Below are 72089 nucleotides of genomic sequence, written 5' to 3'. Positions count from 1 at the left end.
TGACTTGTACGGTCGCGAAAGGTACTAACAACCCTTTCCTGCTACAAGTGCAGCCGGATGGTGAAACGAGTGAAATTGTGTCGGAGAGACTAGCGCAATAGACGGGCACAACCGTCGCCGAGTTCGGAGGCACTGTTGTATCGTCTTTTATGAGAATCTTGCTCAGTGTCGAGGCACTGTCTTTCTGGCGTAAAATGCGAGAAGGGTGAAAGTTCAATTTTGGCGGAGGCACACTAGATGGTGGCGTTGTGGCAGGAGAGGAAGTACCATCCCAGGATGACGTCATAAGAGCACGCCGGAATGATGATGAACTGGGCGACATACAGAACGTCCTGAATGACAACGCGAGCTGTGCACCCTGCTGTAGGATGAATACGATGCAAACTAGCAGTATGGAGATTCAACCCAGAAAGAGGCGTCGTCACTTTTCGGAGTAAGCGGCAAAGTTTTTCGTCCACAACTGTTACGGCAGCGCCAGTGTCAACAAGAGCCGATGTATGAACACCATCCACAAGCACGTCAATGACATTCGAGGGGCTGCTCTGAGGGCTTTCACATTGTGATAGCGTCGCAGTCCTTGCCTCCGGGACTGCGACGGCTAGTTTTCCAGCTCATGAGCAGCCGAACTTTGCCGCATGGGGGTCAGGGAACGATTCCGTGGAGACGGCGACCTTAGAGGAGACAAACCTGGGCGAGACGAGGGTGGCATAGACGGCAGTTCGTCGTTATGCAGACGGCTAAGCTGGCCAGCAACAGGCGAAGAAATGGGAGCCGGCTGTACCCGAGAGCAATAACAGGCTACGTGACCGGCGTAACCGCAAGCAAAGCAGATGGGCCGGTTGTCGCGTGTGCGCCATCGGTTCGCCGGGGTGGGTCTCGCCCGGAATGGTGGCTGGAAAGGCTGCATGGTGGGCTGAAGATGAGGCTGAGGAGTTGCGTAAACATACGTAGTGGGCATACCCGCTGCAAAGGACAAAGGTCGAGAGGCAGCTTCGGCGTAAGTTAGAGGGGCCGGTGATGAAACGACTAGAGGCTGCCTGGCGACAACTTGGGCGTAGCTGTGGGGTGCAGGAGCCGGAGGATGTTGAGGGTGGTACGCAGGCGTGACCTCCGCTATTTCCTGTTCAATCGCCCGACGAATGAAAGGGAGAAGGGTAGTAGCCGATTGTTGAACAGGCGGTGGGTGGGCGAAGGGCAAGAGAGAGAACTGGCGCGCGATTTTCTCACGGATGAAGAACTTGAGGTCTGTCAACAACGCCACTCGGTCACAACTTACCTCCAAGACAGCTAGCGCTGCAGCTCGTGGTGGGGAGTGACGTGTCATCGAACACTGCTGGCGGGGCTCTTCGTAGCTCTGACACAATGTGATGACCTCAGTCGCAGTGCCGGGGTTTTTGGCAAGCAGCATCGTGAAGGCATCATCGTCAATGCCTTTCATGATCTTTTGGATCTTGTTAGACTCGGACATGGTTTGATTGGATTTGTTGCACAAGTCCAGTACATGTTCAAAATAGCTGGTGAATGACTCACCAGCCCGCTGAGCGCGTTCACGCAAGCGCTGTTCGGCTTGCAGCTTACTAACGGCAGGGCGGCCGAAAACGTTGAGTACAGCAGTCTTAAAATCTGACCAGGTTGCAAAACCAGACGCGTGGTTGTTGTACCAGACACTCGCTAGGCCCGCGAGGTATAGAACACCAAACTCGTCAATTTGCCGTCCTTGTCCCATTTGTTGGGGACGCTCACGCGCTTGTAAATGGTGAGCCAGTCCTCCACGTCAGTGCCATCGGCGCCAGTGAAGGTGGGTGGATCGCGGATCCTGGGAACACCGGAACTAGGAGGTGGCATCGGAGGAGTCGTTTGCTGAGAGGCGTCGTGGGGCATGGTAGATGCAGGGTACGTGATCGATGCTCCGTGGGCATCGAAAAAGAACGCAGCACTCTCCACCAACTTGTTAAGGCGTTTAATATCCGGCAACTAGCGATCATAAGCTATGGCGACAATGACGGTCAAGCACGGACTTCCAGTGCGAGCGGCGTCCTTGTTGGTTAGCCTCACTAGAAGGTACTCAAGAGTTTGACCCACAGAACACTTACCAGCTTGACCCATTTCAGTGTTCGCAGGCTTCTCTACATTATAGACGTCTTTAGAGTTGGAACCAGGGGCTCAGTAGTAGTGACGGACCAGATTTGCGATGCGCTAGAGTCTCTGTCATTCCTTTGGTCTGTATCTCCTGCAGTTAGAGCTAGCGTTTTTCCAGTGCCACCTGTCCTTGTACACATGCGAGCCAGGTGGCCTTGCCTACCACAACTGTAGCATCGACGGCTACTTCGAAAAGATGTAGCAGCTTTCTGACAGTACTTGCCATGGCGCATTTTTTTTCTTGCTCTTTCGTTATGGTATCAGACGCACGCCGTTGGCTAACGTTCAAAACCGTCAAATTGTCCGTGTGCTTATGTATCTGCTGCGAACCGTCTTCTGCGCTTTTCGCTAGCAACTTTTTTTGCAAACTTATCGAGCGAACACCACATATGATTCTGTCTCTCAGCATTCAGTCTATCATGAACGAAAAATTGCAGTTCTGGGCAATCTTTCAAATTTCAACAATGAACGCTTTCACGTACTCTCCTTCCTTTTGCTTCCGGTGAAAAAAGTTGAAGCTCTCCGAGATCTCATTAGGCGTTGGGGCATAAAATTTATTCAGCGTCGCTACCACTTCCCTGTAGCTGAGAGTGTTTAGCAGGCGCGGCGGCACTCTTCTGCGTAGGACTTCTATTGTCTTTGACCCCAACGCAGCAACCAGCAATGCCCTTTTCTTAGCTTCATCGGTGACTTCATTGGCTTCAAAATGCACTTCTACTTTTACAAAATAAGAATTCCCCTTCTCTGTTTCCTCGTTGAACTCCAAAAGCCTGTGTGCCATGGTCTTCCCTGAGTTCCGCGCTGAGTCAGCGTTGCAGAGCTCCTGTCGTATAGTCAGCGCTGAAGGGCCAGCGACGCCGGGCTAGCGGTGGCATAAGCGTTTTCGGTGGGTCGCATAAACTCGTTGCCACTGTTACGTTGGCAGCAGAGACGCCACTGGAGACAAGAACTAGTCGGCGTCACCAGGTAGAAGACAGCGTTTATTGACCGCTTAAAACCTTTATCATCAAAGGGGAAAGGGGTGGAGAGGGAACAAAGAGAGAGAGAGAGAGAAAAGAAACATGCACGTGCTGTTCTGCATCCACTTCGGCAACCGCTGAGGAGGCGCGGCTGGAGTGAGACGCTGTGCGGAAGTGCTTCGCATGAGCTCCGGCCTGGTGACCGACTATGGGCGGACGCACTTTGTATTGGACTTGCTGTGAGTGGGCTCGTCTGCAGAAGGTGGCGCTGTACCTACGGACACCACTCGTATAGGCAAGTTTGTCCCCGTTTTCGGAGTTTCCGAGATTTTCCTATTGACCCCGATGTGGCAAGGCTAGGCCTATCTCCTAGGCCAAGCCTGGTCCGCATTGCCGGGCGTCTGGCTTGCACATGGTGACCGTGGGCCTTGTTAGGCTGAAGATGGAATACTACGTCGAAGGGGAGACTATAACACCCGAAGATTTTTAAGCGCGAGAGTGGGCTCCAGTGCTGAAGGCACAGGACTGATTTAAGAAGACTCTGCATGGAGACAACGCCAAGAGTAAGCCTTGCGAGACTCAGGCCGGCACCGACGGGCGCAAGACGAATGGGGCGCAGCAAGTCAAGCGGAGGAAACTGCCGGTGTGGAAGAAACACGGACCGTTTCTCAAGTTGCCAGCCACGAATTTTAAGGTTGTGTACAGGCCCCAGAACGGGGACTTGAGTGTTGGGACAGCGAGAGAACTCATATGTGCACTGAGAACAGCACTGGGTCTAACGAGTGCGATTGCCGCGGAAAAAGACATTGTACGGGTAAATAGCACAAACAACACGTTGACGGTGAGCACACCGTGCAGAAATCGCAGTTGGGCCTATGCGACTGTGAAGGCGCTCAAGCTGGGTGATCGTGACCTGCCGGTTTCGGCGTTCGTGGCTGCTAGTGAAAAACATTTATTTACAGATGGTATTTACAGGGAGGGTGAGAACGGTGCTTAAGGGGCCACCCCATACAAACACTAGGTGGGCTCCCTCTAACGCGAGCCCATTGGGTTGACCGCGGCCCGGGCACGCTCGACCAAGGCATGGTGGGCCGTCAGGTCAGAGCAGCCGAGCAGGGCTGCCTCTCAGTCCCCCCGCGAAGGGTTGGGTAGTGAAATAAGGTTTGGGGTTTTTTGGCATGCCCACACCATGTGAAAAATGTCACAGGAGTTTTCCTCACAATTTGGGCGCTTCCCCGTGCAAGCGGGGTCAAAGTGTTTAATGATTGCCGGGCACAATAGAGTTTTGGTATCAAGGCGAAGGAGGATCCGCTCCTCCGCCTTCTTGAGGCCCTTACAGGGTTTCGGATAGACGTTATGGCCGGATTGATAAAATTGTGGGACCTCCCTAACAGTGTAGGCGGGATTGGGTTCGAGTTCCGGATCGGTAGGGGACGAGGATGGTGCCCGGAGAGTGAGCGCGCGGGCAGCGGCATCGGCCGTCTCATTACCATCGAGGCCCGTGTGAGCCGGAGCCCATATGATCGTTCGGTGCGCGGGGGCACTTAAGTAGCTGCTGTTCTACAAAAATTTATAAGCAAGGTACGGAATGTATACCTGTACAGTTTTGCGACAGGCACCCCTTGAGTCAGCGATGATGACCCTCGAGTCCTGATCTGCGGCGGCTAGGGCGAGGGCGATCTCCTCCGCGTGCGTAATGTTATATGTACGGAATGTGAGTCCGTTTACAACGGCGTTTTGGGGGACGACCGCAGCTGTGTACCAACCACTGTGGTGCGGGCCGGAGGCGTCCACGTAGAATACTCCGAATTTGTGGCCGTAGTGTCGAGCCAAGGCTGCCACCCGTGCGAGGCGTCGGCTACTGTAGTCGTCTCGGGTCATGATAGCCGGAAGAGGGCACACGTGCAAGACGTATCGCCAAACGTATGGAATCTGTACGCGCTCTTCCGTGTGTATTGAATGATTGATGTGTAGCCGGGCAAGGAGGCGGCGACCCAACGGTGTTTTAGAGAGTCTAGTATATTGGTTTGTCAAGTGTGCCTCTCTCAGCTCCTTGAAGGTGTTCACCATTCCCAAGCCCAAAAGGCGCTGGTTAGAGGTGCTGACAGGAAGGTCGAGGGCGCACTTGTAGATTTTGCGGAGAATGACTTCGAGTGCATTCTCTTCAGATTTGCGTAGGTGGAGGTACGGAGCCGAGTACAGGACTCGGCTGGTTACGAATGCATGCGCCAGCCGCAAGGCATCTTTGCATCGTAACCCCACGCGCTTGTTAGAAACCCGGCGGACCATCCGGCACAGTGGAAGAATTTCGGGCGGGATTCCTGAAGAAGAATGAAGGCATAGACATTCTCGACGCGAGACCTCTGGTAAAGTCAAAGGCGATTCAGATTACGTTTGGGGGAAAACGCATACCCGGCAGGTTACTTACTGGAACTGTCTGTACGCTGTGATCCTGTATAGAAATTCAGTCGAGACCTGCTACAACTGCAGACGAGTTGCACATCGATCGAACGTTTGCTATCGTCCAAAGAGTAACCTATGTCACTGTTGCGGGAAGGACCATCCCGTCCCGCCAGAAGGAGTGCCACCCACGTGCACGACGGACTGCATCGTGTGCCATGATGCGCATCACACAGGGAGCCGGAACTGCAAGTTTCGCCTGGCTCGCAAGCCACCGAGAGGCCGGCAGCAGAGCATCGAAAGAGTGAGAGAAGCTGGCAACAATGAGCGGTCCCCGAGGGCCATGGAGCGGTCATTGAGGGGTAAAAAAGGCACAAGCAAAAGCAGGGACCGGTCGAGTTTCTTCCCGCCATTGCCAGGGCGCGGAGGCGGCCAAGATGGATGACGAGTATCCAGTCCCAACAGCTACGCACGCGACATTAACAAAAAAGTAAGTTTGTCTGGCACGGCCTCCCAGAATCAAACCGCTCGAGAGAGTGCGTTAGCAGCGCTGTTTAAGTGACAGGGAGATTTGATTAAAAGAATGGAGAACAGAATTGCAGAGATGGAACGCGCACTTAGAAACGACCAACGGCAGGGGACACAGGCACCAGCAGTGCAAGGCCTACAGAAAGCGACGCAAGAGGCATCTGCTCGCGTACAGGAGAGTGCAGCTATGGAAGTGGAGAATCGGGGGACAGTGAAGAGACCACGGCCGGGGGATGAGGAAGCTAACGCAAAACGATTAGCCGAAACATCACCAGTAGACATGCCACAGCCTGTTTTCAAGGTCACTAGTCTTAAGTCGGATGTAACTACACTTGCGGATAAAGTAGGCAAACAAGGGAAAAGACAGGATAGGTTGGAGGCTCGAGCCGAAAAGATCGAAGCCAGATTAGACACAATAGAGGAGCGTCTCGACATGCTCTCAACTCAATTTAGGGATTCCCAAACTCAGGTCATGGGCATGTTTCAGCAGCTTCATACTCTATTGGAGGCAAGACGGCCTCTCATGAGTGGCCAAGTGCCATTAGTCAACCTGGTGCCTCATCATGGTGCCTCGCCAGCGAATTGAGGTTTGGCAGTGGAACTGCAGGGGCTTTCGTCAAAAGCGAGGTAACCTGCAGTTGCACGTACAAAATCTGGACAGTAAACCAGACATAGTAGTCTTACAAAAGGCTAGTGGTTCTGTAAAATTACCTGGATTTAAGGCATATACAGCGCCAAGAATTGACTCAAAGGGCGTATCAAGCGTCTTCACAGCCTTGCTAGTCCATCGCAACATCACTGCCATTCAGCATTCCGTAGATAGCAGCAGGGAAGACTATGTCCTGCTAGAGATTTTGCCTAAACAAAAGTATGAAAAGAGTCTGTTTTTACCTAATGTGTATAGTTTTGCAAACGATAAAGGATTGGGCTTGCCACAACTCCTGATTCAAACTAAACGGTCAGCAGCTCACGCTCTGCTTATAGTGGTAGAAGATTTCAATGCGCCTCACCCGGAGTGGGGTTATATTCGAGTCAGCCCAAAGGGCAATCGGCTTTGGCAAGTGGCCCGGAATCATCGATGGACGCTGTTAAAGAGTTCACAAGATCATACGAGGATAGGCCACAGCATAAGTATGGATACCTCTCCAAATATTACGTTTTTAGAGGCATCAGTAATGCAAAGTTGACTAACACGGGACAAGCCCTAGGAAGTGATCACTATATCATTTCCACGACGTTTAGCGCGTTGAAGCATGAAGAGAAAGTGAGGGGACATAGAAATACAGATTGGGACAGATTTAGGAAAAAACAGAGCAGACGCTGTGAAGAAGAAAATTAATGACCTGGACGGATGGGTAGAAGCGCTCAAGGAGGATGTAAATAATACCGCGGTAAAAGTGCCAGTCGAGCGAGAGAAGTTTACTGCTGACTCGAGACTATTACACATGTGGGAAGCACACGCAAGTCTCTTGAGAAGGTGGAAGAAGCAAAAACATAATGGTGGCCTTCGCAGAAGAACTGCCAAGATAGAACGTAAAATCGAGAATAATACAATTGAGTTGCAAGCCTAGCAGTGGGGCCAGATTTGTGATCGCATGAATGGACAGTTTGGATGCAAGAAGACATGGCAGCTGTTAAGCCATCTTTTGGATCCGGCACCAACAAAATCGGCGCAACGGGGACAAATGACTCGGTGAATGCATCAATATGAAGGCACAATTAGAGAGTTTATACAGGAACTCCGGAATCGGTACATAACTGATGGAGTAGACGGTTGCTTACCACAGTACTCGGGGGTGGAAAACTCAAAACTATATGAAGAGTTCAAAATTGCAAAGGTGTTGTTTGCCATGGGGCAGCTGCGTACCTACGTCTGCCGCAGGTCCGGATGGGGCTACTAATCAAATGCTGAGAAACCTAGATTTCCAATTGGTCGGGGCGATCACTGACTTGATAAATGAGTATCGCGTGGCCGGAGAGATCCCAGCACAATGGAAGCATGGTAGCATTATATTTATTCCTAAGCCAGGCAAGAAACTCTGCTTGGCAATCCTATGCCCCATATCGCTGACATCATGCGTGGACAAACTTATAGAGCACATGGTTCTCAACAAGCTTCAGAATTAGGCAGAGGACAAGGCCATCTTTCTCCCAACTATGATAGGTTTCAGGGCCAATTTGTCCAAACAGGATGCCATGATACAGTTGAAACGTGGTGAAGTCGATCGCGGGCAAGGCACGGGCACCAAAGCTGTGTTGGGGCTTGACCTGAATAAAGCTTTCGTCAATGTTTCGCATGAGGCAACATTGAATAACCTATCGGAAATTGGCCCAGGGGTCAGGACATTCCTCAAGATCAGATCATTCTTGGAGGGCCGAACCGCAGAAATTTCAGTAGGAGATATCAAATTGGACTCATTCGCGTTGAGAGGCAAAAGGACGCCTCAGGGTTCAGTTTTGTCGCCGTTCCTGTTTAACCTCACCCCCGAGGCTGGAAGAGATACCGGGACTTAAACGCACATTTTATGCAGATTATATTACTCTATGGGTAACCAGGGGTATTGACGGGCATCTAGAAGAAACACTACAACATGCAGTTAATATTGTCGAAGAGTTGGCACAGGAGGTGAGACTTTATGCTCTCAGCCCAAGTCCGAGCTCTTTGTGGTTCGGGACAAACATAGAGGGCTACATGCAAGACACTATATTCCACTACCGCCGTTAAAGGTAAAGGTAGGGGATAGGCCGGTAGCTGATGCTCAAACTATTAGAATTCTTGGCCTATATCTGCAAACTAACAGGAAGAATAGGGTGGCCCTTGAAAAACTTAAGACCACGGTCAATGCTACTGTCAGGCTAATCAGAAAAATCGCTAACCGTAAGAGCGGGGTTAAAGAAAAAGAACTGTGTAAGCTGGTACAGGCGTTTGTGCTCAGCAGGATTACTTACGCGACACCTTATATGAAGTTGGAGGCTGCAGAGAAAGGCAAGGTCGAGGCTGTAATCCGGCAAGCTTACAAGGCAGCGCTTGGGTTGCCTTACAACGCGCCTACAGAAAGGCTGTTAAAACTAGGGGTACACAACGCCCTGGATGAATTATGGCAGACGCATCTGCTGATGCACCACGCTAGTCTTTCGACAACCAAAGTGGGCAGGTTCATATTGGAAAGGATTGGCATTGGAGCAGAGGCTCCCACTGGGGACACTAAAATTCTGGTGCGGCAAGAGTTACATTGGGCCCTATACATAAAACCTTTGCCCAAAAATATGCATCCGATTCACCATACGCAGCGCAGGCAGGCAAAAGCCAGAGCTCAACACATTGAGTACGGCGAGTACAAAGCGGCAGTCTATACAGATGTTGCGGAATATAAGGACACAGACGCTTTTGTGATTATGGTGGTGGACAGGCGGGGACGCTTGGTCACCTCTGGATCGGTCAAAACCCGCTCCTCAGAAACTGCAGAAGAAGTGGCAAGAGCACTAGCTATAACTAATTCGCAGTCGGATTTGATTCTGAGTGATTCAAAGACAGCTATCCGAAATCCGGCAACGGGCATAATATCGGCGACCGCCGCACGATTTCTGCATGGGGCCATGGGACGAGACATTAGAGAAATTGAAATTGTCTGGGTACCAGCACACTTTGGGGATCCTAGGAACGAGGCAGCTCACATGAATGCCCGAGGTTTCGTCAGCCGGGTAGGTGAGCCGCCAGTTACGGGGAAGTCCGCGAAAGATGGGCTGGTGCCCTTTCATGACATAACGAATTATTATAAACTAGAGCGGAAGTTTTATCCACCCCCACACGAGCGGTTGACTAAGGCGCAGAAATGGGTCTGGAGAAAACTGCAGACGCGATCTTTTCCCAACCTTTACGTGTTGAAAAAAATGTACCCGGAAGAGATAAAGCCGCAATGCAAATGTTGTTAGGCTGTGGCAACATATAATAACATATTTTGGGAATGTAGCATAGTGCCGCCGCGGTGGATATTATGCGCGATCCCTCTCTTGAGCACTGGGAGAACGTGTTGACCAGCTCAGACCCAGTCGTCCAGTCAAGGGTCGTGGAGTGGGCCACACAGATCGCCGCCAAGTTTTGGTTGATGGCCATCTAACACGAAATCATCCACAGTTGCTTTCTGACGAAATAAAGCTTTACCATCCATCCATCGGCAACCGCTGGAGTTGCCGAAGTTCACAGAGACAGAAAAAGATGGTCTTCTCGAGTCGCCGACAAACACACCAGTGTGCTACGAAAACCTTCGTCGGGCTTGTCAATCCATGTCTGTCGAGCGACGAGAGCAAGCATAGGCACGTCTGTGGAGCGAAACACACCGTTCGAAAGGAGTGAAGTCAGAGCCCTTGGCAGACACAGTCAGCAGGCCTGAAGTTATCTAGGTGGCATTGGCCGAGTGCGGGCGGCTTTTTAGGGTCGAAGCTCCTTAAAGCGGCACTCATTCGTCCCTCGTCGTAGAATGTAATATGTCTTACGCTTTGACCTGCAAATGTGGTGCCGGTGGGAGACTTCTCCTGTGCGTTGTTGAACAATAAAAAATTCGCAGCGTGCGCGTTAACTAAAAGCTGAATTCTCCTGTCTTTCATTCCCCATTAGAAGCCATTGGCATGTATATTGAGCACTATCTGACAAGAAAGGTACTATGTTATACTCACTGGGAGTAACCTCCTTGGTTTCAAATTTAGCGAGCGTTGGGCCACAATGCCTTGATTACAGTGAGCAAGTATATACCGTGAGCTCGAGGTAGTTAAAGGTGAAAAGTAGACACGAAGCGCAAGCCGTAAGAAAGTGTGCGTGTGCCATTTCTCGTTTAGTCACTGGAATGTCAGCTGGATAGTGGTGCTTCTATATGCGGAATACATGATGAAAAAATGCGAGATGGTGGTACTTGGAGTGTTGACTAGACGGACGAACGGGCACTCAGACAGATGCATGGACGGACGCACGGATGGCTACACGGGTGGATGAATGGACGCGAGGATAAACGTGCGGACGCACGAACAGACGCACGCACCGACGGTCACACAGACAGATGCATGGACGGACGGAAGCAAAAACGAGTGGATGGCTAGATGCTTCACTCCACTCTCCATCATTCACTTCGGGGATATGCTGCCATTTTTTTCTTTGTTGGGTTGTCATGTATATACATATATATATATATATATAAGAGATCTAACAGGCAGTAATGCCAAAGAATGTACAGGGAAAGTTATTAGAACCAATGGAATGTAAATAAGAAGAAAGAAAAGTGGATGAAAAAATAACCAGCCGTGAGCAGGAATCCAACCTACGACCTCCGAATTACGCGTTCGATGCTCTAACCACTGAGCTATCACAGCGGCCCTCCCTCCATCCACTTTTTTGGGGTTATCTGTGAATTTAGAAGTAGGAGGACAGTCAGCGCCATCTATAAGCCAAAGAACGAGTGTGAAAACACTCTTATTCGCATGTTTGGCGTCACGTAGTACGTGAACTTATTATGAGCGGGCAGCTGATAAATTGTCCCTCTTATACAACCTAAACACACCAAGACTGCCAGTACGAGACCCTCGTTCAATGAAATAAGGGCAAGAAGTGTATACCTAAGGGCTCGTTTTTGCGTGTTTCAACACAATATTAATGAGATCTAACAGACAGTAATGCCAAGGAATGTACAGGGGAAGTTACTAGAACCAATGGAATGTAATTAAGAAGAAAGAAGAAAAAAAAGTGGAAGAAAAAATATCCAGCCGTGAGCAGGAATCGAACCTACGACCCTCGAATAACGCGTTCGATGCTCTAACCACTGAGCTATCACAGCGGCCTTCCCTCCATCATCATGCGGGCAGCTGACTTGGTGTGTTTAGGTTGTATAAGAGGAACAATTAATCAGCTGCCCGCTCATAACAAGTTCACGTGCTACGTGACGCCAAACATGTGCATAAGAGTGTTTTCACACTCGTCGTTTGGCTTATAGATGGCGCTGACTGTCACTCCTACTTCTAAATTCACATATAAACCCAAAAAAGTGGATGGAGGGAAGGCCGCTGTGATAGCTCAGTGATTAGGGCATCGAACGCGTTATTCGAAGATTGTAGGTTCGATTCCTGCTCACGGCTGGTTATTTTTTCATCCACTTTCCTTTCTTCTTTCTTCTTATTTACATTCCATTGGTTCTAATAACTTCCCCTGTACATTCCTTGGCATTACTGTCTGTTAGATCTCACTAATATTGTGTTAAAACACGGAAAAATGAGCCCTTAGGTATACACTTCTTTCCCATATATATATATATATATATATATATATATATATATATATATATATATATATATATATATATGCGGTGCAAGACGGCAGCTTTGGCAATAATAAAACCAGCCGAGACTGTCCATATAGTTTCTATGACAATAAAACGAGAATAGATGAATATGAGAATGCTGGGAAAACGCTTTTATGCAGGCACAACGTTTATAGAGTCAAAATTGGAGAGTGCATGTGTGTACTGACTGACAATTTTCGTGTAACTTAAGGCAAAATTTAGCACAAGAATAACTTCAGAGAAGACGGAAGTTTGAAGAGACGAGAATGCGTGAACGTTGAATGCCGCTGGAGACGATGTTTCGACATCTGGAGTTGCCTTCTACAAGCGCGCGATTGTTTTTTCCTTAACGTGCGTGTTACGTGCCATCCTCAATTAACTAAAACAAAAGAATAATATTCGATCGATACAACGTTCCGTAGAAGTATATTTTATGCATAGCATATTTGAAGAAGGTTGCTATGTGGCAGTATTTAAAACAAGCATAACGTTTTGATGCAGAACGTTATAGTGTTCAGTAAACGCTTGTACAACTTTTGTACGCAGTTTCGTATGTAGAAAACGCGCACATGAGACAAGTGGTGGTTGTCTATATTAGCGTAATGACGAAGCTATTAACTTACGCACCACTAGAACCAGCACTGGTATGCTGAAATGTTGTAGTATTACTCCTTTATGTTGACTCTGCAAAGCGAAATGCTGGAACCTATGCTGATTATTATGCAGGTGTTACAAAGTGGATCTGCGTTAACTGTTGTAGATGTGCGCACATCCTGGATACCAGTGACCGTCCACTACCATGGTCGCAACTGGTGACACACAAATTCCGTTTGCTTATTCTAAATCTGTGTGTCACCCAAAGAAAGGCACATGAATAACCTTCGAAAATTGCCTTAATATCAACCACATTTGTTTCGAGTGAGGAGCTCTAGTAGAATTCCAGTATGTTTCACAAAGTGGATAGTTTGAGCCCCCAAGAAGCAGACAGTAACAAAATAACGCAGCAATACTGTGCTCGAAAACAGGTGTCTTTATAGTGTTTTATTTGCGGGACTCAGTTATCACGTTTTCCTTTATATTAGCTTGGATAAATGCAGTTGCCGAAATATTTGACTTCAGTGCACATGGAAAGTTCGCTCACTGCTTCTCCACTCCTATGTTGCATTGCGCCATCAAATCCGTAAAAAAGGAGGCCTTGTTCGTGCGAGATGTCCGCGCTCTCTCATGAATACTTCGTTAAACGCCCCTCCCCCCTCACTGCACCTGGGCACGTGAGGCGCGCATTTGCTGTTTGTTTTTGCTGGGCAGCATGATGATTGGGACTTTCAGTGACTAGGCTACTGGCGTCACTCTATCAGGTCACGCACAAAGTCCAATAGTTGCTCTCGCGTCCTCTATGTGTGCATATATGCGTCCTCTAAAGGTGTGCATATATGAGAGAACTCTGACTGGACTATTTTCTTCTCATCCTTGTTTCTCCATTCTTACCAGATGATTGGGACGCCCTTCTTCGCAAGTACACGAATAACATCTACATGAAAGAAGATGTAATTCATTATGAACAAGATGTCGGTACAATCATCGTCAATCTTTTCGAGAGCAAGCATGCTGGTAAGGAAGGCCTGCGATTCCTCATTGCGTGGACATTCTACAGGCAGCTGTTCGCATTCACACACCAAACCTGGTTTCTGAGAGGCAGGAGTGCGAGTGACGCTTGCTACGAACAAACCAAGAAGGTGATGAAGGTGGCAATCGCCAACCACTACTTCCAGTCAGGTACGTTCAAATATGTACATCACTGGTCACAATTTGCAGATTTTTTGTTTGTGCCATTATAAGTCGGACACGTCCTAAACAGAGCTTTCCGCTCAAGGTGGAACGTAAGTGTTATTTCCGGAGTATTCTGGCTAACGCTCAGGAATGCACTTTTCTAAAACTTCAGCTTGTGAAGCCATATTGTTCTGTGTGAAGTGTTATATAGTTTCAAGCCTTAAATAGGCCAGATGTTTCTCAGGGGAAAGCTGCTTTCGACGTAGCCTTGTTTTTCGTTATTGTACAGTATGGAACCATTGGTAATCTCGAAACATACGTGGGACACAAAAAAGTTTTAAAACGGACTTTAACGTACGCACTCATCAGTTATACTCGCGGTTCCTGAAGAAAAATTTTATCGCGAAGAACGAAATCAACTTTTCTGAGCTTATCTGAACTAAATTATAGCCCAGATGTGGATCCTCCTCAAAAAAACCTGCAACACGAGAGCTCACGTCGAGCACTATATTTTTAAACAATTTTATTTTGATGCATATCCTCCACTTTTGCAATTTTCTAAATCCGCTTAGAATTAACTAAGACGACTGAAGGTCGAAATAAGTTTACCTCTCTATATACACTTTGTTTTCATGTTATTTACGGTATATGGGGCAATGCTCTGATAAAGTATGGTTAACTTCCGATACAATACCCGGAGCTTCGCCAACTTGTCATGAATGACTTCATGGAGGTGCTGTCCTTTTTCAGTAGGGCGATGAGCGGAAGTAGTTATTTTTTCTGCGTCACGCCGGTGCATAGTTCAAAGACCCTAAAGAACAAAAAACACAAATACAAATATTATAAGAAGAGGAGTGGCAGAAGTTCGCAATTTTGTCCGCCATAATGCGAACAGTGGTGAGACGAGGTACACAGTCAGAACAATGTTAAATATTTATTACTGCATATTTCAACTTATGCGTTACTTAAGCGCTTGTCAAACATAGCTGTATATTCATAGTGGTGAATACTATAATTGTGATGACTAAATTAAAATTATCATTTATTTGTAATGTTAATGTACTGAGTGCGATTTAAAGAAATAGTTTTTTTCGAATCTGGCCGAGTACGCGGTACTTCAGCCTACGTAATTCAAAATGTTTTGCAATAATTTCAGCATATGAAACTCATTGCCTAACGAACGGAGGAGTTGAAGGAGTCAAACACTTTCTTGGTTGATAAAATTCAATACAAAGATACGTTTTTTGCAAGGCAAATGTACAGAAAGGAAATGAAATTACCCTGGTCCTAACTAGAAGTACAATCGGCTCAAATCAATAAAAATACTGGAATAGGACAGATGCCAACAAGTAATTTCCGTCATAAAAAAAGAGGAAGGAAAGGGTACATAGCTTAAGAAAAGGAAGGGAAAAAGGTAAATAAAAACATAATTTGATATCACGGGATATCAACCGTTTGACCAATCATGAAATGGAAAAGCTCTGGAGGCACTACTATAAACCATGAATCCACCGGAAATCTTACGCAGTCGAACATCATGTAAGGATGGCGAGCACTCGCTGCAGCCGTTGTTAGAGCCATCTCTTCTGCTGCGTTGTCTTCCTCGCTTATACTTGAAGAGCAGAGGCTGCCGGCGAAATAGGAAGCGTGCCCAAAGCGAACGCATGTCAACGCAAGAGCGAACGCGGTCTCCTATCACACGAGAGCGCGCGTCTGAGTGGACTGAGTGCCACAGCACCATCTAGTGAGCAATTAAAATATTACTGGTGCAAGCACCACAGTGTCATCTCGTCAGTGCTCTAAGTACTAGTGGTGGCTACTACGCCGACGGGGGACGCGCCTACAACACAAAGGGCTTCGCCCCTAAAGAAGGAAAAAGATTTCTTCTAGAGTTACCGACTTCGGGTGTCTTGGTTTTTCAAAACTTTATTTTCTCGATTTCCTTTAGTTTTTCGGGGAAGTTGCAGAATCTGATCCTGGGCTGTTCTGGGCGATAACATCTCGGGATTGTCTGACGCTTTCTTCATTTTTTAGGGACAAAGCTCTTTATAGCGGCACCCATTCGTCCCTCGTAGCCGTTGTAGTATGTAACAAGTATAACATTTTGATCTCCCAGGTAGTGCAGATGAGAGATTTCTTCTGTGCGTTGTTGAACAATAAAAATAGTGCTCAATATACATGCCAATGGCTGCTGATGGGGAATGAGAGACAGGGGCATTCGGCTTTCAGTTAACGCGAACGCTGCAATTCCCAATAGCAGCCATTGGCATGTACATTGAGCACTATCTGGCAAGAAAGGGTTGCTACGTTATACTCGCTGGGCGTAACCCCCTTAGTTTTAGAAAGGTTTAGCGAGCGTTGAGCCGCAGTGCCATGAATACAATGAACTAATATATACCATGAATAACTCGAGGTGGTTAAATGTAGAAAGTAGAAGCGAAGCCCAAGCAGTAAGAAAGTAAAAGCCGAATTCTCCTGTCTCTCCTTTCCCATTAGCAGCCATTGGCATCGACATTGAGCACTATCTGACAGGAAAAGGCTGCTACGTTATACTCGCTTGGCGTAACGTCCTTGGTTTCAGAAAAAAGGTTTAGCAAGCGTTGGGCCGTAGTGCCGTGAATGCAGTGAACTAGTAGACACCATGAACTCGAGGTGGTTAAAGGTGGGAAGTAGGCCCGAAGCGCAAGTCGTAAGAAAGTGTGCGCGTGCCACCTCTCGTTTAGTCCTTGGAATGTCCGCTGGATGGTGGTGCTTCTATATGGGAAATATATGATGAAAAGAATCAAGAAGGTGGTACCTGGAGTGTTGAATAAATGTACGAATAGACACACAGAAAGATGCATGGATGATTGCATGAACAGACGCAGGGGCGGTTGCATGGACGAACGCAGGGACGGACGCACGAACAGACACACGCACGGACGGGCGGATGGACGCATGGACGGTCACACATATGGACGCATGGATGAACGGAAGCAAGAACAAATGGATGGACGAATGCTTCGCCCCACACACCATCATTCACTCGTTGGATATGCCGCCAAATTTTGTTCGTTGCGGATAGTTCCTGTGTTTTTTATTTTGTGTGTTTCTTATACTGATCATTACGCTCTGCAGAGTGCTGAAGGACGCCCGGAAGCATGTGGTTCACTATGAATACCAGCTTACTACTTTTTAAGAGTAAAGAAGAATGAAAGCAGTAAAAGCGGTGAACATAAATAAAGCGTTTAGGATTAGACGTAATGACAAGGTCAAAATACGTTCAGGGAATGACAGATTTATCTGTAAAAGAACCTGGTTGGGCGGAGAAGCACTTGATGATATATTCTGCATCGAGGTCAGTATAGACAAATTACTTGTAAGAGCACAGCCCTAATTGTAGATATGCAATGAAAAGTTATTCATGATCCGAAAGATTTGTTAATTTGGGATTCCTATGTCATGCCTTGGCCGTCAAACTGACACAACACTCGTTAGATGCAATAGGATGGACTTTTTTCATTTCTCTGTGACTGCACCAAAGTGCGGAGGACATATTTCCTAAAAACTTCATAGTCTGAGTTCCACTGAAGTTTTGATGAGAATGCCCTTGGCTGGTCAGCTTTTACAACCAAAGTATAGGCACTGGTGGGGTGTATGGTGTTTGTAGAATGCCGATTACTACGCGCTTCCTTTTTTCGACAGAGTTCGGAATAAATAATGGAGCGAATATAATATAAAAATATTTGAAATGTTGGTTTAAGGAGAAGTGAAAAATGAAGAGAAGGTTAAGGATACCTGTAGGTTAAGGATACATGTGTCTAGAAATTTAGTTGTGAAGAAAAATAGGATTTTGTTTCCAGTAGAGCCGCCTTAAGAAAAAGCATGGGGCACCCAGCAAGTTTTTCTCGTTTTTACCTTAAGTGCTACATTATAGTTGAATTGCTTTAGACGGCGTAGGAATAATTCACTAACAAATAATCGAATGAAATGAAAGAAAGAATTGCAAATTGCGCTTGCAGCACAGTCTGCAGACCTCCAGATTATTCTAAAAGGTCGCAATATCCACGTTGAACAACCGGAACATGATCGCCCATATTAGTCGTCTCGAATAATGCTTTCGGCAAATTGTGAAAGAATTTCAGGACAAACGGATATCGGATGAACTTCTTTAGAGTACTAACACAAAGTGAGGAGGCTGAATCATATTGTATTCCCAAAACTTGAAGCAGTTCTTTGAAGCAAAAAAGCGTTGGTATTAAGCGCTTCTCCCTGTCTTCTCTCCGTGTCTAAGTAGTGCACTCTCACTTCAAAACAATCAAGTAATTGAAATCTCGTGCAAATCCGCAATATTTTCAGTGTGAATGCATTTATTAGTCAGGCTATGTCAGGTATCTGGCGTTGTCAACGGCGTCTGCGGCGTCGCTCTCACTATCCGCTCTTACTCCCTGTTTTATAGCAACAGCTGGGAGCACACGCTTATCTTCGCCCCTATCAACCGGAGCATGTGATGAGAGCGAGTTTACGATAGCGTAAGGGCAGTGCTTCACCGCTCCTTCTCTCGCCGTTTACTCTCTGTTTTACCCGCGCCCCACTCTTTCGTCCGCTCGCACGTCACTGTCGACCGTTCGCTGGCTGAACATGGCTGAGCGCCTATTAAGACCATTCGGAAATTTGTGCTCGAGTCGCCGCTGTGAAACGCCAACACCTAACTGAGAACGTTGTTTGTTTAGTTCAATTCGTAGTGTTAAATACGAAAGTCTTCCTTTGGTACTTCACCGCAAAGAATTTAATTTGTCCGTCTTTCTGTCTGTCTGTACTTTCGTCTGTATGTCCACCGTAACGATACTTTAACCGGCACCAAGCGATACCCCCAAACGGTCTACCCCATCCCCAGCGCCCACTAATATTGCTCATGTTCCAGCGTTTATACCTGTGAGATTGTCAATTAAAAGGCAATGATCGCGCATATCTAAGGCACCATAACGACACGTGAGTATTTTGTATGCGTGGCTTTATACTAATGAAGACACACATAAGAAAGTTTAGGACCGTAGCATTTATCACGCGGCGCTGACAGTGCAACGCGGTGCGCAAGAAGGCATGTGTTTCCAGCGTTTTGCTAAGATAACAAGGTAGTGGCACCTGCCCGTCGCTTTGCTTTCTACACCTTATTGCCTCCAAGACAGGCGCGCATCTTTCTCCGTGGGCACGCACGCCTTTTTTTGTTTTCGAAGATAACTGCCAGATAGGGCTCGTGTCAACGTGCTTCGACGTGCTCTTTCACTTTCGCTGCACGAAACGAGACTCCAACGCAGCGCTTCCACATTGAAGGTCACCAAATTTCTCACATAGAAGATCAAATAAACGTTTTGTTCACTCTCTCTACACGCAATACTATCGTCTTTCGACGACATTTCCAGTGAAAAAACATGCAGAAACCGGGCCAATTTTTTTCAACCGTGCACCTAAGCTACAACAGCTGGAAACGCATGCAGCATTTCCTGCGACAAAAAAAAAAAACGTCACGTGCGGCAAACGGCGCTATGGGCTCCACATTGTTAAAAAAGAAAACATTATTCTTCTCACGCTAGCTTATAACGTGTTAAACGCCGTGATAGACGCTGCGCAGTGCATTCGCATTCCCTCGCGATTTTTGACCGAGAGGTGGAGTGTTTGTTTTAGCCTAATTCTGAATAAAATCAATAATAAATTCAGGTACATCAGCACTTTTGGAGGACTAAGAAGTGTTTAACGTAGAGATGTCATTAAAGAAGAATTGTTGCTGGAAGACTACGTGTTCGGCCCGTCAACTAGTTTTCAAGACCTTATTCCAGTGAGAGTGAGAATAGTTGAAATATAGAGGCACTTTTGTGGCTGTATTAGTATACAAATTGTACACCAACAATCAGTGACGTACAACGTCTGCATGTGTAGTGTTTGAAATCGTTCAGGAGGTATTACCACGTAGTTACAATGCACAAAAATCTATTTTTATCGTAAGTCCTAAAGAGCTGTCGTTTATTGTTCTTGACAACTCCAGCCACGTCTACAACTATTTTTTGATAATTGCAAAAAAGATATTTTCCACGATAATCAAAGCCTGTTGTGCACTAAAATAAACACAGTGATCTTACAGGTTCTGGATTAGCGTCGCACTGTTGCTTCCTCGTCATGCTTTATGACGAGTGGTATTTTGTGCTGAGAGAAGGAGGATGATTTAATCTCGAAATAATTTAGAGATATATTAATCGAAGCTTTTGTAACACAGTGCCCTGTGATTTCGTTTTACTGAACAGTGGTTCCACCTCGCATGGTTTACGAGACGAAGCGCATGGTGTCACGTATCCGCCATGCATTTGATGAGGCCTTGCAGTCTTCAAGTTGGCTGAGCCCAAGGCTTCGAGCACTCGCATCTTGAAAGTTGATCAACATAACGGTCTATGTGGGAAGCCCTGGACGGCGATTACAGCCAGAATACATCGAAGAACTTTATGGTCAGTATTCGTCAATATATGTGCGTTACAGCTGTGCTTTCTGGTCCTTGAAACAGGGTTCAGGATAATCTGCAACGAGCTCAATGTAGCATATGCTTCTGCACCGCAAGGGCACGACAACAAAATACAGCCTAGAATATTTCGCCGGTTAAGTTTGTTCTTTTGAAGTGAGAGATTGCTGTTGTGTTGGTCGAGTCGTCGACCTTCCATAATACGTGTACATTTTGTTACGTTTGGTGTAACATGTACAAAACTATTCCCATTAGAAAGCCCCGAAAAGCTGGCTGAGTGCCAAAAATGACCACACGTCCAGTGTGACTTTCCATACTGCGAACCACTTGAATCCATTAACTTGTATCTTGTTCTAAGCATAGGCCTTGAGCATTTCCTCTCTACTGAAATCGCAGCCGCCACTGCCGGTATTCTACCCCGGTACCTCCTGGTCAGCATTCTAGCACGTAAACATTGATTCAAAAATGAACATGTGCATAAATCGTAGTTTGCATATTTTTTAATATTAAAATAACATAATCGCAGACAACATTAGCATGGTAGTTATATGGGAGCTTATGGTTGTTGGTATGTGTGCGTAAACGGATTTCACTCGCGGCTGAGAGTGCAGAACTTCATTACAAATAAACGGCATGAATTGGTTGTTCTTGATTAGGTGAACGTGAAATCACAAGAAATTACAAAAATTACCACACGTGGCTCTTATATTTGAAGGTTACCGTCCCACTACAAAAGTTCTGTTACCTTGCGCAAAGCGCGCCCGAATGACTGTGAAATATATAGATAAAATCTTAAAATCTTCAGACGAGAATAACTAAACGACACGAACATTACAATCGCGGAACTTACGCAGCAGCTAGTGATAACGCTAGAATCTTTCAGGATACATATTCTGCAAACGACGAAGATAGTCGCTATCATCGTTAGGGGATTTACCAGCAGCGTACACAATAAAGAAGAGGTCGACGGGTGGGCTTCTCCATGGGCACGGTGGCTCGTCCTTTTCTCAACGTTTTGGTGCCATTAAACCCGGGAGGAAGAACCTTTGGAGGTGAGACAGAACGGACTTCACGAATTTTGACCGCAGTCGTACCCTCGAGAACTTCTGTGAATCCTCCGCGGCTAAAGCTGATGTGCGAGGCCTAAACAGCGATACCGGGGAACGCGACTCCGGTTGCAACTGCGACCACTAGGAGCACCAATGGACTGACGTAAGTACAGGTACCGTCTGGAGGTTCGCGAGACGAGAACCATCACGTATATTTCGGCTCCGTCCTGACTCGCTCTTCACGACGACGGCAGGATATTCACAAAGCAAGGCAGTCATAGGTCAACAAAGTACATCTTGGTAGAGCAGTCTCGTGAGTGCAGGCCCCGTCTGGAGGCTCGAGAGACGGGAGCCCTCACATCTTTACCGGCTCAGTACTGACTCGCCCTTCACGATGATGATCCGATATGCACAAGATCGCGAAGAATGAGAGCCCGACAAGTGACAGGTAATCGTTGTGCGAACCTTCTGCGATGGATTGCGTGACGACCCCGACTTCGCCTCGTGACACGGCCGGCGAGTGATTTCTCACGTGTCCGACACTGGACCGGATTATGGGGGCCCTCTACGAAAGGCGAAGTCAAACACGCAAGGCAGTCACGCAGGTCATCGCAGACGCCGAACGTCTTCGGCAATCGGATTGCCCACCAATCTCTGAGTTACGCCGTATTCACCGAGTTTTGATTGAGCAATGTGAGAAACTCAGAAGAATCGACCAGGAAATAGAGGATGCAGTTGACATCAATGATTTGGAAGCCGACATGGAGGAGGTGGAAGTTTATGAGCGTCAGGTGATTCTAGCGAAAGTCAGAACCGAATATAAAATCGCGACACATTGAAGGTACGGCAGTTTTGTTTGGAGACAAGACTACAGATTAAAATAAAAGCAGAAAGAAAGACACTCTGTGCGTCACCCCCATCCAGTCAAGGCCTATTAGACAGCAGTCTTGTAGCAAAAATGCCAGTCGAGTCTGCCTCAGGACATATTCTTGAGCGTGGTGGAAGTCAATCGATCAGGACCTTCACTGAAGTATTAACCATCGAAGGAGCCTGCTCAGAACAACCACTATTCACAAGGACCCGGCCCACGCCTGCAGAGCTGTCGACAGCGTGCCGTACCCATGAACCTGTTGTCAAGACATTTACAACAACTCCGGTGTTCGAGGTGGAAGGCATTCCCATGATTGAAAAGGGGGAGACTTTGTAGACCCAAAGGGCTACCCACTAGATGTTAAGAATACGACCAAGCCAAGGCTGGGAAACTTAGACTTTGTAAAGTCCTCATCGCTCTGCGTACAAGTGCCCGCTATAGGAAAATCAAGGTAAATTCTGAAAGCGACAAGAAACAGAAGAAAGAAACAAAAGGCCACGACGACACAAAAGCCAGCCTCTTGTGCTGCTGAAAGCTTGGGTCCTTCAAGAAACCTACAGAAGTTAATATTAAAGAAAGTGTGCAAGGCACATCTTATTTCCTCAAAGTTGATAAACGCAGACTCAGCGCAACAGCGCCGATTGAGAGAGACCAGCTGAAGGCGAGAGCAAAAGGGTTACAAGGTAAATGCAGCAACGTACAGAAATCAAAGGAAAAGGTTGCTCAATTATAGCTACACGAGATCTCTCTGGAAGAGTCTTATCTGTGAGTTTTCATGCCAAGGAAACTTGCTCAGTGAGAGTGTAGGTTCATCAACGTCACGCATTCAGAAGCATGAGTGTGGAACAAGTGCCGAAAGCACCACTGGAAAAGCAGACGCGGTTGGATATCACGGATTTTTCCACATGGACTGACCTGGAGTTATTAAAGTACTCTTGAACAGCGTGTGCTTCGAACTTGGTGCGTGTTAGTGTTGTTCATCAACAATTGTTAATTCGGGGGTGCGGAGGATGTTAAATATTGTGTAAAGACGAAGATAGTCGCTATCATCATTAGGGAATTTACAAGCAGTGTTCGCAATAAGGAAGAGGTCAACGGGTGGGTTTCACCACGGGCACGGTGGCTCGTCCTTTTCTCAACAGATACATATATAGCAACCGATGCACTTGGCTGATTCTCAGTTTATTTACGACTGATGGCTGTATGCGCCGATGTTTGTACACTGAGTGTACGGCGTGCATCGCTTGCCAAAATTTGAGCTACCAATTCACGGCCACAAGTGTGGCCAAATAGTTTCACTAAGAAGAAGCCAACTGCTAGCTTTGTCTATGCCATGACCCCGTGAGAATGTTTATTGGTTCTTCCCAGTTGCGTGTCATGTATCATAACCAAATAGTTTGTATGAACAATCACATGAAGGAACTAAATGTAGAACAGAAGCACCACAAAAAGTGTTTTCAAAAGGAAAACTTTCAAAAGGAAAAGAAATAAATTTGTGGTAACATTTTGTTTTTTTGGGGGAGGGGAGGCGAACAAGCTCATGCAGTGAATCGTGCGTCCTTGATGTATGTAGATATTGGTAACCACCTCTCGTTTAGTTGTTGGAATGTCCGACGAATGGTTGTACTAGGAATGTTCACTAGATTGATGGGCGGACGGACGGATGGGCATACATACATACATACATACATTTATACATACATACATACATACATACATACATACATACATACATACATACATACATACATACTTACGTACATACATACATACATACGGTCGGGCTGGTAGACCTGTGTGCTCCGATTTGGGTGCACGTTAAAGAACCTGAGGTGGTCGGAATTTCCGGAGCCCTCCCCTACGATGTCTCTCATATTCATATGGTGGTTTTGAGACGCTAAACCTCCCATATCAACCAATCAATCAATCAAAACAGTCGGGGCGATGGGCCCTTATTTGTAGCACGCACGGTGAAAGCAGGGCGAGGAAAACACAGGCGCATTGCACATGCGCGGGACGTGCGTCAGCATACAAAAGGCAGCAGGGGACAGAAAGGTGGCTTGAGATACGAAGGGGTGCGGGACAAGCCCAGCGGTTTTTTTTTCTCGGTTGCAGATGAGCGATGGGATGCGGCGCCGGTCGAGTTAAGTGCCAACCACTGGCCCGTGTATGCTCGCGTCTACGCGTCAAAAGCGTCAAATGCGCCTCTCGGCGTCAAAGTTGGAGGGACATGTGCGAGGAGGCGCGAAGGATAAAACCGGGATTGATATTTTCGCCACGCGTTCACTGCGTCACCACGCGAACAGCGGCGCCAACCAACCAGGGGCCGCGCTGCCTCCGAATGCTGTGCCTAATGGCCGCTGCTTGGAATGCAGAAGCAAGCACGGAAACTACTCTAAACGTTCCTGAGTGACCACTTTGTAATCTAGAACGACAGCGACACGACAAACGTCTGTTAGTGATACCAGAGTGATGCGGTTTCGTGCCGAGTTCGAGCGACGCCAACAAATCTAGCGAATGCCGGCCGGCTGTGCGTGCGCCGGTTCTGAGAGCGATCTTCGGCCGAGCGAAAACATCGCACAGACTACTGGAGCATGTTGGTGTTCTTGTTCTTTGATCTGTGATTTTCTGTGCCAAAAACGAGGGTAAACAGACTTCGGAGGTTCGAGGCTTTGAGCGTGAGCCCTCGCCTACCACGGAGGATATTCAGAGCGGTGTCATCAGTATCCAGCGTAGGCCCCTACCGTAGAGTTCGCATGAACCGGCTCATGCGAGGAACATCGGCTGAAAAAAATCGACGGTAGTTTCCGTTGCAACATAGACTCTATATACGACGCCCGAAACATCGCGTAGTGCATAAGGAGTTTTTATCTGCGCTGTGTTTGTTTTCAACATCGGTATTCGTCATCACTGAAAGCTAGCCTCGCACCAGCCAAAATATTTCGGTGATGTAAAAACGTACCTACTCAAGTGTATTCGCGGATTGTACGATGCTTAAACATTCGTTGGCTTCGGTGCAAATCGTTTTCGTGTGTTGCCAAGCTAATAACAAGCGTGCGCTGGTTGGTAGCAGTGTGATGTGACTTCGTGTCGGGTACCACCGACGCTCACACATTCAGCTGTCAGCGGTTTCATTTCTATTCATGTACAAGATAGAGATTCAAACGTGCATTGCTGTGGATATCTAAAAAGAAAGTTGCATGAGTAAGTTCTGCTGGTATCGCCTGCTATTTCACTTCTCACTTGTTCTGCTTGTCTGCCACGCTCAGTAGCACATACGTTGTTTGGAAGCATTCTAACACACACATTCTTAATTTATAGTTCATTCTGATACTCATAGCTATATGCATATAATGGCGCTTCTTCGTCATTTTATAGTTTACTATGATATAATAGCCATTTTGTTTACAGCTGGACAAATATTTGAAAACCTTGTGAAAATCACCTAATTTGAAATCAGCTCCACGATGACACGATAGTAGAAAGAAAAGGTCATCACATGTATGCACAGAATAATTGAAAGTGCACTAGTACTGTACTGCAATTTGTTTAGAAGAATTGGAAAAAGTGGCTCATGTGACGTATGAGACCGCTCAGAACTGTGCATGTATTTATCTGTTCCTCCAGACTGTAATGAGCTGAAGATGATATTAGTTTCAAACATTGAATCAGTGTATGTGTTTCCAAGGACTGCTTCATTTCTGTTCAGTTTTTAGTATACGCATTAACTTGGACTAAATACGCATGCACCTAAGCATATTCAAAACATCAAGATATTCACTTTAGCTACGTTAGAAAACTTGCCAAAACTTCTATATGGTGCTCTGGTACAATCCTATGACAGGTATCTCTCCCATCAAAAATTTTCGACATGTTTTATTGCAATATAGGGTATTTCGACTATTGATTACATATGAAAGCCTTCTACGCAATGCTTAACTGCAATTTCAAAACCAATATCTGTCTCATCAAGAAGTGTCAGATGAATTTTGTAGATGTTAAAGGATATTTAAACTACCAGCGAAGTGCATAAGCCTTCAACACTGCGCTGATCTGCAATCACAATACAGCTTAGAAGGCATTTGTATTGCTCTCTAACACGTTCAAATCAAGTCATCAAACACTGGAATGATCTACTTGGTTCGGTTCGTGATACAAGTGTGTGACTTTTTGTAGGCAATTGTTATATTTGTCTCATTTTTTACCGGACTTTACTTAAGAGGTAGTGATATTTCTTTACGTTGGAACATTTATTGTGATGCTATTGTTTCAGTGCTTTCATTTTGTATTTTGTACCTACCTCCTGCAGTAGTCGTGCTGCAAGAGGTATGTACATAAATACAACATATACAAATAAACATTGATTTATATTTATTTATTTTTAAACGTAATATTATATAAACAAGTTCACCATCAAAAAGGGTTCCACGCAGTGCTCAGTTCGAATTTTATGACTGGTATTTGTTGCATCAAGAAGTGTCGGGTGTGGTTTATTGCATTAGAGAAAATTTTGGCTGCAGACAACGTCCAAAGCCTTCCGCACAGGTTTTAGTTGCAATCTTATGACCTATATGTGTGACTTCGTGAAGTGTTGTGTGCGATTTGTGTTTCTAGAAAATATTTTCACTACAGACAGCGTCCACAAGTCTTCTATACAAGCTTCAGTTGCGGTCTTTTGAGCAATATCTCTCACATCATCAAGTGTCAGGGTTAGTTATTTGCATAAGCACATATTTCAACTATAGGCAATGCTCAAAAGCATTCTACACAGTACTTGGTTCCTATCTTACGTCAATATCTGTTGCATCATTGGGAGCCAAGTGTTCTTTCTTGCATTAGAAGATATTTCTAAAACACATCATCAAGATCTATCTATACAGGGTCCAGCTGATATCTTGTGATCAATATCTGTAACATCATGAAGTGTCGAGTGTGGTTTGTCACTTTAGAGAATATTTTGACTACTGACAATCAAAGCCTTCTATACAGGGTTTAGGTGCAATCTTATGATCGATATCTGTGACTTCATAAAGTGCTGGTCGTGATTTGTTTGTTTAGAAAATATTTTGACTACAAAGAACGTCCAGAAATCTTTCATACAGGATTCAGTTGCAGTCGTTTGAGCAATATCTGCCACATCACGAAGTATTGGGTGCGGTTTGTCGCTTTAGAAAATAATTTGATTACAGCGAACGTCCAGAAGTCTACCATACAGGATTCAGTTAGTACATTATTATAACCAATATCTCTCACAGCATGAAGTGTCAGGCGCAGTCAGTTGTGTCAATGCGTATTTCACCTACAAAATTATGCCCAGAAGCATTCTACGAAGTACCTGTCATAGACAACATCCGAAAGCCCTTTACATAGGGCTCTAATGTAGTCTTATGACCTAAATCTGACACATCATGATATTTTGGGAGTGATTATTAAGTTGATGAGAGGTGTAAGTTATAAAGTGTAAATGTACTGAACGTACCAAGATATTCAGAATATTAATTATTTTGGTAGTGAAGGTTTAGCAAACTGGTGACTAATACACCTTGTTTATTTATAAACCTGATATATAAACATTATTAGGGAGCGACCGCCCCTTAGTCACCGTAGAGAGGGGGGGGCGCAATGTAAGCTCCATAGATTATTATAATAGGGAGGTGGGCGCTAATGCAGCAGATAGCCCCTTTATTGACATAATAGGAAGGAGGGTACTGCAGCGAATATACCTTCCCCCCCCCCCCCCGCTCAAGGAGAACCCTGCACATGTCTATGATAGATACACATTATCCTAGACGTGAATTTTCATTCGCGGGAGTTGCGCACGCCCCGCTGTTGATTTCTGGTGCAAACCACAGTAGTTACTTTGCTCACTGCGATGTCAATTACTTCTAAAATTGTCAAAACTGTGGCGGGTGAAGCACTATCTTTATTTTATGATTTCTTTGCTATGATATCTTCGGCATCGTACGAACCCACTTCAGTTCAGAGCGCGCCATTCTGTGCTGAACCAGGACAGTTTGTAAGACAAACCAAAGGATCAAGCAACATTGTGCATCGGCCTTGATTGCATGGGCGTCAACGCGGTTGACGCCTGCCGGTGGTTGCGCGCCCTTTTCCTCCACAGGCGCGGCTAGACGCTTTTTGACGCGTAGGCGCGTGCGTACACGTGCCAGTGGTTGGCACTTTAGGCTCGAAGGGTGTTTCCGCCGCGCGTGCTGCAGAAAAGAGGTCTCACTAATTTTGGGGGCGTCGGCTATAAGGCCAGCCGATGGACCGTAGTCTACAGCGAGTTGCGTGTGAGTGTTATTTCTTGTTCATGCTAGCTTTCCTGCCATTGTTTTGCTGCGTATGTCCCAATGACCGCTAGACTGCGGGGACTGTTTATTCCGGGTTTTCTGTGTTCATTTGAGCATCAGTGTGGTGTTGAGTCGGATCGGAAGGCTGTTTCTAAATATTTTGAATCCCGCATTAAAGACGATTCTCGTTACCGCTGTTGCTGGCTCGGGCGCTGCGAATTTTGCCTACTGGCCTTTAATACATACATACATACATACATACATACATACATACATACATACATACATACATACATACATACATACATACATACATACATACATACATACATACATACATACATACATACATACATACATACATACATACATACATACATACATACGGACGGACGGACAGACGGATGGACGGATGGATGGGTGGACGGATGGACAGACAGACAGACAGACAGACAGACAGATGGATGGACGGACGCGGCTAATGAATTGACGATTCACAGTGTACTGATAGAAACTTACGAAGCTTCAGCCCACTCATCATCATCACTGTGTAGATATGTAGCTTTTCTGCAGCAGCATCAACAGCCCAATGTGAAAAAATCGCCTTTTTTGATCAATGCAGAAATTTAGTTATGTCTTAATCAGCTTCATAAATCAACAAACTAAGTTTTGTATACACGTTACTAGGCAGAAATCAATTCAAAGCAGACAGCATAAGTATCCTGACAACGTTCTGCCTTTAGGAAATATTCTTTTGAATGCTCACAGATTAAGCTGTAGCTGGACTGGCGTATCACTTAGCACTGAAAACGTAGTTTCCATTTTCTTTAGTGAGCTCACCGGTGGAAAAAAATTTACTTCGCGTAACCAGCATACGCGTTACCCTAATTATTCGGCGCTTTGTGTTTCGGCAAGAAGGTTTACTAAACCATTGAAATGGGCTACTCAGTCACTAGCTTTAAGAAACATCAATTTATTGGTATGTGTTCGGGCACAGGTTTCTATTTATTGCGGCGCCCTGTAGTCCAGCGTGCTAATAAAACCATGTTTCACGGAGCCATCTTCTGGCAGGCTTGCCTCAAACACCGAATGGAGGTCAGTGTTCACTATTATCACTCAATGCTTATTATGGTAGTTCTGTTTATCTTCTCTTCATTCTGATCACAACTATATCGTTTGCTTTGCTGAAGAAGTGTCCCGCAAGCAAGTAAAACATTATAGCTTAAAAAACTGTTGTTGATCATGTGTCGCAGAGCCTTATCTGGACGTACCTCTAGACTCACTATTCCCCACGTGGATGAAGTACCTTTCTCTCAACACGCACCTTCCTTGGCTTGACCAAAAGACTGTCCTTTACGAGGAAACCGATGTCAACACCTATTTTTGGCCACACGAAGAAGGTATTGCTGTACCGACCGGCATAATGCATCGTCCGTTCTTGTATCTGTACGGCCCAATCGCACTGAACTATGGCGGGTTTGGAGTGGTAAGCACTCGCTTCGTTTTTTTTTAACACTACAGTGTTTTAAGCCGGGGTCTATCACAACTTCGCTGACTAATTTCCGTCACGGACCTGATGTTAAAAAATCAAATTCCTCAGGTAACAAAGAAAAAAAAACAAAAATAATAGGATGAGATGCGAGGCGTCGATCCGGCGATTACTTCAACCACAGAACGCGGCGCTAACTAGTACGCCGCGAAGCGATCTTTCTTGTCTCATTACTTTCTTTTCACGTACGTTGTCAAGGATGGTAACGGCAAGCCATTTGTATGCACTAGATAGTGTTTGGTGCTCCTCACAGCTTCATACCTTCAGCCCGTTTTTGTCATGAATGGCCAGATGGCGCGAAAGTCTGGCGTTGGACGGGCTCCCAAGGTTGTCCCCTCTACCGTTTCGATCAGTGTCGCCTACACAGAAAGTATCTTTCTTGCGCGCGCCCTTATCAGACTCTTAAATCTAGAGAGCACGAAGGTCACTTCGCTCGTTGCCGCAGCCGCGCCTACGAAAGAAGCACGTTGCTCACACACGTAGAAGTAAGTATTGTGACATTGTCTCGCGCTTGTCATGTGTATACATGCACTAGAGTCTTCCTTCCTATCTCATTGAATGCGCGCTTCAAGTGCCGAGAATTGACAGTTGCTTGTCCGCACACGTCCTGTGTATGCTCATTCTGAACATGCTTCTGGCTTGAGTCGAGTGATTGAAGTTTCGAGCTCGTTGTTTGTTCTTCTAGTAAATTTGAAGTTTTTAGCTTTGGCATTTATTACTTCGCCCTTTTTTGGTGAAACAATGCAAAAAAAATGCTCAACTACCCCTGTGAAGACATGTTTCAGTTTTGTGTTACACCAATTCCTAATAGTGAGATCAAAACAATGCAAAAAAATGCTCAACTACCCCTGTGAAGGCATGTTTCAGTTTTGTGTTACACCAATTTCTAATAGTGAGCTCAAACACATTTTTTGTCATTGCGCATCAGGCATCTTTTTTTAATATCGTGATATTCCCAGTACTCTGAAGAAGCATTGCAGAACTGGACAAAACCTAAATAAGCAGATGTGGAAACCCCGGCACTCAAGAAGAAATTGACATGGACATTTTTTGAATTAAACACACACACACACATATATATATATATATATAAATATATATATAATATATATATATATATATATATATATATATATATATATATATATATATATATATATATATATATATATATATATATATCGGCTCCGTAAGAAATGCTAATTCGGCGGACCATCGACGCCTACAGGACTAATTTTGGTACGTGAGTGATCAACTCGGTGAGTGGACCTCGTCACTACCAAATTTGGGCCATTTCACCCAATTATGGGAGTTTAAGAGCTATTTCATGCGCGAAGCGGGCGAGGCCCCGCTATGCCTAACGACGGCTACCTTCGCTCCGACCATGTGCTCGGTCGGCGCGGCACTCGGGGTGGCCTTGGAGGCCTCCCCAGAGGTCGCCAGGCTTTGGAACGACGAAAACGACCAAAACTACGAAGAATACCAAGCCATGGACACCTCGGTCGCGGATATAAGTGCGGATTCTGCTCCAAAGGTTTGAAAATTCTAGGATCAACAGAAGTCGAATTATAGGGGTTGTGGTCACCCCATGTATTCCCTCGATAGGAAGCACAGAGCACGGTAGCTAATCGAATCTAACATAATCAAAGAAATCTATGTGCTACCGACGAAAGTCGAGTTTATTGCTGGATTATACATCCTTGAGTTTACAGAATACTAGGAACTCAGTGTGTATTTTGCCGTAGTAACGCGGGATCAAGCGTTTGAAATGTGTGCATACACAGCGTCAAGGGGGCAGCCATTTTGAATGGGAACGACATCACAATTAAATCCACATTCATCGAGCTTGAAATCAGGTAGTGAACAAAATTTTTCTGGTAGCTTGGAAGAACATAAAGGGCTTAACAACTACCCAGTAGTATTTTCCGAATTACGTTGTTAATTGAAGAGAAACCGGACCCTATTTCCCCCACTTAAACACATACTGCACGGAACTAAGTAGTCGAGTATTCATATTGCACGCAACAGGGCAGAATCTGATAAAAAAAAGCACTTCTCGGTTAATACAACAAGGTCGGACACGTTAGATAGTCACGGGCCAGGGTTCAGGGAGCCCCAAACAATGACTGGAGAGACAAAAACAAAAAAAAGTGTCACAAAGGAACGGAGTAAGGAAAAAAAAAAGAAAGAACCTACTTGCAGCACCCCAATGCAGAGCGCACTAGATAGTGAGAAAACAAAACATGGTGAGGACAATTGTAAGGAAGTCTAGAAGGGATTGATTTGAGAGAAAAGAGGCCAGCTAGCCCGACTATTGGAACGTCAGTACAGATCTGAGACAACCATTCTCGGAGATTCGGCCATATATGGCCAATAAGTCGAAGCAGCAATTCCGCACAGAAACAGAGAAAGATGATATCAGTAGAGATTTAAGGGGAGGTAAGATGGAGTCACCCAAAGAGGAGAGTGAGGGCCAAGACCTACGAGACCCGAGAACGAGAACGAGTACAATCCCCCACTGCGATAAGGAGTTCCTTGATCTTCATTGAACGCCGCGTCCAATGGCGGCCGCGTCAGCAGCACGGGTAAGTGAGCTCTACACATATCTACGTATAACTTTAGCAATATTGGTTTTAGGAGGGTCAAAGTGGTGTCTATTTGTTCGTGAAGATACAAGGAGTTCAACCGGTACAAATATTCCTATTACGAACGAAAATTTCAAATTTTAGGAGCGCAAAACAGTGAGAATCTGTGAAAGAAACAACCTTCGGATATATATATATATATATATATATATATATATATATATATATATATATATATATATATATATATATATGTATATATATATATATATATATATATATATATATATATATATATATATATATATATATATACGTACATGGTAAGCCTATATCACTGTCATGAGTGGAATGCGCGTTCAAACTGCGCGCCTTTGGAAAGTGCGTGTCACAAAAACAGAGAAGAGAGTGCACGCGCGGTGCTGCCTAGACAACGACGATGATGACGGCAGTGAAGACGTCGCGTGGATGAGGGCGCGTGGCACCCCGTGAACAAAATAAAAGATAAGGTAACTAATGATCATAGACCGCGGAGATTTCGAGGCCCAATGGCTGGGTACCTCGAAAGTACAGAATCTCTGATCGGGACGAGATAAGTGGGCCAGAGCGGAAGCAGAAGCCTGAGCAGAGCAGACAAAGGAGAGTTTGAAGAAGACGGGGCAAGCGGAAGGTCGTCACCGGACAGGGAGCTGAAGATAGGCCGTCGGGAGTCATGTCCGAGCCATCAGGTTTTCAGGTTTGTTTTCCGTCTAAAGCCAGCTTTTAGCCAGATACTCATTCGTGTAGTTTGTGTTGAGTTTTTGCTTTAGTTCTGCCGTAAATATTTAGGTGTTGTTTGTGGAACGAACGGCTTTGCCCTTATTAGTAGAAATCTCCGAGGCTAAGCACAAGAGAAACAAATCAGCGACAAGAACCTGCGTCACAATCTGGCCGGTTCTTGTTGACGGAAGTTCTGTTGACGCAGGTTCATATTAGTGGTACCCAGCCATTGCACCATAAAATCTCCATGGTCTATGATCATTGATTACCTTATCTTTTATTTTGTTCACGGGGTGCCACGCGTCCTCATGCACGCGACGTGTTCACTGCCGTCGTCATCGTCGTTGTTTAGGCTGCACCGCGCGTGCACTCTGTTCTCTTCTGTTTTTGTGACGCGCACTTTCCAAAGGCGCGCACATTGAACGCGTACTCCACTCATCACAATCACACACTTCATCCCCATTTGATGAGCAGTCAATCATCATCGTCTGTTTGGGCTCATATTTATCATCATTTTTCGTATGTGTGCTTCTTCAAATCAGTGGCGCTAGTTTGCTCCTGAGAATAAATAAACCCGGTTGTCATACGTGCTAGAGGTAGATTTACGATTCCCGGTTCTCTCCTTGTCTCGTCTACTCACTTAAGCTCTGTTCGAGCTGCCGTTAGGACCCTGAGTCTGCAAACATGTCTCGGAACGAGTGGGTGGACGTCCTTGCACTCCCACCCCAGCACCGCATGCTACCCCTCTTTACATCGTCAACCACCAGTATGACCCCTGGATCTTCGCCGGTCTCTGCAGAGAAGATATTGAGGACTGTCTCCATAACTACAAGCAAATAAACGCAAATAATCAGCGGAACGATTTTAACAAGGTCCATAGCGTCTCCTTTTATCTCACGTGTATTGCGAGGAGATGGTTCTTCAACTCATTCGCTTAACCGACTGGCCTGGCTTCAAGCAGCACCTTTGCCAAGCCTTCGGCACACCATCTGTTGGCTCTGCCCTTGCGAAAAGAACCCCTGATGCTCGCATAGAACAGAATCAGTCTACTGTCGTTGACGTCATCACCAAGTGCCAGTGCCTCTGAGAACAGTATTTTGTCCGCCTGCAATCGGCACAAGGAAACACCGACTAGGTGGACCGAGACCTGCAGCCCTTCATCAGGGAGAGTATACAAGAAGAATTCAAGTCATTGAGGGTCTTGCCACCACGCATTTCTGTCCCGCAGCATTCAGGTGTAGCCTTACATGACGTCTTTAGAGAAAAAACTGGATCCGTATCTCCATGTTAACCTGCAAATGTCTTTGAAAGACAACAATCTCGCGTGTGGAGAGAACGAACAAAATATTTATTTGAGGTTCTGCGCAAGAAAATTGGTTAATGGTATTGTGGAGGCTCTGCGTTAAAGTGCCTCGAGCCTGCAGCAGAGGCGAACGAGTGTATCAAGTCACGTCATTTGTGAGACGTGAGCGCCATCTGGCAGTTTTCTTGGAAAACGAAGTGCGTGGTTCATAGATGGTTGTGCGCGCCTCTCTCAGAGGTGATAAGGTGTAGAACGCAAGGCGAAGGGTAGGTTCCACTACCATCTTGTCTTAGCACAGCGTTGGAAACACTCACATTTTCATGCAAGCGGTGCACGGTCAGCGCGGCGTGATAAGTGCTACGGTTCTCAAAATTACTTATGTATGCCTTTTCTAGTAAAAGACGCACATCCAGGACATATACGCGTTGTTGTGGTGCCCAAGACATGCGCGATAATTACTTTTTAATTGACAATCGCACAAGTATGAACGCTAAACCTTCAGCAACATTGGTGGACACTGCAGATGGGGTCGGCCGTTTCAAGTACCTGGTGCCGTTAAGAGTGGACTAACGGAAAAATTTACAAACGGGCAGACAGACAGACCAAAGTTTTCGCGTCGAAGGTCCCCAAGAAGGACAATCGTCTTTAAAACTAACTGCTTCAGGGGCTCAGCGCACGTACCACCTCATGCGTCCAGCCCGCCGACGCACCCGCAAGTTGCGGCTGTGCCTCCTTGTAACGTAAACTCTACGTTGCCGCTGCCTTCGTTTGCGCTGGTTCCTGCTGCACCACCAGTTGCCTTCCAGTCGACGTCACCACGACCCTTCATCGGCCCACCTGAGTGCGCTAACTCCCGGTGTGCCTAACGCACCCTACTACGCGTCTTGGCAGGCGCCTACTCCAACATGATTTCATTGAGGATACCGTGGCAATATATCGAGCTATTGCCGCACGCGCCAGCAGGACGAGCTTCGGGGTTACGACATACTCGAATAGGATTTTTAAGTAGCCATTCTTATGCCCGGCGCTATTCATCTCCCCAGCAGCAGTCTCTATCTCTATCCGCATCAACTATAGGCACAGGAAACTAACCATTCAGCCCGATGCCACTCACCTTGGCCCTATTATTGCTTACCTCTCCACTTCGCCCTCCTTCGTTTATCACTAACAACCAATCGGAAAACTAAGTGGTGCAGTTTTGGAAGGAGAACATGCATGTAAGAGTAGGACTGATATGCATCCACCACGCCCGCCCAATATTTTTCTGTCGTAGTGGAAGGCGTTCTCGTGGATGCTTTGGTGGACACTAGTGTGATATTTTCTGTGATTAGCTTTTACTTTTTAAACGTCTCAAGGCACTGACGACGCCTTATAGTGTAGCCGCCATAGCCTCAGCACAGGGGAACAGCCTTCACTTTTTCGCTCTTTATAAGACCTGCATTTTTATTGACAATGTCCTTCACTACATCCAGTTTACTGTGCTCACCCGTTGCTCTCCCCGAGTGATAATAGAGTGACACTTTCGGTCTCCTTCTTCGGCCACACTATGTACCAGAGAACGTATTTTGCAACTCAGCGATACAGACTCTATGATTGGCGAATATATATAAAGCTCCTTCTCCTGTTCGTTCCACAAGATTTCGAGCTACTGCCACGTCAAGATCGAATTGTGACCCTAATAAATAACAACATCGGTCATGGTGTTATCTTGGTGTCCCCTTCATTCAATAGCGTTACCAAAGGCATAGCTCTGCCGTCACGTGTGGTACGCTTCTGCAACGGCTCTGCGTTCACCACTGCAATGAATGCTACATCGGAGAAAATTATTCTTCCACAGGGCATCACAATAGCGTACTTTGTCAAGGCTCAGCCTGTACGTGTCACGCCACTTAAGCCTGTCTCCACCAAACGCTTTCCCACTTGTGAGCCTGGATATTCCTCCCCCTTCAGAGCACTTATCGGCGATGACTTGACGGCTACTGCTTGCTTTGCTAGCAAAACGCGCCGACTCTTTTCACGTTCGCTCTTCCACGTAGGTAAAAACTATCGAAGCAATGCATCGCATTCAGACAGATGGAACATTTATTGTGCAACACAGTCCATACAGCGCGTCTCTCTCTGAGCGAAAAAAATTTTCGAGCGAAATATTGCTGGCCTGCTCCAACAGGAGCTCATTCGTCTATAAGCCATTCCTTGGTCAATGTCTGTTGAGATGTTATTGTATGCAAAAAGAATGGCTCTGTGCGTATTTGCGTCAATAACCGGCACCTAATAATATAATACGTAAAGATGTCTACCCCAAGGCACGCATATACGACGCCTTTGATCCCCTACAAGACGCGGAGCACTTTTCAAGCTTTGATTTGCGTTCGGGGTATTAACAAATTCTGATGCAAGAAGGCGATAAAGAAAAGACGTTTGCAACTCAATGTAACTGGAAAACTTTCGACCTCTGCAGTGCTACCGCGACCTTTGAGTGCATAATTGACACCATGCTGCATGGCCTTAAAGAGGAGACCTACCTCTGATACCTCGATTACATGATCATCTTTTCCTCAACGTTTTCTCAGCACCTGCAACGCCTGATTGAAGTCTTTACATGCGTCCCTGACACAAGTCTGCAACTCTACACCAACAAATGCAGTTTCGCAAGCAAGTTCTTCAAGGCTTTTGGCCATGTTGTGAGCAGAGATAGAATTCGCCCTGACCCCGGCATATTTTTGCCGTCTTTTGCTTTCCGCGCGATGGAAGGCCGAAGGATTTGCGAAGTTTTTTCGCCGTCGCATCCTACTTACGTCGTATTTTATGGAACTTCGCTTCAAAGCAGCGCCATTACACAAGCTAATTCCTTCTGAAGTTCTCTTTGTGTAGTTCAACAATGCAAGTCGGCCTTTTACCTTTTGAAGAAAGCACTAACGTCAAATCCTGAACTCTCTCATTCTTATTAGAATGCCCCGACTCTCCTTCATACAGACGCCAGCAGCTGCGGTATAGTTGTTCTTATGCCATGCGATTACTCTTTACTTCAGGGAATCGTTGCCCACGCTAGTAGAATGCTCACTGCTACAGAGAAGAACTATACGATCACTGAGCAGGAGTGCCTCGCCATGCACGGTGGGGTCAGTAAAGAAGTTCCATTTTTATTTGTATGGCCGTCAATTCGCTATAATAACGAACATTCATGCCTTTTGCTGGCTTTCTACATAGAAGAACCTGTCCGGTCATCTGGGTCAGGGCATTTTGCGCCTGCAAGTGTATTCGTTTGAGGTTATTTTAAAATCTCGCTAAAGACATCAAGATGCCAACGCTATTTTGCGTTGCCCACTACATACAGCACCACTTGACACTCCCGCGACCCTTCCGAACACGACCAGTTTAGACGTCACTTCCACTTTGATGGCCATTTTAGCCTCACTGGATCAGCTGCCCACTGACGACGAAGAACCACTTAGATCTCGCCAGCTGGCTGAACAGTATCGTCGGCGCCTTATAGATCTCTTTTCTAGAGCTTCGCCTCCACCTAACACACGGCTCGACCAATTTAAGCTGGAGGGTGATATATTATATTGTCGTATTATTCATCCTGATGGTAAACGCTGTGTACTTGTTCTACCACGTGATCTTCAGCATCAGGTGCTTAATGCTTTTCACGACAATGCGATGGCTTGCCACCTCGGCTTTCGCACAACCTACGACCACATTAGAAGCTGATTTTACTGGCCTAGCCTTTCTACTAGCGTACGCTAGGTTTCTGCTCTCCATGCCGCACCGTATATTACCGACTGCCACCCCTGCTGGCCAATTACAGCCAATGCCGTGCCCCACAACTTCATTCGTGGTGATATGTATGGACCTTTATGGACCTCTTCCCATCTCTGTAGCTGTAAATTGATGAACCACAATTCTTCACCTGGTGCCCTACGCAGAGAAAACTTTTGTAGTTACTGGTTTAGCTGCGGAAGCGGTGGCCTTCGTTCATCAGGCCGTAATTCTGCCTCATGGTGCTCCCCGGATACTCCTAGCGATCGTGGAAATGTATTTTTAGCCCAACTGCTACGTGAAGTTTTCCGCTCTTGGGGCACTACACATAAGAGAGCGTTAAGCTAACAGCCTCAAACGAATGGTCTGGTCGAGATATTTCCCCGAACTCTTGCCGACATGGTCACTGCCTACATTCAACCAGACCACAAAAGGTGGAATAAACTTCTACCTTTTCTTTCGCCTACAACACTGTCGTTCTTTATCGACGTTTCAATCTTCACCGCGAATGGTACTTCATTCATGTCTTCTTGTGAGGGATGTGTTTGTCACTTCGCCCAGTGTTTCCAACGTGCTCGTATGAACCCAGAAGCGATGCAACAACCAAAAAAGATCGTTTACGACACTTCTATTCGGGTTGTCTCATTTTGATCGGCGGACCAGAGGCTGCTGCTCTTGAGACCCATTCGCACACCTGGTCTGTGCAAGAAGTTGCAACCTCAATTCCTCTGCCCGTACGTATGTTTGCAGCAGACTTCACCGGTCAACTATCGTGTGACACCACTTGCCATCCCAATTGACCACCGTTAAAGGAGCGTGAAGTTGTTCACGTCTTTCGCATGAACTTCTGCACGTGATGTTACTTACCACGTTGACTTCCCTTGAGGAGCAGTCAATTCTCAACGCCTGTTTGGGATCACATTTTTGATCGTTTTTCGGGTGAGTGTCTCTTCGTTTTGTGGCCCTTGTTCACTTCCGAGAATAAACCGAGTCATCATACACAGTTACAACCGAGTCGTCATAATATATATATTCTCTCATGAGAAATCCGTCATGGGGGTGCTGTGGTTAAAGTGCTCAGCTCCCCACCCAAATTTCGCGGGTTCGATGCCGGCTACAGTGAGTGCGTTTCGGGAGAGGTGAAAAAGGTAAAGCCATTGAGCCTTCATGATAACAGTGATGCCACCGCATGTTAAAGTGGACAATGTTGTCGATGTTTCCAAAGCACTCTTCCACGGCGTCTCTCATACTAATATTGGAGTTGCGGAACCTGAAACCTCAGATTATATTCATACATGTCATGACTTGTTGCACGAGTGTGATATTGCTACGGAGATATACTGTTAACGACTAGCAGAACCAAAAGCTGTAGATATTGCATTCTATAGCATCCCCAAAGGAAAGCATGGATGACTGTAAATGCCTACTACTGGTAATAAACGAATCTTTCATTAGTTCTATATTTTGATCGTAATAGCATTGTTCATAAAGTACGGCGTTCACAAGTATTGAAACGGGGTGTACAGTAGTTCGGCTTTCGAAGGTTTGCAGAGTTCAGTCATTTGCGTACACCTTTTTTCAATATTTGATGTCATCTAGATGGTAGGCTTGTCGGGGAGCAGTCTCGCTTGATAAGGTACTATGATCTTTTATCGAGGTCGGTCAAAGATCTCTAAAAGTTCATGCGATCGTCTATCGCCTCGCATCAACTTAGGCGCTGCCCGGGTGTTCGAAATGCAAGGTAGCCGCAGCCAAAGGACAATTCTACAATCTTGGCACATAAAAGAGACACCGGGAAACATTAGCTGGCCAAGTGGGATCAATATAGGCGTGTATGAATACGGCCTCTGGAACCGATAACATGACTACGTATTAACAAGAACGATGGAGAAGTACGGTTGAGAAGAGGCAGAAAAGAACTGTAAAGTAGTCGCTCCAGTGGCGGCTGGAAGTCACATAATGAAAAAGAGACCAAGGAGGTCTCCAAACTAAGGGTCAGTTCTTAAAAGTCAAACACAAGACCAAAGGTGATTAAAGAGCCTGTTTATTTTACCTAGCCGGACAGACTTCTGTCCAGAATGTTTGCCTTTGAACTTACGGTGTAATGTGACTTGAAGTGCTGTGTCCACACCGATAGCAATCGGTGAGCAGCTATCTGCGTCTTGGCAAAAGGCGATACTCGCCTTAATTCACAGTCGCAAGACTTTCGAAACATGAAATGCCTCGGCGCTGTTTTTGCATGCCTGGCAATTTTCTGGTGTACCATAGCGCATGCTTCTTACAGTGAAAGTCACAATATTTCTCCATTGTGACAGACTTCTTTTGCTTCATTGCAGATGATAGGCCATGAATTCATGCGCGCATTTGATGTAGATCACAATGACGATGAATACTGGTGGACCGAAGGCTTCAAGGAGAAATACATTAAAAGGGCATTCTGCTTGCGGAGGTCGCATAGATCTGTTGTGAGTACGCTACATTTATCTTCTTTTATACAGAGCTACTGATTTTTTGTAATTATATGGCAGTCAGGCTTCTGTCCCATTCGCAAGCGCAATCTACGTCAAAGCAAAAAACTTCCGTCACATCTAAAGTTGCATTCCGGTGTATACTTTAGAAAAATTCTTTAATAAATATTTAACTGTTTCCTCATGGGCCATTTTTACAGGAAGAAGAAGAAGAGTGAATTATTTATAATATAACAAACAGTCATGAAGTGTGAAATAATGCTCATGGTAATACAGAACTCCAATATTGAAAAGAGGTAAAGGGAGCGCACCGAGAGCACGAAAAATCCATCATCATGGTGACATCATGCCAGAAGGTCACTTGACAAGCTTTGAAAAATGACTTGTCGCAGCAGAATGAGCTTTTAAAAAGTAGCAAAGCGTCGCAAATGCTGCCTCGAACCTTATTTTTTGCCTTTGATGCGTGGTTTTTACACCACATGCAAACACAATAGCCAATATGAACATGGAGCACTGAATTTTCAGTTCATCAAAAGGCGTAAACCACCTAAGCGTTATAATTATGTTATTCTCTTTCGGAATGTGTCATCTGGAACGCATTGAAGAAAGGGTTGAAATATTGGTAGAAGCAGCTAGTTTTAAGAACCACCTACATGACTAAGTCACGATCTTTTTGTAGCTTTATGTTCACAACATTGCTAGACTACAAATACTAATAGGTCAAGGCAAATCAAGAGAACAAATACTTGGAAATGTCAAGCGTCAAAGTGATACTGTCACTGTCACCCTTGATGAGCGAGATATAACACGTGAAAATGCATCCCCCGTCAGGGCTATTGATGTATCGTTATGGATGGAGCATTTATTAAAGAATTCACTGAGCGAAATATGTTCTCCCGGTTTCTGGTACAAGCCCAGTTTTTCAAGAGGCAAGTGTCTCACAACTTTTAAACAGGGTATACTTGATCAAATCTTCTTGAAAAACTCTGCGTCCGAGGGTGGTCGGCAGCGGCAAAAGCAAATATTATTGCAGACTTGTGTAGTCTTAACGCGTACTGCTGAGCTTTGTTGTAATTTGTCAGTGAATGGGATTCAATTTTATTAGGTAGTTCTAGGTGGTATATTGTACTGTTAAAATCATGCTTCTTGTGCAGAGGCATGACTATAAATCAATAATAAAAATACCTGGTTGTTTCGACAACTAAGGCACTTACAGATAACCTATATATTCGAACTTTTTCCGCAGATTTCGTCTTCAATTCCAGTATAACGATCAAGTGCTTGAAATGGTTGCGGTAAAGATAGCTGCCGAAGTCACGTTATAACAACAGGACCCCTCTCACCCCCCCCCCAAAAAAAAAGGATAGGCGTACCGTAACATTGTAAACTTTTTCCACGCGATAAAGATAGGCGGTTTTACTGGGCAAACCAACTGTGTAATTGGCGCACGCTGTAGTTATGATCTGTAATATTCAACGATGTGAATTTTCGTAACGTTATCCTAAATATACATGCCTATAGCGTACCGCATCCCTTTATTTGTGGCCGCTGCAGCCGTTAGTGAACCCCAAACCTTCGTGTCAGTAGTCGATCGGCATAGTTATTGTACCTTTGTGAGTTTCCCCTATACATGGGGTGAAGGCGCAGGTTCATTTTAGTCGAGTCTCGCTGATGTGGTGACATCTCATTTTTTTATTTTGAAAGCGGTCGATGAATATTATTGTTTCGAAAGCTATTTTCCTCGCCATCGTCAAACGGCGATGTCATGATGTCAAATCTTGGCTTTTCTTTTTGTATTGTTGTGTTGGCTCATTTCTGTACAATGGTAAGCGTCTCGAGCTATTTAATCATAGGAATAGTAACTTTTAGGGATTAACATCACAAAACCACCATATGAGTATGAGATATGAGATAAGTGGAAGACTCCCGAAAATTCGAGCACCTGGTCTTCTTTAACATGCACCGAAACCTACGCGTACAGGTCACAAGCATTTTCGCCCCCATTGAAAATGCGGCCGCCGTGGCAGGGATCCAATACTGCGATAAGTGGTTCAACAGCCGAGTGTCTTATTAGCTTTCTCATGCATCACACTGTATTGTCACAAAAGACGTTTTCATATAAAAAAATATCTATCTTAATTTCATAAAAGTTGCAAATTCAGAAGTGAAGCGAAATGAACTCTACTTGGTCTTGGAGAACTGGTCAGGCTACCCCATAAGAAGTATCCGCCGCAATTACTAGCCGCGTCTACGCCGGCACTGGAAGGCCATTGCCCTCAGCCTCTTAGCAAATCTCCTGGACAGCCGAGTATCTTACTGAGAGCTTGGAGCTCTTAAGAGCCCTCTCCCCGTCTTGCTCTCTGCTGAAGTTCGTGCCATGTAACGCCGGGCACTGCCAGAGCATGCTAGCGAGTGTGCAGTTATGATCCTCACAACCAGGCCATCCTAGAGTTATGCCATCACCAAAATGGCTGAGTGTGCTACGAGACGGGAATGAACCGGCTAGTAGCATCCGAAGAACCGACGACTGCGGCCGAGTAAGCTTAGAATGCGGAAGCGTGTACCTCCACCTAGACAACTGATAATAGGACATCACTTCGATAACTGGGCCAAGTGGATCTTCAGAGTTATCCGCGAACCCACCTCCGTAAACACCCGGACCGCCGCGGCACGTCATTTCTCGCACACGGTTCTGGGCAAGTTCGTTGGCGTTGGCAAGAGTGGGATTCACCTCTGAGCCCATATCGGCTGGAAACCAAGTGACTGTGTGGTAGCCTACTACACCCCTAGAATTTAAAATACCGGCAGCTTTCCTGGAGATTATCTCCGAGGCAAAGGCCCGGGCGGAAGCACTGGAGTCAGTAAATATCTCTGGACGCGAGAGTCCGTCATCTGCTCTGCTACGGGGGCAGACACTTTCCTCAAGGAAGCTGAGTAGAGTACACGACCACGATGATCAACGGCCACAGCCACAGAACGATCAGAATGGCCATACTGCACCACATTGATGAAAGTTACGCTGCCCTTATATTTAGCCACAAAATCGAGGAGAGACTTGGCCCGTGCCGTTCGCCGGCCAGCGTTGTACCACAGATGAACGTTACGTGAGAAAAGTGCCACCTCGTAGGTGCCTTTCATTGTTTGCGATAAGAGCTTCTGTTCCTCCCCTGCCGTATGATGACATCGCAGCGACTGTAGGAGACACTGCCCAGCTTTCGCGTAGCAAAGCCATGGGATCTGAACTAGTGTCTCTGTCTCGGTCTTCTCCGAGAGGGTGTTGTGCACGCCCAGACTCATGAGCCTGTCAGTGCCGGTGCTCACGGAGAGGCCCACGGGGAGGCCCAAAACCTGAGAATTTATGCCGTTGGATTCAAGAAGGAAGCCTAGCACCTAAATACAGTTGACTCTATGAATCGACTGCCCATTCCGTGTGGTTAAAGTAATCTTCAACTGATCAAGCGGTGACTCGCGTCTCCATCCGGGTCGAACTGGTCTACCTAGAAGCAACTAGATTTAGAGGGGGATAACCGAAGCCCTGTAAAGGGCAGAAAAAACTTTCTGTAATAGTGTCTAAAGTCGATTGGAGCATTTCGTTCTCTTCAGACACTGAATCACTCATGCACCTGACTATGTAGTCATCGGCATATAAGGCGTACTCGGTGTTCGCAACAGTAAAAAGGTGCTGCGAGAGGCCTTACAAAGCTGTGTTGAACAACAGGGGCGAAATCACCACTCCCTGCGGCGTGCCTCTCGCATCCAGGTTGGACACCTCCAATTTTAATTCGCCAATCTTTATGATGGCTTTGCGGTCTCTGAGGAAGGCGCGAACATAGGTGTGGAACTTGGTGTGTGCGCTCTACCTCCTCCAGTATGAACTGATTTGAAATCATATCAAAGGCGTTGGCTAGATCAAGGGCCAATTAACCCCGAACATCTCGAGTGTGTCGGTGGACAACTTGCCTCTTAATCAGCAGCATCATACCCTGGGTAGAGAGACGAGGCCAGAAGCCTACCATGTTGTATGGAAACAGCTCCTTTTCCTCAATATACCAAGATAATCTGTTGTGCACAGCATGCTCCATCGCATTCTCCACGCAAGGTGCGAGAGAAATTAAAGAAGGGTTCTTTATGGCGAGTACAATGCCCGGCTTGGAAACGAGTGTTACTGAGGTGGTCCGCCAGGCCTCAGGCACGTGACGTTCTGTCCAGAGAGTATTGGCCATCTTGGTTAACTTAGCAATTGGCATACCGTCGAGATTGCACAGTAACCTCTTTGTAACGCCGTCTGAACCTGGGGCTTAGTGACTGTTAAGCGCTTGAAGCACCTCTTCGATGCCAAAGTTCGTAAAGGGCAAGTCGAATAATTCGAGTGAACTTTCCTAGTAGCCCGGGTAATCCCAGTTCCCAGAGGGGCCAAGCGGAAGGTATCGCTCTGCCGATTCCTAGAGTAAAGTGGTTTCAATTACTCTACTGATCCGCTGTGCTTGAACTAAGCAGACGATTGCCAACCTCTGATTACTCTTGGAATTTGTCTGATCAAGTAGTACATTCAAGAGGTTCAATTTACCTCCTGTGCGCATCTACCCATCTACTTTTAAGCAAAGCTCGTTTCACTGCTGCCTAAAAAGCTCCTGACTATAATCCCTAATATTTTTATTCAAGAGAGCAATGTGTTTCCGGAGCCTCCTACTTAGCTTCTGTGTGCGCCATCTCTCAACCAACAATCTCTCAAGACGCGAGTACATTGTATGCACCTGTAACCAGTTTGAAAAGTCTTGCTGGCGACGAGTTTATCCTCCACGATTCGAGAAAAGAGATGCTCGAACGTGGCATATTCGGTCTGATCAGCTTTCCGGCGCTTCCTGAACTCGTCCCAGTCTGTTACCTTGTACTCTTTAGGAGGAGCCGCCCGGGTTTCATGCGTGACTGCGAGGATGAAGTGAATACTTCCCAAGCTTTCCTGCAAGTTCGCTCAGTGAACTCTCCCCGCATTTCTGATGAATGCCAGATCCGGAGTGGTGTCTCTTGAAACAGAATCACCCAGCCGAGTTTGAAAACTACAGTCCATGACCAGCTCCAAGATACAGCCGGCCATAGCTTTAACATGGTTTCTCCCCTTAACAGTGACCTTTAGATAACGCCAAGCTGTGTCAGGTGCATTAAAGTCACCGATAGCTATAAGCGATAACTTGACTGCAAGAATAGCCACCTTTGCGACCCCCAAGGTGAACGCCAGCTTCAGATGGCGAGGGCTGCTGTAGACACCCAGTAAGAATATTGCCACGTTCCTGTTCTCAGGTGTTGTCATCACCATAATACACTACGTAATTCTCAGCGCAAACTGCGCCTGCAGTCTTTGAGAAGCTTCGGGACTGTAGTAGATCATTTTAATAAGATTACACCCACTCCGCGAACTATACAGATTATTTTGGAGCCTACGTCGCCGCTGGTGATAGCGCTGGAACATTTGACGGCAAGTGTATAAATACCGACGCGCTTTGCCGCTTGTGAGTTGATCGACGGCCGACGCTCCGTTCGCCGCCCCACAGTGCACAAGAGGGCTGTCTAAACGAGCACTGTATGTATAAAATAATATAAAAAGAATTTTGAGTTTGAAGTTAATAAACTTCTCTTTGTATCAGTCCAAGACTGCTACTGTAGTCCGACTTTCCGTTTACTGGGCACAGGTTCGCCCAGATGAACAATTTATTATTCGACTGAGAGTGTGCTCCATTCGTCTACGTCACGAGCCCCTGACATCTGGTGGAGGTGCTGTTTTGTCCATGTAATGAACGCCTCCGTCAACCCGTGAACCCAGCCCACGTCACGAAGACACCGACGCCAGCAACGAGCAGCGAGTTAGCCGCAGGCAACAAGGTCTGTCACCGGAGTACGGGCTTTTACTGGACAAGGCTAAGAAAACCAAGACGTTGACGTCGACTACCGCGACGTTGTCAGTGTCTGTTCCACCTGCACCACTCCTGCTCCGGCAACCCAAAGAGCCGCCAACATTCCGCGGTTCACCACTGCAAGATCCGGAAAGCTGGATCGAAACGTTTGACCGCGTCACCGCCATCAATAAATGGACAGACGATGACAAGCTCCGGCATGTGTATTTCGCCTTAGAAGATGCTGCTCTGACCTGGTTCGAGAATCAAGAACGAAGCCTTACAACGTAGGAGGTCTTTCGCGCCAGGTTCCTCACCACTTTCGCAAGTGTGGTGCTCAAGGAGAAGGCCGCAGCTCTCCTCGAAACCCGCATGCAGATGCCAAATGAAAACATTGCGCTATTCATGGAAGACATGATTAAACTCTTCCGCCACGCTGACTACGACATGTCCGAGGAGAAGAAGGTCCGTCTGCCCATGCGAAGAGTAAAGCAGGAACTCTCCGCTGGGCTGATCAGAAGCCCGCCAAAGATGGTCGCCGAATTCATTTCAGAAGCATCTACTCTAGAAAAAACGCTCAAGATACGCACGCAGCAATAAAACCGTAGCTTCTCGTCTACAAGCACCACCGGCATTCAAGCGGTCGGAGGCACTGACTTGCATGGGATGATCCAAGCGATCGTGCAAGAGGATCTGCGAAAATTACTTACTTCAGCGCAGCCTCACGTAGAATCCATCGCGGACGTCGTACGCCAGGAGATCCAGCAATCGCTGGGCGTTCCTCAGCCTCGAGGGCCACAGCTGCAAGCCCGCCGCCACGCCCCTCCTCCACGCGCACGCCAAAACGCCACCCCTTGACACTTCCGTCGCCAGACGCCACTGCCACCACCACTCCCGCCAACATCCAAACGTTCGCCAGCGGGCCAGCGCAGTGCGCCCAGAAAAACGGACGTTTGGCGAGCGCCTGACAACCACCCACTCTACTAACACTGCGGCGAGGCCGGGCACGTATACCGCCGTTATTAGTATCGAAAGATGGAACTGCGTGGCTTCGCGTCAAGGCACCACGTCCACCCCAGAGGAATGACCACGTGACATCGCCGACTACCTGACAGGAACGCAATGGACATCACGAAGTCCTTTCCATTCGCCGTCGCCCAGCCACCGCATGCCACCGCACCACCGGCAGTACTCTGGCCCAACGCTGGGCTGGTCTCCTAGCCCATATCCGGGAAACTAAGGGCAGCAACCGATGGAGGTGCGCTTTCTCTGTGACGAACTACCAAAGATCCTCCTCCGACGACGACGATGCGATGGAGCTTTCCGAAGACAACGCCAACCAGGCAAAGCCCTTACGGTGAAACCTCACTTACCGAAGGTGACCTGACTACGCAACATGGAACTAGCGGAACAAGCCGATGCAGCCGTGACTCGACGCCACGCCCTAATTTTAACGCAAGACGGCAAACTAGTGACTTCGACCCTCTTATCAACGGCCACTGTGTGACCGCTCTTGTCGATACTGGAGCCGACTACTCCATCATCAGTGGGTCGTTCGCCGCGAAGTTCAATAAAGTTAGGACAGCTGGGGAAGGCCCTGAAATCCGCACAGCCGGAGGTCATCTCGTAACGCCTACAGGAATCTGCACAGCGAGCGTCACAATTAACGGCCGTATTGTGACGCTCGCTGTGCAGGAAGAATCCTACAGACTTCGTAGTCCTACAGCGTTGCTCGAGAGATTTCATCCTTGGCATGGACTTCTTATGCCTCCATGGTGCTGTCATCAACCTAAAAAGAAAGTTGATATAGTTATCCACAGAAGAAGCACTACCGCCGCGCACGCCGTCAGAAAGCCATGCCTTCCTTGAATGTGCTGGAAGAACAAGTCACCATTCCGCCTCCCTGCAGCGTCAATATTTCAGTCGGCACTCCTAAATCACATGACTTGGAAGGCGTCGTTAAAGCCAGTCAGCATCTGTTGGTCACCCGAAATATTTGCATCGCAGGAGGAATTGCAGAGCTGCGGGGAGACAAAGCAATGGTTATGCTCACGAATTTCAGCAATGAGTACAAACTTGCGAACAATGGAACAACGGTCGCATACATCGAATAAATTGTAGATGCCGGCAGTGCTTTCGTCCTTGTCGATTCTGCGGAACCTGCTCACAAGAACCAAGCCCCTCCCACAGTTTTCGACGTCAATTCCAGACTTCCGAACACAAGCAAGAACAGCTCAAGGCCCTGCTCCTGCAATACGAATAATGGTTTTCATCGTCATCGAAAATTCGGCAGACCCCAATTCCAAAACATCGCATCATAACCGAAGAAAATGCCAGACCACTCCATCAGAGTATGTACAGGGTTTCGACGCGAGAACATAAGGCCATGAAGAGAGAAGTTGATGAAATGCTGCGGGATGACATTATCCAGCCGTCCAAGAGTCCATGGGCATCCCCCGTGGCGTTAGTGAAGAAAAAGAATGGGAGCCTACGTTTCTGCGTCGATTATCGCCGCCTGAACAAAATCACAAGAAAGGACGTGTATCCTCTCCCACGAATACACGACGCACTTGATCGGCTCCATAACGCCAAGTACTTTTCGTCAATGGACCTCAAGACTAGCTATTGGCAAATCGAAGTCGACGAAAGAGACCGAGAGAAGACGGCGTTTATAACACCGCACGGCCTCTGCCTTTGGTCTTTGCTCAGCTCCTGCAACTTTTCAACGCATTATGAATGCAGTATTGGCAGGATTCAAGTGACAAACTTGCCTTGTGTACTTGGACGACGTCGTCGTGTTTCCCTCGAGTTTTGACGACCATCTCCGGCACCTTGAAGCTGTACTTGAAGCCATCAAGACGTCCGGACTCACACTGAAACCAGAAAAGGTCAGATTTGTGTACTAGGAGCTCTTGTTTCTGGGGCATGTGATTAGCAAGTCTTGACTTCGTCCCAATCCACCAGAAACAGCCGCCATCGCCGACTTTCCACCGCCCCCTGACAAGAAGGCGGTGCGCCAATTTCTGGGCCTGTGCGCCTATTATAGGCGGTTTGTGAAAAACTTCGCCCGCATCGGTGATCTACACACTAACATTACCACGGCCAACGTGGAATGCAAGTAGGAAACGCCGCAGGAACACGCTTTCCAGGAGCCTAAACACCGCCTCCTGACGCCTTCAGTACTTGCTCATTTCGGCGAATTCGCCGAGACAGATATACACACTTACGCAAGCAGCGTAAGTCTTTGCGGCGTTCTTGTGCAGAGCGCTGACGGACTTGAAAGGGTTATTAGTTATGCCAGCCGATCGCTAATCAAAGCAAAGACACTACTACACAACTCAAAAGGAGTGCCTCGCCATCATCTGGGCTACGTCGAAATTTCGCCCCAACCTCTACGGCAGGCCCTTCAAAGTTGTGAGTGACCACCACGCCTTGTGGTGGCTCGCCACCTTGAAGGACCTTTCAGGTCGTCATGCACAATGGAGCCTGAGACTTCGAGAATATGACATTACCATCGTTTACAAGTCCGACAAGAAACACTCCGACGCCGACAGTCTCTATTGCGCCTGTCGACCAACTATCGCCCGACGACTCGGATGACGACTACTTCTTGGGAACGATAGCTGCCGACGACTTCGCTGATCTACAGCGGGCTGGCCCTGAAATTAAGGCACGAATAGAATACCTCGAAAGCCGCACCGCCGAAGTCCCGAGGGTATTCAAGCGCGCACTTGCGTCGTTCTTCCTGCGAAACGGCCTTTTCCAAAAGAAAAACTTTTCACCACTTCGAGCAAAGTACCTCCTTGTGGTGCCTTCAGCTCTGCGGCCTGAACACTTGCAGTCCCTGCACGACGATCCGACGGCAGGGCACCTCGGTGTTTCCCACATGCTCGCGAGGATACAAGAAAGGTACTACTGGCCACGTCTTTCCACCGACATCACTGGTTATGTGAAGATGTGCCGGGACTCAGCGACGCAAGACACCACCAACAAGGCCAGCGGGACTTCTGCAGCCAATTGAATCACCTCGCCGACCGTTCCAGCAGATTGGTATGGACCTACTGGGGCCGTTCCCACGTCGACTTTTAGAGACAAGTGGATCATGGTAGCTACCGACTACTTCACCCGCTACGCTGAGAAAAAAGCCCTGCCCAAAGGCAGTGCATCCGAGGTAGATAAGTTCTTCGTCGAAAATATCGTCCTACGTCACGGTGCCCCGGAGGTCCTCATCGCAAAGAGAGGAACGACATTTACTACTGACTTAACTCAAGCGATCTTGGCATACAGCCAGAAAAACCACCGCCGGACGACAGCGTACCACCCACAGACCAGCGGCCTCAACGAGCGGCTAAATAAGACGATCACCGACATGCTGGCAATGCACGTCGATGTCGAACACAAGACGTGGGACACCATTCTTCCATACGTGACCTTCGCATACAACACGGCGGTGCAGGAGACGACGCAGATATCTCCTTATAGATTGGTCTACAGAAGGAGCCCGGCAACGACGCTGGATGTCATGTTACCTACCATCACCGACGAAGAAAACCTCGATGTGAGTGAGTACCTTCAACGCGCCGAAGAAGCCCGACAACTCGCGCGTCTTCGTATCAAGAATCAACAGACGACCGACAGCTGCCGTTACAATCTTCGACGACGCTTCCTGCAATACCAGCCCAGTCAACGTGTTTGGGTGTGAACGCCGATAAGCCGATGTGGACTCAGTGAGAATCTTCTGCGATGGTACTTTGGACCATAGATGGTGGTTCGACGTCTCGACCTACCTGATTACGAGGTCATCTCCGATTGCATCACGAACTCTCAACGACGCCGATCGCGACCTGAAGTTGTCCATACCCCGCACCTCAAGCCGTATCATGCGCGTAAACAAACTGAAACACTGTTTTTTGTATTATTGCTGTATCGTAATTTATTTATTGTACATTCTTGCGTTATTGTTGTAACTTCATCTTTAGTTATAGCATCGGGACGATGCCTTTTTTAGAGGGGCGCAATGCCACGTTGCATTTCTCAAGTTTTGTTATCGCCTCAATACACTACACAATTCTTAGCGCAAACCACGCCTGCAGTTTTCGAGAAGCTTCAGGACTGTAGTAGATCATTTCGATAAGATCACGCTCACTCTGCGAACTGTACAGATTATTCCGGAGCCTAGTGTCCACTAGCGATAACGCTAGGAGAACCGATTGCAAAAGTGTAAATGCCGACGCACTTCGCCGTTTGTCAGTAGTTGAGCGACGGCCAACGCTCCGTTCGCCGCTTACCTGGTGCCGGGATTCCTGCGACCAGGCACCCTGCCAGTCGTCGACCCCATCTCATCGAGCATTGCGCGGACCCCTGGACATCCCCTTGGCTCTATACAGGCCTTCATCGTCACTCAACGCCCGAGCACCACAGTGCAAGCCGTGGGAGCCAGGGCCAGGACGAAAGTGTGATGGCTTTCGCAGCGCCACCACCGAAAGCTCATTGTTTTAATTTCAGCGCTCCAGAGGGGAGCACCATCGACTACATCATAGATGCCCTCGAAGCCGTAACCGGCACAGCCAGTATCAAGTCCCTCCAGCACATGGGAGGAGCAAAGATCGGCGCCGCAGCCGCAAACGTCCACGCAGCCACCAAGCTGAAGAGCCGGGGCGCCATTTTCTTGACCGGCGTATCAGTTCCACTAGTCAGCGTCGGTCCTGAAATAGTCTACGTCACATTCTTCTGGGTACCGCTGTGGGTAGGCGACGCGGCCCTAGCAACCGCTTTCTCCACCTACGGCAATGTGCAACATATCCACGAGCCAGTGTTCAAGGGCCCCCCTGGGATAGGCGCAGGTGTCCGTGTAGCACGAGTGGAAATGAAAAGCCAAAAACCGAACTTTCTGACAGTTCAAGGCTACATGTCATGTGTGACTACCGGGGCGTCAAGAAAGTGTGCTCTAAATGCCGAAATGCTAGCCACATTGCCAAAGACTGTGCCACGTCCCGTTGTACGCACTGCAACATGTCTGGACATGCCACAGAGGGATGCGCAGAACCGTGCTGCAAGTGCTCGGGCAGCGATGCAACAGCCGACTGCGTACGTCCAAAATCCTTCGCAGGAGCTGAAGCAGCGGCAACCGAAGAACAAGCATGTACCGACCTCACGCCCGCATTGCAAGATGGTTATCCGGCGCTCGACCTTGCGAGCGACACCGACACAAGCGACACTGACGCCCATGCTGAACCACAAGACGCAGGAGACCTGCCTTCCCTGTCTGAGAAAGCCTCGTCAACCCCTCACGACCTGTCCGAGACCAGCGACTTTTCGCCGGACGCCTATGAAGACCACAGCTCATCGAAAGTCGAAGCCAGTGTGCCCGTACTTAGCAGAGACCTTAAGGGCTACAGTTCCGACATAGTTGGCGCCACCAGCAGCACCGAGGCGCCGAGAGCTTCGATAGGACGCGGCACCCGACTAACGGGACGTGCAGAAGCTCCGGTCATCGGCCCAGTCAAAACCACGACGGTGATTATGCCACTGACAACGCCGAGTGCCCGCACCGGCAAATCTTCGGCCCAGAACCGTAAAATAAGCCTGTCTAACCCCACTTACCACATTACAGGTGCGGCGGCTGGTGCGAGTGTCGGTGCCAGCGCCATGGAAGCTGACCCTCCAGCCACGAAACGTGCCCACCCACCGACCACGGACTCTGATGGTTCTACGGACAATAGTAAGCCCTTAAAACTCGCTAATTCTCTGACGACGTCCGCAACTCATCCGCAACTTGAAGCTTAGGGATGCGTGGGTTGACACTCACGGAAATGACTTCGTTGCAACATGGCAACGGGGTTCCAACATGACCAGGCTAGATCACTACTATTTTCCTGAAGTGCTAGCCACACATGTCCGAAGCTGCGAAGTCCTACATGTCCCACCGGACGCTCCATGCATTCCAGACCACTTTTAAGTGTCTAAAACACTTTTCTTTGAACAGTCGACTACCTTTAGAAACCATTGGAAATGGACACCACACTGGTGCACCACCCGGAAAGCGTAGCATTACTGCGCAATGCACTAGAGCAATGCACTAGAGCAAGGTCACCTGAACCCCGCAGCTGAGACGCATTGAAACGCATTTGGCGCGCCGAGCTTATCAAAACGGGGTGCGAAAGGAAAGCGCGCCTGACGACACAGATAAATGACACGCTACGAAAAGCGCGCAGAGGCAAGACGATGACTTTCGCAATGCACGACTATCTTGATTAGTTAAAGGCGCGGTATGGACTTTTGCTACGTCTTAATTCGCGCACGGCTGCGCAGTCTTTTATGAACGGACGATCGGTTTCAGATCCAGCGGTTCTTTGAAGTGTTCACAACGGCTCCTTGGGTGAACAAATGCATGTTCTTTTCGTCCAGTTGCCGAACGGCGAACAGTCTACATAAGCAGAAGACATAATGAGGGTCTTCAAAAGACCTTTTTCGAATCTTTTCAGGGCGGAGAACGCGAGTGACGTGAACTACACCACCATAGTTAACGAGTTTTGCGCGGGAATTTCCCGCGTACCGGAGGAGCTCCGCGATGGTCTGTGCAGCCCAGTGACGCTGGATGAATTACGCTTCGTGCTTCAGCACATGAAAGCAACCGCTGCCGCCGGCCCTGACGGGATACCTTTGAGTTTCTACAAAACCTTCCTTGAAACAATACAAGTCCACCTTTTGACAATGTTAAATGGGCTTCTTGCTGATGGATTCAGGCCAAATACGTTTCGAGAGAGCAGAGTTATACTCTTGCTTAAAAGCGTCCGATCCAAGAGCGTAGAGCGGAGAGTCGTCCGATCCAGGGGCGTACGGCCCATTCTCTATTTAACTCAGAATATAAGATATTGACAGCCATCCTTGCAAACCGCATAACTACGATTTTACCGGAAATAGTAAGCGACATACGAACAAGCTGTGTCCAAGGTCGTGCGATCTAATCCTCGCTTGCGCTGACTCGCGATCTTTTTACGTACGCTACAAGAACACGAATATCTGGCATTTTTGTTTCCTTGGATCAAGAAAAAGCTTTTTATCGCGTAGAATGGAACTATCTCTTCGCTTTGCTTGAGTGTTATGGCTTCCCAGCACATTTACCCGACACCCTCCGCTTACTCTACACTGACTTAGAAACGTCATTAGTAGTGAATTGCAATACATCTGAACCTATTGCAGTAAGTAAGGGAATTTGACAAGGCTTTCTCCTCTCCACAATCCTCTTTGTATTATGCATAGTACCATTATTGAAAGAAATCCAGAACTGCACTTCGATTCGCGGTTTTCCTCTTCCAGGCTTGGGTGAAGTGAAAGTAGCGGCATACGCCGATGACATCTCGATGCTTATTCGGAACATAGATAGCTACAGAGTCTTTCTGGGAATATTCCACACGTGTAGTTACCGGTCGGGAGCACGTCTTAATCCCGGAAAAAGCAAGGCATTGTGCTTTGGGATGCACATTGAAGAGTTCCCTGATGGCGTGCAAATCGTCCAAGGAGTTAAAGTCTTTGGTGTAACTTTCCTCTGGACCGGCGAGGTAGCCTGCACCACATGGAAAGAAATCCAACATAAAGTGGACAGATGCATCGAAGTTGCCAGAACGTTCCAACTGATTTTTACTTAAAGAGCTCATCTAATTAAATCAAGCATAACAGCGCCACTGTTTCATGTAGCCCGAATTGCTCGACCACCTCGTCGGAATCTGCTGAGAGTGGCTACTGCGTGCCGCTCCTTTTTTTGGGATGGCCACGCCGAAGCTGTTGCCACAGCCTTGGTCCGCCTACCAGTAAAACGGGGAGGGCTCAGTGTACCCAACCTTGATGTAATGTGCCACATAATGGCTCTCAAAAACACCTGGGCACTTTTAGAGAACTCATCGTATTGAGGCAGGCAACTCTTAGTGTATCTGCTAGAAACTTCTAGAACATTTTTTGGTTTAGTAAACGACACGGGACCAGCTGCTGAACATCCACCGATGCATTACACACATGTTATAAAATCTTTGCAACAATGGCGAAACGATTTTCTATTTCAAGAAATTATGGAACTGTCCCCCACCGACATGATTGAAATAATAGCATTTAAAAGCCTATCCGAAGCACAACGCCGGAAATGCCGGGCGAAAAGACATTGGACTTTCACAAACACGTCTGTCTCCTCCGAGGTCCGTGACCTAAACTGGCTTAGAGAATGGGAGGCTTTACCAATGGCCGACCGCCTTGCGGCGTGGGGCGTGGCGCCCTCCGCCACATGCCCGCAATGCGGTTGCGTCAAAACACTGAACCATGTCTTCAATGAATGTATAGTAGCACGCACCTTCTGGCGCATGGTTACCAAAATGTTCCAAACAAGTATGCAGTGGAAGTCTAGCCACAGGGATAATAATGTCGTACTCTTATTGGCTATCGGAGCCTTCGTCTTATGGAAACGAAGGGGACTGGCCCGTCTGAGGGGACGCCCCCAGAGAGCCATGTTTCCCCTATTACACGGCCAAGAAACATAATGCTTATGCATTTTAACACAGAACTAGTCATGCTGGGAGAGGAGGCTTTCCTCCGACGTCGGTCTACGCGATTTATTATTGTAAAAAGCAACAGAGTGTCCATGCCTTTCCTCCCCTATTGAGGAGGTGGGCTAGAGCTTGTACCACTGTGACATTACAGTGTGTATTTTTCTTTTCTTCCTTAGAAACATGTCCTTTTGTGCAGTATTGTTCTCGAACGCGAGAGCAAATTGTCCTCACAGGTGAATGCAAAACATCACCCTTCACTGTGGATGACCTCCCCTTGTTTGTTCATATAGCCTTACTGTTTATTTAAGTGTAATCATCTCGATGGCAAGAATGTCTTGTCTTTGTTGAACAATTTTCGCATTGTACGCCACTGCATACGATATAGGTTCTTTCGCTGTATATAACAGCTTTCATTGTACATACGCATTGCTCACCATTGTCCATTTTTATGTGTGCACATAGGCTGTGTATGATATATTCGGAAATAAAATTCTCTTAAACCAAGACTGGTACTTTAGTCCGACTTTCTGTTTACTGGGCACAGGTTCGCTCAAATAAACAATTCATTATTCGACTCGCAGTGTGCTCCGTTCATCCACTTGACGACCTCATGACAATATTCTGAATAGCAGTACGAATAGCTGAGCCTCCAAAGTAGAGCTGTCGAGCTCAAGTGTGTGCTCTTAAAACACAACGTTGTTCGAAACCAAAAAGCCAAACCATGTTGCCCCTCCGCTCTCTAAACTATATAGATTGATAGCCGGGCAAGGCAACTGCCGTGTCAATGGTTTCTTATAAAGTAATAACTTGCGGGTGAACCGCCAATGAAGAAATGTACTGCTGGAGGGAAGCCTTACGCTTCCTGAACCACGCGCAGTTCCACTGCCAAATGAAGAACTCAGTTGCACTGAGAGCCATTGCTGCTGCTACTGGTTTGCCAATTTAATGACACGTCCATATCGACAGGAGCTTTATTTATTGGCGTACCCCAGCCCACAGAGAGAACGAGTGAGACAGGTGGAACCGGGACGAAAAAGTTTCCGCCTAGAGCGAGTCTGCTTTCAATTATGGCAAATTTACATGCTACGAGTTCAAAGCATTCCGCATGCCGCGCTACCACCTTTTGTAAATCTTTGATTACGCCTAAGACGTCCAAGTCGAAATCCGCCGCTACCTCTCCTTCCGTACTTATTCTTCTCTTAGGCGGCCGCAGCTTCATTGACGACGACGACGCCGGGGCCTGTGCTGTATTTGAGAGCCTCTAACTCAACCCTCATCTGCTGAGGCAGCGCTTTAGAGATAGCATTCTCTTGAAGTAAGAATGCAATCTTAAGGTCTTCTTTTTCTATGGCAGTGCCGCGTGCGCTACCTGAGCTGGCTGCTGCGCGGAGTTTGGCTTGGTGCAATCCCCCCAGGTTTTGGGGGCATCTTGGAAGCGTAGCCTGGAGTGGGCGCGCCTCTTGGAGCGAGAGCGTCCTATTAAGCGAGTGCGACTCTTCTCAACAGCTGGCGAAGGAGCGCGCAGCCTCGAGGTTGGTTCCACGCTTGAATCCCGTGACTTCAGCCCCTCTAGGTGCCGCCCGAGTTCCTTGACACCCGTTTTACGCCGTCTTGGTTGCCTCAACACGTTGGAGACTTCGTATCAATGCTGGCAGGACTTGTCGGCCATTAGATGTGCTCTCCTCCTTTGCCCAAGGTGCATGAAAGCTGGCATTGGTGATCGTTCACTGGATCGTTGACAGCACACCCGCAGCACACTTTCTTCGTCGGTGTCGGGCAGACATTGACCCGATGGCTGCGAGCTCCACAGCCATACCAAGCGTCAGTCTGTCTCCTGTACAAATTGCACCGTAGCTTGCTCGTACAACACATAACATAGTTGGTTACCTTGAGCCTACTGACGAAAACGACGAAGATAGTCGTTTCCTTGATGCGATGCACCTCCATGGCTTTAGTGTTGCGTTGGTTGACGATGATCGCCGCCAACTGCGCTCATCGATGTGCACATTGTCTTCTCGGATGACACCTTTCCAGGTAACGTTAGAAGCGGCCATGTAGGTCGAAACTTGATACTCAGTCGAACCAATGCGTATGAGACACCACGCTGCGTAGGTTCCCGCGTTGCGGAACGCTGTGGTAAAGACCACAACAATTTTAACGCGATAGCGTTAGAGAGCTCGTGTCAACATCGCCACCGTCAACATTGGCACCGTTGGCTGTGAGCGAAAACTCGTCCGAGAGTGAAAAGTAAAGAAAAAAGCAAATAAAATAAACGATAAAATTTTCGGTCCCAGAGAGGTTTAAGCCCGGGCCGTTCGCGTGGCAGGCAGGTGCCCTACTACAAAGTCACGATGTTACTAGCAGCTGCTTCGAGAAAAAAACACTACATAAATGCCATGTAGTGGAAGGAGTCTCCTTAACACAATTTGTTCGGCAGGTTTTGGGACAAAAACGAGCCCATTCTGCCATTTGTAGGCGCATTTAGGAGGCCATAAACTAAGTCGAAAAGGCTGAGATAGTGCAGCCATTCCCGCTAATAACACAGAGGAACTTTCAGACAGCTCTAAAATGAACGACTATGTCCATCTAGCAGAAAATATGTCATGACTTTTCAGAGGCGTTGATGAAGCAAACAGCAAACGTTAGATAATGTGCTGCATTCTGTGAGGCATTGTGAGAATATTTATGGTCTCCGAGATGGTGAGTGTGCGGCATGTATCTTGGAGGCCATGCGAAACTTGCTTTAGATCAAACACCTGTATGTGTTGTCAGCGTCAAACGAAACCCGAACAGCGGCAAGCCTTCGCACAGCTATATGACGCACCATCCGCTTATGACTACGATAAGGCAATAATATATGCGGAAACTTGTCGAAGAAGATGCGCTCGCCTGTCAATCGTGATAACTGGATGGCACGCACTACACTGTCCCAAATCCTTGCCGCTGTTCCGGTTTCATTTGACGTTGCTAGTGCCATACGCGCGCTCGCGCTCGAGTGTGTGTGTGTTTGTACGTCATCTGTGAGACATTGTGAAAAATGTCTCAAATACAGCAGAGCGCCGTTCTAGCAGATGGAAGTGGCCACACTGCACAGTCACTGCATTACGATAAATATGTCACGTGCGCTTGCGCGCCTGCGCACGCGCGCGTGTGTGTGTTTGTGTGTGTGGAAACATAATAATATGTATGCAATTCACGGTTGAAGGGCGCTCCAGGGGCCCAATTTCGCTATCGTGTTCAACTCTTAAAAGCGAAGCTTATGGGTTCCCAATTTTTTTAGTTATGTTCGGGCAGGCGATATCCTTCAGTGTTTTTACTGGCGATCGTTTTGCTGCGGTCAAAGGGGCCTGGGGCTAGACGAATCAGGCTAACCTTCTTGACATCCAGGTCTCTTTCAGTTACACTATGAATCGAATATGGCTCCTCGGCAATCGGGGAAGCATCCGTGCGCCTGCAAAACATCAAACGACGCCTTGCGCGGTGGCCGTGCGATGGCCAGCCGCTCCTGCACTTCGAGAAACATCAGACGCTTGTTGTCGAGGAGAACGCTTTTTCTTTGCAAAAGCGGTCTGCCACCAACGCGCGTTAGTGAATATTTAGGAAATAACTTCCCAGTCCACCACCACCATCACCTCCAGCATGAAGCCGTTTTGTCAGCACGGGTGGGTGCCCGGACGCAGAAAAGCTTTTAAAAAGGGCAAAAATAGGCCTATCAAGAAATATGTAACCTTCGTAGAATACTCTTGATGAAATCTATTGAAGAGGGTACAACTCCGGTGAATTGAAGCAATACTTTGAGAGCAATCTTTCGAAGACGACAGAGACGTCGCACACTCTCTCGCCGATGCAAGAGCTCATAAAAACACGTTCATTCGCACTGGACACTCTAAAAAGATTCCTGTAACACCAGAATAATTTTATTTGACGAATAAGTGGTAATTTCTTAGTGGCAGTGAAACTGAATATTATAAGGGCTTCGGAAAATAATGATACAAGGATTCATTGCATGAGTTACTGCAAACAGTCGATTCTAATTATAATTTCAATGTTCTTCACTACTTGTTAAGCCAATATATTATTGCTAGAGCTAGCTCAGCTTTACAAGCACCAGTACCTGACTTTTCGACTCTTTGTCTCAATATACAAAAAAACAAAAAAACTTCAAACGAATACAAAGCAACATTACTGTTGGTACTCAAAGCAACTAGAGAAGCCTGTTTTATCCTCTTTGCCTGTTTTATCCTCTTAGCCTAATCCCAACAAAAAACATCTTCGTTAAATCTTGTTTTCATTATGTGTCCCTGTTTGCAGCTGTCTTTAATTCACCAGGAGGAGAAGTTGACCCGCGCGACGGACTCTGAAAACCTGTGCGACTTTGTGGGAACCATGGTTGCGTACGCAGCCTACTCCTCGTTGCCCAGCAAATACAAGAACGTGACACTTGCTGGCATAAAAACTTCATCGAAGCAGCTATCCTTCATAAGCCATTCTTTGAAGTGGTGCGATCAGTACGGCAGCAGACCAGCCCCTCGCTACGCGGCACCACGCTCAAGATGCATAGTGCCCCTTATGAACATGCCTGAGTTCTCCAGTGCATTTAAATGTGTGGCAGGAACACCAATGAATCCGCGAAACAAGTGCAAATTTTGGTAATAAACATGATAGTGTGCTTTATTTTTCAGTTGAGCCACCATTGTCACGCGATTAGTTATTTTTTTCAGATCGTGTTTCTTGAGTCCGAATACACAAAAGGCGTGGTAATCATACAAAAAAGTCTGGATCTTTACGAAGCGCAGTTATTTGTCTAAGCAATTTTTGTATGTGTTTTTTGGCGAACTTGCTGTGACTTGATCATCATTGCAGCGCACTGCCATGTTCTATATTAACCATGTTATTTTTGGGAAATGAACTAGTTGCTAGTGAAGCGGTGTTTCTTTTGTTGTTGTTTTTTGTGCTTGTCTCCGTGCGATGCTTCATAACTAAACATGAGATCTCTCCAAGTCGCCCAACTTTCAACGTTACTGAACATTACCTACTTCTCTGAACAGTTTTTCTTTTGTTCTTATGAGGCCATCATGCTTTTTGTAAAGTACAGCCAGAATAAGCCATCTTTTCACCTTTAAGTTAGTTTGCAGCTTCATTTAAGCTACTGCTTACACCTTCATAGTCACTTGAGTTCAACCTACCGCCAAGGTGATTTGGCAAACAATTATGTCATTATGTGCACGTATACTGATTATACAGCACCAAACACGCTGCTTACTGCTTGGTAAACTGACAAAATTGGTAGCGCCAATGATATTCCAGGAAAATTCCAAAAACATTGTTACATTAAAAGATGCATTTTCTAACGAAGCGTTTCCTAACGAACTTTTCAAAAAGCCATCTATGGCAATTTTTCATAAGTACTCATATTGTTATTGACTTACCTTAACATGTAGGTTGACAATATCTCATGCTTAATTATTAGCTATTAGGAAGGCCCCCTGTATTGTGAATTTCATCTTATTAATCACAAATTACAGAAGCAGAACAGTTTATACATTTCAGTCAATTATCTATTTTCCTGTTTTCTTTACGCTATATTTTTTACTATTACTAAACGCATGTAATCGTATAGCTATAGGCGGCAACAGCGTGACTAGAGGCGTTGTTTCGCAATGAAGTGTGCAACTCGCTTACATTGAGACTCACTTGAGGTACCAGCAAACATTTAAATAAAAACTTCAGGCGCATTTAGGAAATTTGAAAATTACCGTGTTTGTGCGCCCGCGTTCGTTACTCGATTGTAGAGATCTATCAAAACAAATTTGCGAATGTATCGAAGTATTTAGGATGCAAGAGTCAAGTATCGTATAGGGTACAATTTTTCAGTATATTTTGCATGGGTACCTCCACTACTTTTTTCAGCATTTTGTATCGTATCACGATATAATTTGAAGATGTCTTTGCCAAGCCCTGTACAGTATAATACATTGATTACGAACACTTCCTCACCATTTATCGATTGATAGTGAGAATGTCGCGTGAAATCCTGATATGCAAGCGAATTGAAATATATTTCATCTAGAAGGCTGCATTTGAATGAAAGCCAAATGATAGAGGCCAGTGTACTGACAGATGCATTCGTAGGAAGGGAAAACGAAAGGTATGAATGTCTGCAACTTTGTAAGGTAAACAAGCACTACACGAGTATACAGGTGCGCAATATAACAGCAAAATAGCTGGAAAAAGTTTACGCTATAAAAGCAGTGTCAGTAATAGCCGTCTTTGCTAGTGGATGTTATTCATTTTCTAAATATATTATCATAATTGAAATAAATAACACTGATTTCCGAATCCGGCCAGGTGCTTTACCGTTCGCTCTAGGTGACTGCCAGTTAGCGCTAACGAAGGACGTCAGCGGCTGATGACCACCTATGTGTCTGAAATCGCCTCATGGATTCCGCTGAGACAAGGTGATGTGATCAATTTTCCGATGAATTTGTAGTGAATAAACGGCTCCAGCACTAGTCTACGTGAATAATATTATCTGGTGGTGAAGGTCCCAAAACCACCATAGGAATATGAGAGACGCCTTATATAGTGGACGGCTCCAGAAATTTCGACCACACGAGGTAACTTAACATGCACCCAAACCTGAGCACATGAGCCTACAGCATTTTCACCTGCAATCATCTGCGCGAGGTAGGCTAAAAGAACTTCTTTAAATAATCATCATAATCTAGCTTAATATGCAGACGTGACAGGAATTGAGAGCACCAAGCAGCAATTAACAGGAGTATTTACTGTGCGGAAATGCTCTAAGTGGCAGTTTTTGTAGGCAGAAAAATGATCCAATACAGCATCACCCTGGGCACTCGTGCTTGCAGCCGCGCGCCTACTTGAATTTTCTTCAGGTCACAGTCTGTTCTGCGCGCGCCGCTTCTGTGGTCTTTCATTTGGACGGTGACGCTGGTAAAAGAGAACACTCGCAAATATTCAGTTGCATGGTAGAGCATGTGCAGTCGCATAACGATCTGGGAAATTACTGATCACCGAGTAAAGGACTTATAGTACAGGCATCATCGAACAAAGTGATATTGACATCTGCAATGTCATTCGTGGAGTTTCTAACGCGCCCGGCTAACCATTTGCAACCAGCGCTAACAAGTGTAGCTGTTTATTTGGTGAGAAAGTGTCAGTGAAAAACATTAGCAACAACACAGGCAAAATTTTTCAGTAATGATTTCCCTCATCATGTAGATGTAGACGTATGCACCTGTCAGATGCACCTGTCAGACGCCCACGTCTTTGAAGTCTTATTTTTGGGTCAGTTATTCGAACAGCCCTTCCCTAATATTATGAGTCATAAAGCAAACTCGACTCAGCCATATTTCGGTCAGTGCGGCAGAATAACATGATTAGGTTTTTTGAAGAACATAGTGGCATTCTCTTCGAAGACAAATAGTGCGGAATAAACCCGGAAACACACATACGCCTCTTTTGTGATAGCTCCTGCACATGTTTGTGTCACTCTTTTCGCAAACATTCCATGCTGTCTTCTTAACTACAGAACCACATCATCGCTGCGTCTACCAAAGAAAACCGCGCGTGAGCTGACTTGTACCACGAACTTCATACCATAAGAACGCAGGTTGAAATCCCGGCCACTGGACAGTCTTTCAATGGAGCGCAAATGCAGGATACCAGTATAGCAGTTGCGTGCGTGGTATTAAAAAACAGATAGTCTAAATTTCTGCAGCCCTCTAGTTGGCCGTCTTTCATAATTATATGTTGGATCTCAGACATGACACGTATGCCATGACTGTATTGGTTATTACCAAAAATTTCTCAATTTTCTTTTATTCAGAGAAAGAAAGGAGACATCCGCGACGTTTTCTCACAGCCCCTTATTCTATACCAATTTAAGAAAAAAAAACTTCCAGCACTAATAATTACCTTTAAAAAGAAGATATAAAAACAGCAACATAAAAAGAACAGAAAGGTAGAAAAAAGTAACGAAAATTGTCACAATTATGTCATTCAGCTTTCTGTATTTACGAAGCCTTTCAATAATTTGATTTTTTTTTTTGCGTTTGTGACCATGGAAATTGAGGGCCTGTTTTTCCGACCCTTCGGATTGTAACGAAGGCCCAGTTCCATCAGCATCATAACCAATGCTTTTTTCACATTAGCATTTTCTAAAAGCAACTAGAGTGGACACTTTGGCACGGCAATCGTTCAGCGACAGTGGGATTGATGGGTCGTGCAAGGATACAGCTAGTCTTCGTACTTGCAGGAGGCGAATCGCACTCGTAGCTTTGTTTATTGCTGTGTTTCGGTTTTGTTCTTAAGGAAGAGCGAGCGCTTTTTAACGTCGTCACCCAATAAATGGTCAGCCTAAAAGAATAAGATGATGAAGTGCACCGCTGAACATTTGCTGATTTTTGTTTCGTGAGAAAACGGCTACAGGACACACGACTAAACCAAGTTCCAGAAGTACGAAGATTAGGAAATTTAGTGTACTTCTCGTCATTCTCATACTCGCTGAAGCGCCGCGCTTTGAGCTCCCAAAGACACCAGCGCCAGAGTTCCCTCTAGTGTATATCTAGCAAACACTATGATTTTACGGCAATCGTCAAGACGTGTTCTGTTCTACAGGCAGTACAAGCCCAAGCACTGAGAGTGTGCCTTGGTCTGCCCAGATGTGCGTCAACAGAGCCAACAATTACAATTGCTGGTGACTATCCGGTACAAACTCGCATTGCCGTAGAAGTCCTGAGAACGCACATTAGAAACTTTACACGTGCTACCTGTCATCCCCTTGCACTGTTGCCTTCAGAGAGATGTCAAGCATAGTTCGCTAAAATAATTGTGAAGTACAACGACAAACTTCCCTTGGGCTTCACTCCTGCATCTAAATTATCGACACCCCCTTGGTGTCTTATTCGACCCCAAGTGCATCTCCATGTACCAGGGATCTGGAGAAAATCTGAGTTTTCAACGCCCATGCTGACACAACTGTCTTTTCTTCTTTTGCACGAGAAATATTCAGACAGCGTACATATATATACCGATGGCTCCACGAACCGCCAGTGTTCGTCAGGTGCAGAAGCTGTCCCAGCAAAAGGTGTTACAATCAGCTTTAGGACTGACCACTCCACGGCATCTACAGTAGCGGAACTAGCTGCTTTGTGCGCTGCACTTTGTGTGGTCAATCGGGGACCACCGCAGCAATGGTTGATGTTTAGCGACTCAAGGGCTGCCCTGCAATCTGTGCTCTTAGCACTGCGTCGCCGGCCGTACGAACAGCTTGTTTTCAAAATTCGATGCTTTCTCTACAGTTCACAGGAGAAAGGCCATCATGTGACGCTTCAGTGAGTGCCAAGTCACTGCGGCGTCATAGGGAACGAACATGCCAATACTGCCGCGCGGGCAGCTCTTGAAGGAACACGAGAAGAGGCCATAACACTTTCGCGGACCGATGCTGCTAGTATTCTTCGACAACATGCACGTGAAATCACGTTTTCACTATGGTGCCCACCAAGCAACGAGACGAATTGTCAACACCACCTGTCCTCTTTGGTGGCTCTCCGCATGCCCACTGGACTCGACCGAAGAGAAGCCACCCTTCTTCGTCGCTTATGGCTAGGAGTGGCATTTACAAAATCTTATTCATTTGACATGGGAGTGGCCGACAACTCTCTCTGCGATGCCTGTCATGGCCAAGAGACGCTACACCGCATTCTGTGCGACTATCCATTGTGTGACATCCAGAGACAGTCACTGGCGTCCATTCTTCCGCGTATCGACAACAGCCAACTCTCTGTGGACACAATCCTTCAAAGTTTCCGAGAGAAGACATTGCAACCGAATGCGACAAAAGCTCTGTTGAAATTCCTATGCGACACGGACTTGAACAAGCGGCTGTAACAGCAATGTCACACACTGCGAAAGACAAGACTGGACTATGACTGAGTGTGCGCGCATTTGTTGCCGAATGTGCTGTGTGTAACTCTCTTCCCTCTCTCCTCTGTCTTTCATCTCCTCCAGTCCCCTTCCATGCGCAGGGTAGCAAACCGCCTGCCTATAGGCTGGTTAACCTCCCTGTCATTCATTCGCTCTTTTTTTCCTTTCTTCTTCTTTGCCAGTATCCTGTCTCACTACCATACAACTTCCCTTGCACACTCCTTAATATATTCATGAGATTGTCTTGACAGCTTGTCAGTGTCCTGTCTAACTACTATACAACTTCTCTTCCACACTCCTTAATAACGTTTTTTTAATAAATGTATGTAAGGAGAGGTCCATGAGATTATCATTTATTGCGTCAACCCTAAGGTTGGTGTCGTCGATATGAGTTGAGTATTTATTCTGAAGCGAAAATATGTATTCCTTTAGTTTGCTTCTTGGTGCCAGCTCTTTGATAGACTTTTTGCGTAATAGTTTCTGTCGTTACATATTCAAGTCTCGGCGAATTTGAGACTTCCAATTCTATCGTCACTGCGTCGTATCGTGCCAAGCACTTCCACATCCTGCACGATGCTTGCGTGTGCACTCAGTGTAAAGTTTATTTCGTCCTTACATTTAACATTAGGGCACCTTCATGTACACTTACGGTTCACTTGTTTTCGGTCGAAGGAGTTGAATTTTGGGCCAATCATTGTGTTCTGCAAATTCTACTGGTACCTCTCCTCTGTTATTTCAAGTACTGATGCCGTAATCTTGTACTGCCTGCTCTCCAGCCAGCTCCTTTCCTACCTTGGCATAGGAGTCGCCTAGCAGTATACCTCGCTCATTGCTGATTTTATACCTTCAAAGAAGCTTTCAAATAATACCTCATCATGATTGGGCATAGGTGCGAAGGTATCAAAAACGTTCGTCTTGCCTCTCATAATAAGTTAAATTAGAACATCAGCCACCCGTTCTCTTCTGCTACATTATTCCTCTATGTTACCGCCCATATTTTTCAGGATAGAAATTCCCCCCTGCTCTTTTTGTCACGCAAGTCATAATGGCAAAAAACGTGACAATTATGTAGCCTTGAATAGGCCTCATCAATCCTCCTAACTTCACTGATCCCATTTAACGCCCTCAAGTTCCTCAAATGACACACCTAGACTAGCCTCACTAGATAAGATGCTAGCGGCAAACGTTGCCAACCAAATTCAGATACTAATATATTCCACTGACTGCAACGTGAATGTATATATATATATATATATATATATATATATATATATATATATATATATATATATATATATATATATGTATATATATATATATATATATATATAGTATCATTTCGGTTAGATCTTCCAAAGAAGGCTGGTCTACCAGCCGAAACTGTTAGGAATAAATATATATTTTATTGGTTTGTTTCCTATACTACACTATTCTCGATATATATATATATATATATATATATATATATATATATATATATATCATCAGCCTGACTACGTCTACTGCAGGACAAAGGCCTCTCCCATTTTCCGCCAGTTAACCCTGTCCTGTGCTTGCTGCTGCCAATTTATACCCGCAAACTTCTTAATCTCATCTGCCCACCTAGTCTTCTGTCTCCCCCTAACCCGCTTTCCTTCTCTGGGAATCCAGTTAGTTACCCTTAATGACCAGCGGTTATCCTGTATACGCGCTACATGCCCGGCCGATGTCCATTTCCTCTTCTTTATTTAAACTATGATATCCTTAACCCCCGTTTGTCCCCTAATCCACTCTGCTCTCTTATTGTCTCTTAAGGTTACACCTACCATTTTTCTTTCCATTGCTCGCTGCGTCGTCCTCAATTTAAGCTGAACCCTCTTTGTAAGTCTCCAGGTTTCTGCTCCGTAGCTAAGTACCGGCAAGATACAGCTGTTATATACCTTCCTCTTAAGGGATAATGGCAATCTACCTGTCATAATTTGAGAGTGCTTGCCGAATGTGCTCCACCCCATTCTTATTCTAGTTACTTCAAACTCGTGGTGAGGCTCTGCGGTTATTACCTAAGTAGACTAAGTAGACATAGTCTTTTACAACTTGAAGTGCACTATTACCTATCTCGAAGCGCTGCTCCTTTCCGAGGTTGATGTACATTACTTTCGTTTTCTGCAGATTAATTTTAAGACCCACCTTTCTGCTCTTCTTGTCTAAGACCGTAATCATGAGTTGCAATTCGTCCCCTGAGTTACTCAGCAATGCAATGTCATCGGCGAAGCGCAGGTTACTAAGGTATTCTTCATTACCTCTTATCCCTAACTGTTCCCATTCTAGGCTTCTGAAAACCTCCTGTAAGCACACGGTAAATAGCATTGGGGAGATTGTGTCCCCCTGCCTTACACCCTTCTTGATTGGTATTCTGTTGCTTTCTTTATGAAGCACTATGGTACCAGTTGATCCCCTGTAGATTTCTTCCAGAATGTTTATATATACTTCATCTACGCCCTGATTCTGCAGTGTCTGCATGAAGGCTGATATTTCTACTGAATCAAATGCCTTCTCGTAATCTATGAAGGCTATGTATAGTGGTTGGTTATATTCTGAGCATTTCTCTATTACCTGATTGATAGTATGAATGTGGTCAATTGTTGATTAGTGACATGTCGCCTTAGAAGACGACATTAACGAAGTGCGCGCGGGGCACTGGCGCTGTGGCACGAGCGCGAGCCTGGCGTCGAACGCTGGCCAGGAGTGACTCCAACGCCTGGGCTACGCTTTTGAACTTGTTCACGTTTCCTGTCCTTTAATAAATCGTCTACAGTCACAAGCGGCTGTACAGACGTAACAGTTGGCGACGAGGAAGACTGGATCGACTCATCGGCACTCCACCGACGTCAAGGAAATAACATGGCGACGCCCGACTTCGGTCGGCTACCCGAATTCAGCGGCAGCCCCAGCTCCTGGAGATCCTGGTATGGGAGGCTACAGTTCTTCTTCGAGGCTAACGAGATTACGGACGCATCGAAGAAACGTGCTCATCTGCTAACGCTGTGCGGGGAACAGACTTATGACATCGTCTGCGCCCTCGTTCAACCCAAGCAGCCCAACCAAGTGAGCTACGAGGACATAGTCAAGATGCTCAAGGCTCACTTCGATCCACAACCGTCTGAGGTCTTCTGCAGGGCACGATTCCAGCGACGTGACCAAAAGCACGACGAAACGGTCAGTGATTACGTCACGGCGCTCAAGAAGCTAGCAGCAGATTGCAATTTCGGGACAAGCGCAGACACTGCAGCGAATCCGACAATGCTGCCTATGGACGTCATGCTGCGTGATCGTTTCGTTTGCGGTCTTCGGAACGAGCAGGTCCAGCAACGGCTCTTCGCAGAAAAGGACTTGACGTTCAAGAAAGCTTTCGACCTTGCACTGCGAGCTGAAAACGCCATCGAAGACCAGAAACGCGTGAAAACCGAATTTAAAGAGTTTCACGAATCCTGCATAAGCACATGCAAGATAGACAACCAAGGTCACTCTAGTGCCTCTGCCCAAAAGAAGAAACAACGCTGTTGGCGTTGTAACGCGCTACATAATCCGGACACTTGCAAGTTCCAGACAGTCTCCTGCAACTACTGCAAGAAACGCGGACACATTGAAAAAGCCTGTCTGAAAAAGCGGAAAGAAGCAAAAACGAGCAACAGCATCGAATATCCCCAACAAGGAACTTCGACAGCTGCCTCAGCACCAGTGTCGACTCAGCAGGACTCATCAGACGTGGCCCTTTACGAGCTCAACACCGTAACCAACGCGTTCAGCACACAGAAGGTCATGACTCGGCTACGCGTACATGGCAAGTTCTTGGATTTTGAAGTCGACTCGGGTGCAGCCTGCACACTCATCAGTGAGGTCACGTTCAAAGCTACGTGGACAGATGATCGACCACGGCTTCAGACCGACAACATGCTCCTACGCACATGGTCAGGACAGTCTCTTCGAGTTCTCGGATGTGCAACGGTGATTGTTACGCACGGAAACAAAACCATGACACTACCACTTGTTGTCATCAAGGGAGCAGGTTGTAACCTCCTTGGACGAAACTGGTTTCCTCACCTGGGTATACAGATCACGGGCATCAATGATGTATCCGGCGATGAACTTGTTTCGAAGCTTCTCGACAAGTACCAATCTGTATTCGACGAGGACATATCAGGACACATCGGTCCAGCGGTACAACTAGACCTCGTGGAAGGAGCGAAACCAAAGTTCCTAAAAGCACGGCCGGTTCCTTTCGCGCTCCGGTCAGCTGTAGAAGCAGAATTGGATCGACTGCAAAGTCAAGGCATAATCGAGCCAGCACAGCATTCGGATTGGGCAACGCCTCTCGTACTGGTTCGAAAGAAGAATGGCTCGTTGCGAATATGCGGCGACTACCGTTGCACAGTGAACCAGGTATCAAAGAAGGCAGACTACCCACTTCCCTCAACTGATGAAGTGCTCAGCCACTTGAGGGGAGGCAAGGTCTTCAGCACCCTGGATTTAGCACAAGCGTACCAGCAACTTCACGTGACGCCAGAGACAGCAGAGATATTGACCCTGAACACGCTGAAGGGACTATACAGGGTCAAGAGGTTGCCTTTCGGAATTTCTGCAGCCCCAGCCATTTTTCAACGTTTTATGGAGACAATGCTGTCAGGCATCACAGGCGTGTGCGCATACCTAGATGACGTGATCATCAGTGGGAAAGACGCCACGGAACACGCCGAGAGACTGGAAGAAGTGCTGAAGAGGCTACGAAACTACAATCTGCGCCTCGGAAAAAACAAGTGCTGCTTTGCGGTGCGACAAGTCTTCTTTCTGGGACACCGAATCGACGAGACAGGCGTCCACACAAACGAAGAGAAAGTTCGAGCCATAACGGACGCTCCAGCACCAAACTGCAAACAAGCGCTTCAATCATTTCTCGGAATGCTGGCTTTCTACGACAGATTCTTGAAGAACAGGGCAACAGTTGCCAGCTGCCTATACCAGCTTCTTCAGAAGGACGCCACGTGGAGATGGGAGACAAAGCATCAAGAAGCCTTTGACAAGCTTAAGGCATTGCTGCTCAGTCAGACCGTACTGGCACACTACGACGAACAGAAGGAGCTTCTTGTCTCTTGTGATGCTTCACCATATGGCATAGGAGCTGTTCTGTCTCAACGTGATGACCAGAATAGAGAGGCGCCAATCGCTTTTGCATCTCGGACGCTAGGGCCGGCAGAACGCAAATATGCTCAATTGGACAGAGAAGGCCTTGCTGTGGTGTTTGCAGCCCACAAGTTCCACAAGTATATTGCGGGAAGAAAGGTGACTTTCGTCACTGACCACCAACCACTGCTCGGCATACTGGGTCCACAAAAGCCAACGGCTCAAGTCCTTTCTCCACGGATGACCAGATGGTGCATCAAGTTATCGGCGTATGACTACAGCATAATCTACAGGCGTGGCAAGAACCATCAAAAC

The sequence above is a fragment of the Rhipicephalus microplus genome, chromosome 3 (genome assembly GCF_043290135.1).
Source record: "Rhipicephalus microplus isolate Deutch F79 chromosome 3, USDA_Rmic, whole genome shotgun sequence".
In the NCBI taxonomy this organism is placed as follows: domain Eukaryota; kingdom Metazoa; phylum Arthropoda; class Arachnida; order Ixodida; family Ixodidae; genus Rhipicephalus; species Rhipicephalus microplus.
Note: the sequence above shows the minus strand (reverse complement) of the source record.